Source organism: Musca vetustissima, unplaced genomic scaffold, assembly GCF_032173495.1.
Source record: "Musca vetustissima isolate MV318-11 ecotype Yass unplaced genomic scaffold, APGP_CSIRO_Mvet_v1 utg36989, whole genome shotgun sequence".
NCBI lineage: Eukaryota > Metazoa > Arthropoda > Insecta > Diptera > Muscidae > Musca > Musca vetustissima.
The window spans coordinates 53,194-125,282 of NW_026880183.1; the positions used below are offsets into that span (position 1 = coordinate 53,194).

The 72,089-nt window shown below is 35.0% G+C and overlaps 3 protein-coding genes across 3 annotated transcripts; 2 read left to right on the forward strand and 1 right to left on the reverse strand.

The window, feature by feature from the left end:
* Window positions 1-22,677: 22,677 nt before the first annotated feature.
* LOC133325616 (splicing factor 3A subunit 1) lies at window positions 22,678-27,589 on the forward strand. The gene is given in 9 exon segments (XM_061534340.1): window positions 22,678-22,792; window positions 22,894-23,102; window positions 23,105-23,298; window positions 23,359-23,684; window positions 24,076-24,920; window positions 24,975-25,218; window positions 25,282-25,478; window positions 25,548-25,721; window positions 27,482-27,589. Coding segments are annotated over 9 exon segments (2,394 nt in total). The 5' UTR covers window positions 22,678-22,689; the 3' UTR covers window positions 27,584-27,589.
* Window positions 27,590-28,018: 429 nt separating this feature from the next.
* On the reverse strand, window positions 28,019-37,043 carry LOC133325624 (xylulose kinase). The gene is made up of 6 exons (XM_061534346.1): window positions 36,969-37,043; window positions 31,073-31,194; window positions 30,186-31,013; window positions 29,891-30,112; window positions 28,342-28,531; window positions 28,019-28,274 (listed from the first exon to the last, which is right to left on the reverse strand). The coding sequence occupies exons 1-6, from the start codon at window positions 37,041-37,043 to the stop codon at window positions 28,020-28,022; spliced, it is 1,692 nt and encodes a 563-aa protein (XP_061390330.1). The 3' UTR covers window position 28,019.
* Window positions 37,044-43,329: 6,286 nt separating this feature from the next.
* On the forward strand, window positions 43,330-51,682 carry LOC133325625 (uncharacterized). The gene is made up of 6 exons (XM_061534347.1): window positions 43,330-43,478; window positions 43,789-44,714; window positions 45,545-45,573; window positions 45,788-47,499; window positions 47,822-48,067; window positions 51,398-51,682. The coding sequence occupies exons 1-6, from the start codon at window positions 43,440-43,442 to the stop codon at window positions 51,674-51,676; spliced, it is 3,231 nt and encodes a 1,076-aa protein (XP_061390331.1). The 5' UTR covers window positions 43,330-43,439; the 3' UTR covers window positions 51,677-51,682.
* The last annotated feature ends 20,407 nt before the right edge of the window (window positions 51,683-72,089 follow it).

Here is a 72,089-nt window from a genome sequence, read left to right on the forward strand (position 1 = left end):
CAAAATTTCAAATGGAAATCTCAAGAACTCTTGAAGATATAGCCGATTTATTGGGTCTCATGCATAAAACGTGAGCTTGAGCTCGGACTCGATTTTTTGAGTAAAAGGTGCTTGTCGTATGCATTATAAAATTTGATGTATTTGCTTTTACTCACTGCTCACGTTTGATCTCTTTTTGCTCAGTTTGAACTTAGAAATTGATGTTGGATGAGATTGTTGTCATTTTCATATGCATAAAAAGAAGCTTTTGCTTACTTTTGTGAGCTCTTGCTTAACATTTGTTGAGCATGCCTCTTAGTTGACTCGCGTACACTAAATGGAATAATTATCAGTGATTGTGAACATAATTTATCACAGAAAATGATTTTGGAAAAATATTCCATGAATATTTTGTGTTGAAGCTTGACAATAACCCCCAAACATAAACCAAAACATGTCAACGATTGGTTGCGGCAGTCTAAAACCCGGATTTTATGATAGCCAACACAATCATCAGATCTTCACCCTATAGAAAAATCTTTGGATCATCATCATTAGCAAAATTCAAAGGGATTCACTAACAAACAAAATAACCTCTTCCCAAAGGTTCAGGATGTGAGGAATATCAAAGGATCAAATTTTGGATCGTATAGTTTCAATATCTCGTAGGTGTAATAAAAAATAACGGTTTTTCTGTCGATTACTAGTTAAATCTCCTTATTTATATTCTTAAAACAAACTTTCTCAATAATTTAATTTTCAAAAAAAAGTTACGGGTCATTAATACAGTTTGCAATTTTAGTTTCTTTAGTTTTGGCTACCAGTGCATATATTTTATGCGGTCTCAGGTGAATATTTCGAGATGTTATAAACGGAATGAAAAATTGAGGAATATTAGCCAAGTATTTGCAAATATTCGGGTTTCAACAGGCGGGTATGGATATAATTGATTTAGATCAGGAAAATACCTATAATTTAGGAGGTCTTCGACAAATATTTCAATGTGTGGCGTATATGTACTCCGCCTTATGGTGCGGATAATAATAATAATAATAATTTGTTCATTTCTTTGACACTTGGTAACTGACTTTTTTCAAGTAAAGAAGAAGTTTGATCTCAATTTGCTCAAGTATTTGCAATTGGTTTGAACTCATTTTTATGCATACGAAATTGAGCAAAAGCAGTTGCTGTTCGATCTAACTCAACTTACTTGACTCAACTCATCGCTTTTGCTCGTTTTTATGCATGAGACCCATTGTGTCAGCATCAAGTGACGGCTAAAGGGCTTCTCAAACTTTAAACGCGTTTTTCTCTTTTGCGAATGACGCGCACGATAACTCAAAAACTAATAACCCAATCGGTTCCAAAGATCCATAGTAAAAAGGCTTAATAAGCAGGAGAGAAAGTACTGGCGATTTAATCGAAGGTCCAGTAGTTAAACGCCTTATATGCCCATTTGACGAAAAAAATACCCTTCCGGACAGTATGTCTACTTAAGGAATGGGTAAGCGTTATTAAAGACGGATTGGAAGTACTGAAATAACTTGCATCCTAGATTAAGAATGAACAAATAAATTCGAAACTGGACCAGATTACTCGAATGTATGAAACCATTTTAAAGAAAGTGGGTGGCATCAAGCGGTATTATCTGAAATTCCAGAATGTATGATTTTGTATTGGAGGAAATATACAATGGAGCAGATGTGTAGGTGTGGAGTTCTCTGAAGATATATTCTTTTAAATTAAATAGAATGTTCCAAATATGCTCCGATATTTTGAATGAACTGAAATAAAAGTACTGATTAGCAAATGTTCAGTGGTAGGAAGACCACTGGAGAAAACACATGAATTAGAACCAGAAGTCTATGAAGAGCAGGAATAAAAAGAACCAAGGTCTAAGAAGATATTTTAATGGGGAAAAGCGGGGCGTCACATAAATGATAACTAAATGTTGTCTCCAAGAAGTTGTATGAAGCCTGTTGAAGTAACTAGAAGCGGGGTAGATTACGGATAAGTAAATGAAAAGTTTAAAAATTAAAGTCGACTTTTGATCTTTGAGGAAACCGCTAAGTAGATTTTTCCAAAACGGCTTTCGATTTTCTTCACAAATACTTGATTAATTATCACAAAACCCAAATTACTCAAAAATTACACATTCCAGAACTTTATATTATCTGTTGACTTACATTGCTTTAGATTTGTATAATAATGTATGAGTAAATATAAGAAATCACCACAAAGGATCAATATATTTACTTTGCGAGTGGTCAACATGCCTTGAACAGAAATTTAATTTGTCAGCTCTGCTTGCCAGCCGTCTAAATTTTAACCCATATTTACATTTTTATATGGTTAATCTCTTGAGCAAAGTAAATGATCTTTAAATATAATTTTAAATTTGACCATAAATGGGTGTTGTTTACAGGCAGACAGGCGAACATGCATAAATCGACCCTAAAAGTGACGGGATATATTGATTATTTTTGGAGTAAATCCCATATAACAGGATCATCCAATTTTCCACATTTTTGAACCATGATATAATGGTGTCGTTTGGATTGCGATATATTGTAGGACAATTTTTTTCAAGTTCTATTATTCAATTCATGTTATATCATAACAAATTTACACATTTGGTGCTAATTTTCAAAGCCACTTACTGTACGAAGGGCCAAAATTCTAATCCCTTTCAACAAAAAGCACTAATTTTAGAAATATTTACGAAATATTCTCCTTATCTCAGATCTACATTCCAGGGCAACAATATACATTTCTGGCATGTTTATGTACACCTTCAGTCTCAGGGCAATGAGGGGGTATATACACTTTTCTACAATGAATATTTGCCACAAGGAAATAACGGATTTCCGACATTTTTAAGTCGATTTAGAAATGTCCGTCCGTGCTATAAATCCTCTGGACAATGAAGTTAATCTATGGAACTTCTCTACACAGAATAACATTTACATGTCTTCCACAAATAGAAAATCTATTATAACTCCTTTTAGATAGGGATTTTTCTATATGTATGTATAGAACCTTACATCGATCTGTATATATGACAATATTTCGAAATTTAGAACACCTCTAAGTTCCCCACAGGTGTTTAGGTCTTAAATGCATATTAAATCTTATATAGGTATTTGTATAGGTTTTTATACATAGTAATCATCAAAATTTCCAAGAAAAGAAGAAACTTCCATTGGTATTATATGAATAGAGTAACTTCTACAGGTCTTCTTTAAATATATGACTATTTATCGACCTCCCTAAATATACATTTGCAAATTTATATGCAACTAGCAGACCCGTCAAACGTTGAATTCATGAAAAATATATTTCAGAAATTATTAACCATTTAATTTACGTCAAATTTCCGCAATAAAAAAATACGCATTATATTTTCCCCACAACGGCAAACCTTCATTTACTGATACCGCAATATATAAAGGGATGTCTTTGCAAAATAGTCAGGCTGAATCCCAGTTTGTTGTTTACAAAAAAAAAAAAAAAACAACTATTTATTAGTGGGGATAGTGTTAAGTAAAATTGTTATTGTTAAATATTAAATTATGTCAGTATGTATGGTATTTCAGCTTATCAATTGGTCGAACTTATTCCTCCTAACATTTTCACCAAATATAAGTATCGATGGCGCAATTACTATTCCTATTTTGGTCACATACGATTCATAAGTCTTTGGAATCATCAAAATTGGTGCAGACGTTCTTGAGTTATAAAAGTGGTAAGTAACACAACATTCGATTACTCCAATCTCCGACTTTTTGTATGTTTTTCTCGTTGGTAAAACTCTTCGCACTGCAATAATCGGTGCAGTAATTCTTGAGTTACGGTGCAAATACACAAAAAAGCTAAATATTGCGCCATCTGTCAGATGAACTTCAAACTACACATGAACACTCCTCACGCCCCATAGAGCCTGTACATACAATTTGGTAAAAATCGGTGCAGTAGTTTTTGAGTTTAGCGATCATGAACATACACGTAATTTATATATAGATATATATAGAGATACTAATAAACTTTATAATGCCGCTCTTTGTATACCTTCGATACGAGTACATTAATTAATGTTGTCACCACATCTACTTTTTTTAGAGATCATAATTTAATTGTGTAGTATTTACACAATTAATAAAATGTACATTTGTTTCGTTTTTTTACTTAGTACTGATATTTTGCAATATTGTTGTCCGTTTGTTATTTTTTCTGCTATTTCTAGTCGATGTGATTTGTTGATGTTAGGAAACATTTAGTAAATTAAATCGAATTTCGATCTCGCAGAGAACTATTAAGATTTAAGATAAATTATATCTTGTGCGTGTTTTGGTGTTTAAGGAAATAATAAAAAACTGGAACACAGAATAAAGTAATTATTATAAATGCAATTTCCTACAATATGTTTAGATTTTTATTTGTCTTAAATGTGGCAAATTAATTAAGAATTAAATGTGAGAAAGAATGTAAATTATACATATCGATTTTTTATATTGACCCAGTAAGTCAATATAAAAAATCGAGTTTATGTAGGGACTAAACTATGGAGTGGAGTTTATGTTAAATTTGTCATAGAGTTAATAGAGGTCTCAATATTTAAAATGGCTTTGAACATTTTTGAAAGCTTTGACATTTTGTACATACGTTGCTACCGCATATTGCGGAACCGGCCCACTCCAAAATTATATTGGCCTATGTTATTGAGAAAAAAATTCATGAGGAGATATTTAATCCTCTCAGACCTGAAATGCCAATCATTACCCTTCGGTTCAAAAGTCCACCTATGGAGAACTATATTAAAATATGAGCCTACAGTGTAAATAACATTATCATAAAATTATAGGGTAATTATACCCTATCACATCTCTTAGAATCAATAGGAACTTCTCCGGGCTAAAAGTAGATGCCCCATGATGACATTTTTGTAATATTTTACAATATTTTTCTGGTCACATTTTCCAGGCATCTTATTGATATATAGCATTTCCAGATTAAATGAAACCTTTTACAAATTAAATGAAACCTTTTCCAAATTAAATGAAACCTTTTCCAAATTAAATGAAACCTTTTCCAATAGAAATGAAACCTTTTACAAATAGAATGAAACTTTTTCCAAATTAAATGAAACCTTTATTCTTATCTAAGGAAATATAATATTTGCACTAATTTTAAACCAATATTTGAAAATTAAATCAAAGAATATTAACAAATATAGTTGTATGGCTATGTAATTAACATAAATATTCTTTAATTCTGTGTGATTTCATTTAATATCTTTACTACATAAAACTAAATAAATAGTAATACAAACTGGGGTATTTCTTGACATTTTAATAAATAAATATTTAAGAACAAGAATTGAATACCCGGTCCTAAATGCGAAATACATATTTGACTTAATAAATTGTTGATGATAAGGTAACTGCTTATCTTACATTACGACCTCTGACCGTAGGCAACACAATGTGTGCTCTTGTTCCTTGTCTTGAACGGGCTTGGGTTCTTCGTATGTGAAGATTAAATCCACACTCATCAAGAGACAAAAATATGCTCAAGACTTTACAAAATGGATACCTCAACAAGGAGAAAAATTAATATTCATTGATGAGTGTGGATTTAATCTTCACATACGAAGAACCCAAGCCCGTTCAAGACAAGGAACAAGAGCACACATTGTGTTGCCTACGGTCAGAGGTCGTAATGTCACTATAATTGCAGCAATAAACAACGCGGGAGTTGTACATCACACAATCGTTTCTAATTCCAGTGTCAATGCAGATAGATTTAAATTATTTATAGAATTTTTTTTTTTTGAGAAAATCAATCCAGAGTTGGAAAATAACGCTCAAATACACAAGCGACATGACATAAAAAATTTGATCGAATCCAAAAGATGCAACCTTAAATTCTTACTGCCTTATTCTCCAATGCTAAATCCAATCGAAAATGCATTTTCAAAAATAAAATTATGTGCAAGAGCTGATCTGTGTGACGTTTCAATGGAACATAACATTGTTGATGTAATCGAGCGAAGTATTCAAAAACTTACTCGGCAAGATTGTTCTAACTACGTTATGGACATGGTTTTGAAAATCCCACAAGCTGCAAGTCGGGAACTTCTTCATTAAGATAAGCAGTTACCTTATCATCAACAATTTATTAAGTCAAATATGTATTTCGCATTTAGGACCGGGTATTCAATTCTTGTTCTAAAATATTTATTTATTAAAATGTCAAGAAATACCCCAGTTTGTATTACTATTTATTTAGTTTTATGTAGTAAAGATATTAAATGAAATCACACCGAATTAAAGAATATTTATGTTAATTACATAGCCATACAACTATATTTGTTAATATTCTTTAATTTAATTTTCAAATATTGGTTTAAAATTACTGCAAATATTATATTTCCTTAGATAAGAATAAAGGTTTCATTTAATTTGGAAAAAGTTTCATTCTATTTGTAAAAGGTTTCATTTCAATTGGAAAAGGTTTCATTCTATTTGTAAAAGGTTTCATTTCAATTGGAAAAGGTTTCATTTAATTTGGAAAAGGTTTCATTTAATTTGGAAAAGGTTTCATTTAATTTGGAAAAGGTTTCATTTAATTTGGAAAAGGGTTCATTTAATTTGTAAAAGGTTTCATTTAATGTGGAAATGCTATATATGATACTATCTAAAAATCACCTTCAAATGGAAAGGAAAGAGGCCCTTTAAAGGGTCTTCCATGTCTACAACACCTTTATGGGGAATTTTTATTTAGTCGACTTCAGATGGTATTTTATAGAAAAAAGATGTAGGGACCTTGTATAAATAAAAATAATCCTTTTAGTATAAATGAGAATCCTTCTTTAAAAATAGACTTCATATGTATTCCGCGTAAAATTAGGAACTTCTATCGATGAAACCGTTCTATAACTCTTTTCTATTTTTAAGACCTAATATATTCCTTCTATAGATAGGAGATTCAATTAATGTTTTCTATAATTAATTATCGTTTCAAAATTGTGTGAAACGGGTAGGGTACAAAGACACAAGGGGCTTAAACCTGATATTACTACATTTTTGTCGTAGCTATATGTATATATCCTGAAGGTGTATAGGGCTTCTGTAGTTATTATTTATTCTGTTTATATGGAAGAACTTCTATAGGTCTTATTTAGATAAAGGATCTTGCTTCTACATGTTCTGTTAAAAAAAAAAATTTTGTATAAGTCTTCATGGTTATACGAACAAATAAAAAAGGTGCCAGTCGGTGCTGCTACCCCCACCCTATTTTTTACAGGGGAGTCTTCGGAGTTACACACAGGTTTTATTATTCGTTTCTGGTCAATTGCTATCTTCAAACGATCTAGTTGTTGACAGTAGAGCTCAGAATTTAGCGTTTGGCCATATGGAAGCAACTCATAATGAATAATGCCCTTTCAGTCCCACCAAATGCATAGCAGAACCTTCCTGGTTTGGCCACCGTTTGAGGTGATTCACCGCTCTTTGAGCACGAGCAGGGTTATCGTATGTGATCCATTTCTCATCTCCAATCACCATCCGTTAAATAAATGAGTCTATCCCATTCCGTTTGGCCAACTCTTCGCAAATGGAAATTCTATCCATCTAATTTTTTTGATTGCTGTGGCACCCAAATCCAGCTTTGTGTAAATGGTTTAAAACAGGTTTATGGTCGAGTTTTAGCTCCTGAGCGATGTTACGACTGCTAGAATGTCGGTCAGCATCGATCATTTCTCCGATATTATCGACATTTTCAACGACCGGCCTAATGGAATTCTTTTTCCCCAACATAATATTTCAAATACTTTTATCGTTTTTTTCGTGGAGTAAAACTGAAAATGTAACAAAGTGTTACAGGAACTATTCATATGTTGTTGTAGAAACTCCTAGTTTTATATCATGCCAAAAAGTGTCAGCTAATGAACGAATTATTAATAGACTCACCTTTAGGTATATCGATCTCATATCTCGACTAGCTGAGTCAATCTAGATATGTGTGTCCGTGTATAAATTATAAGGTGTAAACAAGTTACAGGCCACAGTTATGGACTAATCTTCGCGAAATTTTGCAATAAAGACCCCTTTTGGTAAAGATAGGTTAATATTTAGGCATGAAATAGACCAAAAACTTTATTTTTGTCTGACTTCCTGGTCGCTCCAAAGGCCGCAATTAGTCTCAAACATCGTGAATTTTTGCATGGAGAAGGGGATCGGGCCCACGAATAAGCATGCCTGTTTTGATAAAGATTGGACATGTGAAAAATGACAAAATTTGTATTCTATAGCGAAGGACATAGACCCGAGAAGTTGATAGTATATATTGGCCTTTAAATTGATACCAATTATAATGTCATATGTACTCGGATGTGGGAGTTACACTTAAATATTTACAGGTGCTTACGTATTTAGATATTATTTAGTAACCCATTGCCACACTAGAGGTCGGAAAAATAGCGCCGATCGCTTTGAAATTTTTCATGAGAATCCAAGTATGGTCAAGCACAACGTCTATAAATTTCAGTGATGATCATATAATAACACTGTGCGACAAATTTGAATTTTTTTGATAATTACCGGGAAATTCCAACAGATTATGAAAGAGGGGCTAAAAAAAGAAGACACGTGTATTGGCGTTTTGAAAGTTTACGTCGGGAGGTATATAATGTCAAAGAATAACATATTCTACGTCAAAATCCACTTCAAGTCTCAGAATAAACTATATATTTATATTCAATAGTTTTTAAGAAAAGGGGACCGAAAAGACCCCTTTAATGAGTCGGTTGAGGGTTAAAGTTGTATAGCAAAATATTCCCCGATATTTTATCAGTAATATTGCCGTAAGCACTATATACCTAAAATGCAAGGATTTCGTGAAATCATAATTCGAAAATTATAAAAATTCTAGAAAAGGGGGAATATTGTCCCCCCTTTTTAGGTTACTTCCCGACGTAAACTTTCAAAACGCCGATACACGTGTCTTCTTTTTTTAGCTCTTTCACAATCTGTTGGAATTTCCCGGTAATTTTTGTGTTCCACAGTGTAATATTGGCATGAAGTGGACCGAAAACATAATTCTTTGTCGATCTATATACAAGTAATTAGAAGGGCTGTACTGAATATTAGTAATATTTTACTCTATACGGTCAAGAGGTTGCAAATATCGCGAAATATTGTCCAAGCTCAGAATATAGAACCACAGAAAGTTAGATTTTCGTGTAGAGTATCCAATGGTCGGCCCCGTCCGAATATACTGCTCCGCCCACAGATTTTAAACTACAATGGGATAGTCTTTCCCGAAATGAGAAAGTATTTAGAAGTACCTATATATGAAATATTGTGTACAATGGATGTTGAAGAATCGATCCTAGTTTTAGCTAGGGGTCTGACAGTTCAACCAGCCACAGTTTAGTTAAACAAACCATACGATACCCTACACAACTACCAAGGAACTCGGATGTTTATTCCGATTCCCTTCACAGTGGGTTGTGTTGTGATGTTCGCCTATATTCGACTAGAAAACACACAAAAAGTTAAGTTTTTGGTCCACTTCATCCCAAAATTTTAATCAGATCATCATCGAAAATTATAGGCGTTGTCTTTGACCATAATTGCAACTTCATGGAATATTGTAAAGGGATCATCGCTATATTTCCGGCCTCTAATGAGGTAATGGGATAATAAATAATATCTGAATACGTAAGCACCTGTAAATATTTGTGTGTAACTCCCACATCCGAGTACATACGACAATGTAATTGGTTTTGAAGGTCAACCATTCCTCTTGAATACACTATCAACTTCGCGGGTCTATATGCTTCATAGAATACAAATTTTGTCATTTTTCACACAAAAGTCAGGGTCCATTCGAACCGCTAAATAATGACCGATCTTTATCAGAGCAGGCATGCATATTCTCCAGCCCAATCCTCTTCTCCATGTAAAATTTCGCGATGTTCGGGTCATATTTGCGGCCTCTAGAGCGACCAGAAAAACCGACAAAAATTAGATATTTGATCCATATCATCCTCTTAATATTAACCGATCTTTACCAAAAACAATAGGGGTCTTCATTGGCCAAAACTCTTCCTACATGAAAAATTTCGTGAAGATTGGTCCATAACTGTGGTCTGTATCGTGTTTACAAATTATAATGGACAGACGGACGGACGGACACACATGTCTAAATTGACTCAGCTAGTCGAGATAAGACGATCGGTATACTTAATGGTGGGTCTAGGACCAATATTTCGCGGCGTTACAAACTCTTTGGGCTGCACAAAGCTATAATACCCTGACAACACAGTTGTGTAGGGTATAAATACTTCAGATAGTTTAGATTCGTCCCTACTTGTGACATCAGTCATTCCAATAAATGGGAATCCAAAATAGAAAATTACAGCCAACTTGGATGAAAAACGTACTAAAACTAACTGATATTTGACCAATACCGATAGTTTTTGGTAGGATGATTTGATACCCAATTAAAACCTTAAACAGCCAAGTAGTTTAAAGAACGTGCAAAATCCCAAAAATTCGGAATAATGGGGTATACCGTTATATGGGGTCTATCCGAAAAACTAGTTCAATATTGATCATTTTTTGTAGGGATATTCTCTATACAATGAGAACCCAAAATACGAAATTACAGCCAACTCGGTTGAAAACGGACCCAAAATACCCGCCCATTTTTCACAAATCCATTTTTCTAACTTTAGAATTTTACACACCAAATTTGGGGAAGCTAGAATGTCGGGAAATATTTTATGCCACGAAAATCGCGATTTCAGCCATTGTTCATTGTTAGGCCTTATATTTCTACTATTGATAGAAACACCAGCATAGATCTTCTATAAATAGGTATTTTTAAATAGAAACCCTAATTGTGGTCATTAAACAGGTCTTCCATATACTATAGAAAACATATGGAACACCTGTAGAAGGTCACCAATAAATAAATAAAGACTTCTATTAGAAGTAGGCGTATAAAAGTCTGCTTCTGTAGAAATAACTCCTTATATATTTTTTTTTATTTCCTTGGTCGAGGGCTTTTCAGATGTCCTACATATAAAAGACCTAGGATATCATCCATTAATAATACTGAATCTAGTTTATCAATGGACTTCAATAAATGAAAAAAATCTATGGACGGTTATATAACCCAATTATAGTCATATTCCCCAACATTTTTAAAAAATATTTTATTCACTTACCAATAATACATTGGAAAGTTGGTCCAACGGCAGCATCCTTAGCTGGGATTTCAGAGATGCCACCAACAATTAGATCAATATCCTGCCAATTTTGATAGACCTTTTTAAGTTTTTCAATGTCCTAAGAATAAAGAAATACAACAATGTCAGTACCATTAGTACCAAAAAAACTGATAAGGATGCATTCTTACCTCAGTAGCAATAAATTGTTTCAGATCATCCCATTTCGACATTTTAACATTGGTGCAAACTTCTAAATATTTATAGTAGGGTTGTAGGCCATGATCCCGTCCCCGCTGGATATCAAATGCCAAGGCATCGCTGTGTGTTGGACGTTTTACCGAATTGGAAACAAGCTGTAAAAAAATGCCCTTAATTTTTTCCAATTTGTAACAACAATTATTTCTACTTACACTCTCCACATAAGAATTATCCATACGCATGGTACGTTGATGAATGACAGCATTTAGGATTTCATCTAACTTCTGGGCGGTATAACTTATATTCGAATTATACAACTGATCCTTTAAGGTGAAAATATCTGTGGGTGGTACTGTGCTCGAAGCTGAAACATCCCCGAACCCATAATTATGCACATCATTCGGCATCATGGATAAATAAAAACGTGACGCAGCAATGGCATATTCATTGGATACTTCCACTGAAGTTCCACTTTTTCCGATTTTCCGTTGTTCCTTCTCAATTTCTCCGACCATACTTCTACCCAACACATTGACCAACCATTCCTTCAATACAATCCTTTTATAGATATCTACATTTATAGTCTTGGCCGTTTGATATAACTTCTCATCATTCCATTGTGGATGGGCCTTTTTTAATGCGGTGGCCAATTGATTGTGATTACGCATAAATATCGTATATAAGGTAATGGTGAAGGGATTACTATTGACCCGGGAATCACCAGACATAAAACAATTGTTACGATCGCTACCCTCTTTGTCGAGGCGATGGGCACAGAAATGGTGTGAGTCCTTGGTCACCAATGGGAGAAGGGAATTTTTTATTTGCTCCGGATTAGTTGATTTCAACAGGCCATCTTTATAGAGACGTATACGTTGACGTGCAGATTCTGTGAAACCATATAGAGGGGACATATCCAAGTCACCAGTAGCTTGATTGAGCTGAAAATGAAAAAAAATATATTCACGCCTTTGATGGGCCTTCAAAAAAATATTCTTCAAAAAATCCACGCATTTGATGGGCCTTTAAAAAAATATTCTTTAAAAAATCCACGCCTTTGATGGGCCTTTAAAAAAATATTCTTTAAAAAATCCACGCCTTTGATGGGCCTTTAAAAAAATATTCTTTAAAAAATCCACGCCTTTGATGGGCCTTAAAAAAATATTCTTTAAAAAATCCACGCCTTTGATGGGCCTTTAAAAAAATGTTCTTTAAAAAATCCACGCCTTTGATAGATAGAATACCTAGAGGCAGATATAAGTCCTCTGGTATTCCACCTATCAAAGGTGTCCATTTATGAATGCAAATAACCTCTTCAGTTTCCTTACCTGTTCGGGAGCTGCAAAAGTGCAAGTGTTGCCAACAGCCAAAGCACTGCGAACATAATTCAAGCAAGTGGCCTGACCATAACGCCTATTTGAATCTTCTCTTAGCAAAGGTGCACAGGCAGGATGATTGTGACGAGGTTGGATTCTATAATTCTGGCTACTACAGCATTCAATTGGGGCGCCATTACCTGTTGCGGAATAAACATTTGAAATTATTTTTTAAATAGAAATCTCATTGTCGTTGAACTTACTCATCGAGGTTGCCACAGTTTTACTTAAATCCGATGATATAAATTGAGCCCATTGTACAACAGCCAAACTCCTAACGATGGTTTCCGTTTCCGCCACTTTCTTTTCCACTGTATTTTCACACAATTCCTTGCTAATGCTTAGAGGTTGGGGCAGATTTTCCGAATACATCTAAAATGCGTTGTTTAAATTAAATTTCTCTTAAATCTCTTAATTACCTTACCTTATAAAATCCATCTTTGTAGTGGCGTGGTAACAATCTCCTAAATGGATGATGAGCATCACGCCTGGTTTCCAAAATTCGTTGACATTCTGCCCATAGTCCACTGTTGCGTGGTAAATTCTTCTCACCCAATATTATTTCACATCTATCACCCGATACCCCATTGGGAGCACATTTACTATTGTAAATATATAGAGAGGATTTTAGAATTTTATCTGCTACCTCACTGTCTCGCAAGGCTTCATCGTTCGGTAGCGTATCCAATAGTTGAGCGTGTGATATGGTACCATTTTGCACCGTGACATTTGCATTGTAGAGATTTAGTTCCAAGCTAAAAGAAAGGAAATATATTTAAGATAAATGATAGACTTCTATACGATCCTTTATAACTGGAAGTCCTTTAGAGAGTCACCTATAGACCCAACACCTTTCAAAGGTAACCTGAAAACAGATGTGGATCGTGAATAGACCGAGCACAAAAGATACTTATACGGACTTTTGGGCGTCTATAGATGTTTTTAGAGGAGTTTATAAGGTCTTCTATAGAGCAGATAGAGGCCTTTATACAGGGAAGGTGTTGCCAAAAGTTCTGTATAGTGTATCCGACTGCCATACGGGATGACATTAACGGAAATCCTTTAAAAGATCTTCTGCAGTCAGCAGGGAGAAGAACTGTGGTCTTATATTGATAGATAAGCGCAATGCGACCAATGGTCAATGGTGGTTTTGCGAGGTCTGGCAAATCCACCATTGACCAGATTTTCACTCTGCGCCAAATCCTGGAAAAGTCTCACTAAAACACACATCCACACATTCCACCTATTCTTCGACTATTAAACCGCATTCGACAGCCCTATCGGTTCAGAGGTATTTAAAGCCATGTCTGCGTTCAGCATTGATGCCAAATTAATACGGCTATGCATGATAACTTTAATAGGCACAAGGTCAGCAGTAAAAGTCGGAAAGAACCTCCTGGAGCCCTTCAATACCCAACGAGGATTCAGAAAAAGTGAAACTTTGCCATGAGACCTGTTTAACATCTTGCCATGTAACCTGTTCCACGGTCATACGATATGAAATGAGCTGAAATGACACTTTGTACACCAAATAGCATATGTTACTCCCCTACGTCGACGACATCTACATAATTGGTCGAACAGTGCGATCGGTAAAAGCCAACATTGAACAAATTGAGAAGGAGTCTGCCAAAGTGAGACTGTCAGTAAATGGCGAGAAGACCATGTTGATGGTCTTTTTGAACGCGCAAGACGTCCAGTAGTCTCGGACCAACTGTGGAACTTGAAAACTACAGCTTCGAGGTAGTGAACAATTTTATATACCTCGGTACCGCAATAAACAAAACTAATAACTTCAGCTTAGAAATCAAAAGCAAGGCCACCTCTTGCCAGACCAAACTCACACTCTACAAGACACTGATATTACCCGAGCTATTGTATGGATCTGAAGCACTGGGTACTTGCTCAAGAAGATAAGGCAGCTCTTGGAGTGTTTAAGAGAAAAATTCTCCGGACATCGACATAGTTAGACGTAACGCACTGTAGCGATTACGTTGGCCAGACCATGTTTGTGGAAATGAATGCCCCACCTCAAAAAGCATATAAGGTCACGAATCCGATGGAAAGACCAAGTAAAATACAACATCTTGGAAAATGGTCATTCAAATAATTCGATGAGATGCGCACAAGACCGACGCGTTTGGAAATCTTTTTTAAGCTCGACCTATGGAACAATCCTTCGTAAGCCAGCTAAGTATATAAGTAAGATGAGGTTCATTTGCATACGTTAGGCCTTTTTGAAGTCTTCGGTAAACAAATTGCTTTTATGCGGTCTTTTGAAGACATACAAAGGTCATCTATACACCGAAGGCGTTCTTCCATAAACAGAAAGAAAGTATACATGTGAGGGCCGTTTATTAGCTGAATACCTCAATGGGTTCTTCTAAAAAACCTTTATAAATGTTTCTATAGTCAGAAGATTAGGGTCTTTATTGGCAATCTCCTGTAGACATTCGAGGATTGTATATAGACAGAAACTATAGAATATATAGGTCTCTATATGGTCGAAGGAATCACCGCTCTTAATTTCATTTCATCTTTCTACATACCTTTTCTCTTGATTATCCGATTCGATGCCGCGACGAACAAAATCAAGCCATTCATTTTCACTTATCGATTTAAGTGCATCAAACTCCGTTTTCGTGATAACTATGGGGTCTGCAGCTCAAAATAGAAACAAACAAACATTTCTTCTTATCACACATTCGAATAAAAGTTCATCTCAATATTTACCATAATTGAAATTTACAAGACCCGCAACCCAAGCGGCTCGTAAAAATAAAATTATTATTGGGATTTTCATTATTTGAAATCACTCGGTGTTTTGATGAATTTTACAAAATTAAAATCAGTTTTATTTGGATTTTTCAGTTTTCAAAAAAAAACTGACACTCTCACAGAATTTCTTAGAATTGTAATTACATTGCTGAACTGAACTTTAAATCTGTTTTGTCATAATTGAAACAAAGAAACAATTACAGAACTTTTTCTCTTAATTTCTTCAAATCGAATTTAAAACCTCGTTTATTTTTAATTTGAAAAAAGTAAACATGCGATTCACAAATGTTCTTTGTTTCTGTTTGTAACGTCGACTGTAATATGAAATGTAAATGGAAGTGTAAGTTTCTGCCCGGCAGGGAATCGCCGTATAGTTTTGTCGTTATTTTCTGCGATGCGTTCCGAATAACAATTTTACACAACTGAAATGCCAAAATCAATTTCTTTCGATTGCTGCATCTCTTTCTACTTGTGCCTACTACTCTGTGTGTGTGTCACCACAAAACTACGCCCGTTTTGTTTTTTTGTTTACCCGTCCGTAATCTCCCTGTTAAAGCTCGTTTACATTTGTAGTAATCAATCAATCCGTGAGCGTTGGTCGGTCGGTCGTTCGTTGATAATCTGATGATGATTATTGAATGAAATGTGCATAAATAATGCACTTTTTGTTTTAACGTGCAGTAAAGGGAGTGGTTTTTTCGGGTGACAGAGAGATTAAAGGAAATTTGTATATGGTCTTCAATAAATAGAAGAACTTATTCCATATTCTATAAATAGAAGAACTTTATACCGCCTTTATAGGCAGATGTTTTTATACAGCCTGCTATAGATAGTATTTTTTCTAGGTTCTTCTCTAGATATAAGATCTATAAACCATATTTTAATATGAAAGCCCTTTCTAGGGTTAGAAAGTCTTTATACGGTATTCTATAGCCGGAAGGCATTTATACGGTCTTGTATAATTTGGAGACCTTTCAACGGAATTCTATATTCTATTATATTATAGGTCATATACACATCACATACATTCTATAAATCGAAGACTTTGAAAAAACTTTCTACGGTAATCTCAAGATTGAGAAGATTTTCTTAAAGCAGGAATGAACGGGTAATATTTAGACGAACTGGTCGCTCTTACTTAGCTGGTTTGTGCCAGAACACTTGTTCCATAAGCCGAGCTTAATAAAGCTGGGGCATCATCATCTATTCTCACAACATGACCTAGCCAACGTAGTCGCTGCAGCTCGATACGTCTCACTATGTCGATGTCCGATCTCATGGTTCATTCGACGGCGATATTCACTGTCGACGCAGAACGGCCCATAGATCTTTCGGAGAATTTTTCTCTCAAACACTTCAAGAACTGCATCATACAACATCACGGGTAGTATCAACGTCTTGTTTCTAAAATGATTACTTAGAGCATAGTAGCATCTGTTGTCCAACACTATTCTCCTCCGAATTTCAAAGAGGATGTCATTAGTTTTATTTATGGCGGTACCAAGGTATATAAAATCTTTGTCTACTTTGAAGCTGTTGATGTGACCCAAATGAAGACAAAACTAAGCAAATCCTAACGTTAAACAAACAAGAAATAAACCGACTGATGGGTATTCTTACGGAACACCTCAGCCTAAAGGCACATCTACTCAAGATTGGATGCGAAGGTAGCAGCTTGTGCAGAGCGTGTGGGGAAGACAGTGAAACCCTGGAACTTTTCCTGTGCCATTGGTCAGCATTTACATGCCTTCGGAAACAATTCTTGGGAAATGACACTTTTCACGGACTAGCCCATCTAAGGGGGTGTGAATGGAGAAGACTGAAGGAGTCCTCAAAAAACATCGTAGATTCATAGAACAGTCCTCAATTGGCTTATGTGTATGTCCTACACATGTTGGACATGTGGTGGTATTATCCACCCCTCTTTTCAACCTAACCTAACATAACCTCGAATCTGTAGTTTTCAAGTTCCACAGTTTGTCCGAGTCTAATGGACGTCATGCACGTTGATTCCATCAGCTTGGTCTTCTCGCCAATTACTGCCAGTCCCACTTTGGCAAGCGCCTTCTCAATTCGTTCAAAGTTGGCTGTTACCGCTCGCCAGTATGTGTATGTCATCGGTATGTTGTTTGGTGTACAGAGTGCAATTTCTGTTCACCTCTGCCTCTGGTATTAAAGAGCTCCGATAGATTCTTTCCGAATTAAACTGCTGATCTTGTAGCAGGTAAAATTAACCTGCATTGCTGTATTAATTTTGCAGGAATGCCGAACGCAAACTTGGCTTTAAACACCTCAAAATGGACAGGGCTGTAGAATGCCGCTTTATAGCCGGATATGTCGATGTGTCTTTTCCAGGATACTAAATATGGCGCCTAACTAAATATCGCGCAGAGTGAAAATCTGGTCAGTGGTGGATTTGCCAACTGCATTGGTATGGTCCAATAATGTCATTGCTCACTGGCTTCAGTCGTTCGTACTGTTCGCTGGATAGAACTTTGTATGCGATGGGAAGGAGACTAAAATATCAAATTTCGATTAGATGGGAAGGAGACTAAAATATCAAATTTCGATTCGAAAAGGTTAAGAAGGATGAGCTGTTGACCTCTTATCGTTCAATAAGGTGCAAATATCGCGAATTATTGGCTCGGTATTTAAATTCGCTGAATGTTCGACTATACTACTCCGTTTACTGGTTTATAATAAATTTACGATATGCTTGTCATGAACATTTTTTAAAAAAATACCGTCTTTATAGGGGCCGCGGTCCAAAACGCACACCTCCATCAAAATTTGTCTTCAAATACGTCTTGATATTACAGTTACAACACTTCGGTGAGGAAATTCAACAAAACTTTCAAAATGTCGAAAATGAGACGGGAAACTGGGGGCTATGACAAAAAAATATATATTGAACATTTTTGACAAGATACGTTTCTCCATTCAAAAACCCGGAATCGAAATTACAACCTCTTCAGTGGGAAAATGCTGTTTAACAAAAACCTATAATGGTTTACCTTTATGTGAGGGCTACGTCAAAACATGGACCTATATTTCAAAAGAAAAAATGGGTTTCAAAATTCCTGTTCAAAATAAAAGTGGTCCATATCAAACCACCCAATTAATGTGGGTGCTGTTGTCGCGAAGCTATTTGCCAGATCACAGTAGTTTAAATTTTGCGAACGGTGACTGTGGTGATTTTCAATATCTTGTAATTTTAATAATTTAAGTAATGAAGTATTTTCTACTTGTCGAATGTCCAAAAGTAAAAGCTTCAAAAGTAACAGGTCTGTCCCATATGGAAAACCCTACACATTCTTTAATTGCATTGTTTGAGATTATTTCACCACCCTATTTTAAAAACTTTGTACTTTCCAAAAGAAAGTGAAAATCATGTTTTTTTTTTTTTTGGAAAAATTTGTATATAACGTTTCGAAATCTTGGAAAATCTTCATCATCCATATTTTCACCTTTTTAACGTATGCAATAACATGTATTATGTACATTATTTAACCGTTCTTGCAGTAGGCCGTACACAAATAAGAGAAAATACACACTTCAATAATTTTAAAGCCTATAATTTACTACATTCATATGTCGAGGTTTGTCGCAAACACAATTAAATTTGTGATATGTCACTTTGTCAATGTTGTGCACCAAACCATTAATTAAATACTTTCGTAGAAATGAAACTCTTTAGACAAATCTTCTATTAATTTTGAAAACAAATATTAACGTATAAATAAAATCATTAAAAACGTGTATTGGGCAATTGAAAATTTCGACCTATGCACTTCCGAAGCACATGACGCTCAAAAATTTCAAATTTTTTCATTGTTGTAGGCGAAATGCTAAACCAAATAGTGAAGGCATACAGGAGTACCGGCCTTAAACTTACTTTGTAAATTAGTAATATAGCATTACTTTTAGCCACATTAATTTTGATACCCCAATCAGAATAAAAATTGCTTACTTCATTAAGATGCGTTGAGACACGCTGTAGTGCATCCAATGGAGATTCATCATGTGCCAAGAGAAGAGAATCATCGGCAAAAAGTATACCCTTTGATCCATATACTTCATGAGGGAAATCGTTAATGGAAATGTTATATAGATGGGGAGACAATACCGAGCCTTGCGGCACCCCACATAACATTGTACCCATAGGTGAGAGGGTATTCCCGATCTGAACACAAAAACCTACATCACAAAAAAGCTCTTAATGAGTATGCCTTTTTATTATAAAGTAAAACGATATATTAAATCCATAGAGATTCAGATTAACCACAAAAGAGACAGCAGAGAAGACAACATAACATGTCACTGTTCACCACATGAGATTCTGTAAACCATATTGTATCAGACTAGATCCACATGATGCTGTGCCTTTCCGTGGCTCTCCCACTGGTACAAATTAATCAAAATATGGCCAGGAAGAAATGCATTCATTAGCTGTGGTAGCGACGCTAATACGTAGGACCTAAAAAGGATCTAAAACTGTTGACTCAATAGGGCTGAACTGAACTTTTTCACACTCTTTAAAGTATACATAAGACAGGAGGATGCTACGAAAGACTGGCTGGATGCCAGGCATATAAGCCTAACCCCTTCCTACCAAATATTATCAATATCGACATGGATTCCGTAAGATGCACAGCACAACAACAGCATTACACGCCATTTCCACACATATAAGCAGAGGACTTGGCTTCGATACCGTCAACCATGACATGCTATATCCCTGAAGAGGATATAGAGAAGACAAAATTTCGACCGTTTTTTAAACGTTGAATAATCAACTATATATGATGTTCGTATGTGGAATTCAGAAACAGGAAGTCTAAACCCTGTAGAGTGCAACAGAGAGTTCCCCAAGGAGGGTTCATATCTCCGGAACTCTACCTTTGTGATATTCCACAACCACTGGACGGCATAGATATCGTAATGTATGGGGATGATTGTACGACCATGGCGTCGGGTCCCATTATTGATGACATTTGTGAGAGGTTAAACTTCTGCATAGCTGATCTCGTAAATTTCTTCCATCTGAGGAATATGAAAATATCCGCCACAAAATTAACAACCAAACTATTCACCACATAACTGATGAAGCTCTCGCTAAACACAATGGCCAATTCTAATTCCGACCACTAGAACGTTCGACATTTTCAAATCGTCTTCGGAAGCCACTCCTTTATGCGGTAAGTTGACAAGTAGGAACAAGGTCCTCTAGTCACTAGCCGGCAGCACTTTGGGCTCTGAAAATACCTCTTATAAAGCAACAGGCTGGTCAGTGGTAAGCCATGCGGCGCCAATGTAATTTACGAATGTAAGTTATATGCAATGGAAGAATATCCAGACCTGCCAGAATGCTGCCCAGAGGACTGCACCAGAGTGTGTTCTGATGACTCCAGTGGATCATCTTCATGATCTTACTCGTCTATCGACACAATTATATTTCGTCGGGAACGCCCTTGTCATAGTCTTATGGACAGAACTAACTGATGTAGAGAGAGAGAGGCCCAAAGATAAAATCGAACCTCTAGATCAAGATTCCTATCAAGCAGGTATGAATGGTATTCACACAGACGCAGTCGCTACGGCAGTAGAGCAATATCTGTTGCACCTCTTCAACTTGTTAACTAAATAAATTATTATTTTTGTCTGTCTATAGTGAGGCAAAACTTCCTATTACAAAATATAGGTTAACGTTTCGGTATTGCCCCCATATAACTTTTTATCCTTGGTATTTAAGGGATTACTAATTGACTTTCGTGGGTAAACAATATCACGCGAGTTATTCGGTATGTTTCGATCCCCAAATTTTCCTCTTGAGTGTTTGTAGTTTCATATTTCGTTTGCTCCTTGCATTTTTGAATGTCCACGTCCGAACTTAATATTCAAGATAGAGCTTTGCACACACATTGCTATTATTCCTAGGTTGCTTGGTATTGAAAATTGCATATATCAATCTAAAGGTATCCAAAATATTAGATATTTTGGTATCTTCTTAACTAAAATGATCGATATTTGTCCATTTTTTAGGATATCGCCCATATAATCCCCTTCTTTTTACGTGTTACTCTGTTATTTTTATTTATTGTCATGCAAAATATGCACATCCTTTAATTTTATTTTAGTTTCGCTAAATAGTTAGATGCATCTACCGGTTTCGTACACAAACGTTGATAGGCGGTAATCGATTTCTCACAAATTAGATTTTATTAGTGTTTGTACTATATTTTCGCTTATATTGACAGGTATTAAAAAAAACGCGGTCTTTAATAGTCCACGAATTTTCCAAGTGATTTATTTTCACATAGAAATGTGCTCATTCGGGGCTTTTTTGTTTCCACATACATATTATACTGAGACCAGTCTCGACTATTTTTTCGATGTTGTTCGATAACTTAAATGAAATCAAATTAAGAGAGAACAATCTTAGGATTATGTTAATCTAAATGTAATATTGATGCGGCTATCTTCATTGGAATGGGATTTAAAGAAATTATTGAAGATAATCTTTAAAACTCCACTTATAGTAGTTAAAAATATTATTTTAAAAATCCACGCCTATTAAACTTATATTTGTTGAAAAATATTCTCCAAAAACCCACGCCCATTGGCCCTTTAGTAGCTGAAAAAAATATTCTCCAAAACCCACGCCTATTGGCCCTTTAGTAGCTGAAAAAATATTCTCTAAAACCCCAAGCCTATTTGCCTTACGGTAGTTGAAAAATATTCTCTAATAATCCTCGCCTATTGGCCCTTTAGTAGCTGAATAAATATTCTTTAAAATACACGCCTATTACAATAATCACGCTTTTAAATATTCTAAGTTTTATGTGGCAACTCTTTATATGCTTCAAATTGTTTAACTTAAACATATCACAAAGTGCGAACAACCCTTATTATCAGCCGGCAAATGCTTGACGCTTTCGCTTTTATTGTGTGGTATATCGTTGGCAGCTGTCAAACGTTTCCATGCTCAGGCAGGCAAACGCTTTTGGAGAAGTTTATATTGACGAATTTTCTACAATAGTTTATTAGATTTTATTTTAAAATAAAATTGAACAGGAATCGCTGAAACTGAAGAGTTAATTAAAGAAACAGACCGCAAGCATGCCATCGCTAGAAGCCGAAACGGCTGTTGATAATAATCAACAGTCAAAACCAATGTCGGGGCCAATCATAGGCATTATCTATCCTCCACCGGAGGTTAGAAGTATCCTTTTCCAAAAAACAACAACTAATCACTATTATCTTTAAATTATTATGTGCTTTCGTTTTCCCTACTCAGTTTTCTTTGATTTTAATCGAATTTAGATATTGTCGACAAAACTGCCAGTTTTGTTGCACGCAATGGTCCCGAGTTTGAGGCACGAATCCGGCAAAATGAATTGGGCAATCCGAAATTTAATTTCTTGAGCTCTGGAGATCCTTATCATGCATATTATAGGCATAAGGTGAATGAGTTCAGGGAAGGCAAGGGTAAGTAGCGGTTATATTTTTTTATCTATGATACAAAACTAATTAAAGTATGATTTTTATTACAGATGCCTCGGCCCCAAGTGTTTTGACGGGTATTAAACAATTATCGGTAACAAGTGCTGCCCAACAAAAGCAACAAGAATTATTGAAACAAGTCGCGGAGCAGCAATTTGTACCCAAAGATCCTCCGGCAGAATTTGAATTTATTGCAGATCCACCATCAATATCTGCATTGGATTTGTAAGTATTCATACTTCTTATTTTGAATAAAATTGCTGATTGTCATTTCTTTTTGCCCAGGGACATTGTAAAGTTGACTGCCCAATTTGTGGCCCGTAATGGTCGTCAATTTTTGACCAATCTCATGAATCGTGAACAGCGTAATTTCCAATTCGATTTCTTACGGCCACAACATTCATTATTCCAGTATTTCACTAAACTCCTTGAACAATATACAAAAATTCTGATACCTCCCAAAGATTTATTGGGTAAGCTACGCGCTGAAAGTGGAAACCAACGTGTCTCTATGAATATCGTGTTGGAGCAGGTGAAATATCGTGCCAACTGGCAACGGCATCAAGAGGCTCAAAAACGTCGTGAAGAGGAAAAGGTGGAAAAGGAGAGAGGTAAATAAATGTCTATAGAAGACCTGAAGAACATTTTCTGTTTATAGAAGACCTAAAGAAAGTCTTCTGTCTATAAAATACTTGAAAAAATATTCTGTCTATTGAAGTCTTGAAAAAGTTCTTCTGTCTATGGTACACCTAACTGTAGAAGTTCGGTCTATAAAATAACTGAAGAACGCCTTCTATGTATAATAGAGTTGAAGAAAGTCTACCTATAGACGTCCTAAAGGTTTTCTATATTTACATAAAACCTGGAGCAGGTCGTCTGCTTATAAGACCTGAAAAGAGTCTAATGTCTATATAAGACTCGAAATAAGTCTTCTATATATATAGAATATATAACCTTCTTAAATCCCTTTTTCAAACCTCCAATCTATCTTATTCATTTCAGTTGCATATGCTCAAATTGATTGGCATGACTTCGTTGTGGTCGAAACTGTTGATTATCAACCATTCGAGACGGGTAATTTTCCACCACCCACAACACCCGAAGAAGTTGGTGCTCGTGTCCTCATGGAGGAACGTTTACAAGAGGAAGAAGGTGACATTGAAATGCAAATTGAATCCGACGAGGAAGACAGCGATGAAGAAACTACTGGACCAAGTGCTGTTAAACTCTCACAAATGGAAAATCGTACTGGTATTCACATGAAGGAAGCAACATATCAAAGTCAAGCTTCGAAAAAAGACAATACACAAGTGCAAGATATGGATGAAGCTTCAAGTGACGAAGAGTCACCATCAACGGCTAAAATGCAACCACCTGTTGCACCACTCATGCCACCGACACACGATAAAGTTGTTGTCAAGAAATACGATCCTAAAGCTTCACAGGCGAAGCCCGTCAAACCAACGCCTACAGATGAATTTCTTATTTCACCAATTACGGGCGAGAAAATTCCTGCATCTAAAGTTGCCGAACATATGCGTATTGGTCTTTTGGATCCACGCTGGGTAGAACAACGTGACAAACATACTGTGGAGAAAATCAATCAAGAAAATGTCTATGCAGCTGGTACAGCCATTGAGGCTAGTCTTAAACAGTTGGCTGAACGTCGTACCGATATTTTCGGTGTGGGTGATGAGGAAACTGTAATTGGTAAGAAATTGGGTGAAGAGGAAACTAAAAAAGATGATCGTGTCACTTGGGATGGTCATACATCAAGTGTTGAGGCAGCTACAAGGGCAGCCCGGGCCAACATTACTTTGGAAGATCAGATTCATCAAATTCACAAGGTATGGGAAATCAATATTTGGGTAATTATGTGTTAATATTTTTGGGTTTTATAGGTCAAAGGTCTGTTACCCGATGAGGAGAAAGAGAAGATCGGTCCCAAACCCGTGGGCAATAAATCTGGTGGCCAACATCAAAACCAAAATAAATCTTCACATGGTCCACCCCAGCAACAACATCAATCTCATCATCAACAGCAACATCAATCGTCCAATCAACAGTCACACCAACAACAGCAGCATAATATGCCATCTCAACCCCCAGTTATGATGATGCAAATGCGTCCACCACCCATGATGCGTAAATATTCCCATTTAATATTGTTTTTATTTGATTTTTATTGTTAATTTCAATCGATTTCAGCGCCACCATTCCCAGTACCGGGTTATATGGCACCCATACCATCTGCCGCCCCACCAATTACCCCAGCACCAGCTGTCTTAGATCAAAACATTATACCAATGGCCCAGCCCATTCCTGTCGATGATGAGCCACCAAATAAGAAATTACGTTCCGAAGATAATTTGGTACCAGAAGCTGAATTTATAGCCATGCACAAGGTATGTTTCGATTTTTTAAACGACGAATTTTTGTAAAAAAAATTAATGAGTTTTTTTTTAATTTTTTAGAGTCCCATTACAATACAAGTTCAAATTCCTAACGTTATTGACAAATCAGAATGGAAATTAAATGGTCAAACCATTGCGGTAACCTTGGCCCTCACAGATGCTGTGACTTTATTGAAAAGTAAAATACAAGAGGAGACTGGTATGCCACCAGCCAAACAGAAAATTTCTTATGAGGTGAGTTTTGGTAGCTTTATTAAACAAGTTCCACATTAAGTCCTGAGTTACTTTTGGCAATTTTAATTGCCTCCAAATGTTTGTGTTGTGTAAAAAGTTTGAGGCGAGTGGCAAACTTTCAGGCTCTCTCATCTACTTAGTGAATTTGAAGTTTATTGAGCTTCCCGAGAGTGCTTGAGCGAAGAGAGGAGTACGACGACGTATTAGATATCTTGCTGCAGATATATACCACTACACAAAAAATCGAAACGCAAAATCTCTGCGATAATACTGAATAGCTTCAGTATTATCGCATAGATGTGATGGGATTCTAAAGTTCCCGCCACTTAAGACTGTCAAGGATGCTAGAAAAGATAAGTCATACTCCCCGATTTCAATTTGGTTGCCAGTAACGAAGACTTGTGAGGCATCACACCTCCCCAGCACCACGGAAAGTTATCCATTTGCATATCACCTACATTTTCTGACGATTGCCGTCTGTGTACAGTATAAATTGAGAAAAAATTTTGTCTACATAAGAACTGAAATAAATATTCTGTTTATAGAACTGAAGAAGGTGTTCTAGGGATGGCCTGAATAAGAACCTCTGTCAACATTAGAACTGAAGAACCTGAGGAATGCATTTTATTTATAAAAAAACCTAAAAAATGTCTGGCGAACGTATTCCTAAAGGTTCTGAAAAGGGTCTTCGGAGTATAGAAGACCTGAAAATAAATTCCGGAATAATAAGTACAAACCCCTTAAATCGAAGTTGTGGATTCTCCTTGGTAGGATTATATATACAGAGTTGTAACTATAACTATTCGTTGCCCACGCCTCCAAGGCGACATATAGATCATAGCGTATGTGCGAAAATGCTTTTGAATGTAGACGTCGAGGAGCAGACAATTCCGACCACTAACTACCTTAGGAGGTCACCTTCGAAAGCCTGTTTAAATGGTCTGTGTAAACCACAACAGTAAAAACAAGGACTTATATGTCGCTTACCGGCAGCACTCGGGATGCAGATAAGGAAACCTTATTGATAACTTATAAAAAGATTGGTCGGTATGTGGTCAGATATGCGGTATCAGTGTGGTCCACGAATACTAGTGCTGCGCAATTCAGACCTGTCAACACCTGTGAACCATCTAGATAAAACGAAGATTGTTTCGTATCTGCTTGTTATCTTCAGAGAGATTCATCCTAAGGATATGTATGACATTGAGGGGAGTGATTCAACGATATTATCGGGAGACTATTGATCAAGAAACTTATCAAGCAAGTCAGAAAAGCATTCACACTGATGCAATTGTCGATGTGTTAAATAAATACAGAGTGTGAATCCATCTTCGAACTCATTCCCAACCAAGCTGACGAGTTTCCGGAAAAACAGGGCAATTTTGGCTCTATTACGCTCAGAATCAAGCAGACACGGATGTGTGACAGTGTGCAGAATGTCTTCCCATCAATTTAGATAGCTGCATTTCTTAATTGGATGTTAATTCAGGACCTGTTTGAATTCGTAAGAAAAGTGTTTTGTTGACAATATGCAGAATGGCTCACCATGATATGGTGCTGACCCGCACACTATGCTGCACATCTTCATTTGGCCCACCAAGCCTACTAAACTAAACTTATAACCTGAGCAATGTAAACCAACTTTTGCGCATCTTAACCTGCCTAATGTAAATCAGGACAATGGGAAATTTGAGAGGCATTTCTCATTCAATTTTGAAGGATGATTTTGCTTATATCATTTATTTTTTTCTTAATTTCAGGGTATGTTCTTTAAGGATAACAACACAATGGCTTTCTATAACCTCCTGAGTGGAGCTACAGTTCATTTGCAAATCAAAGAACGTGGTGGACGTAAAAAGTGAACTATTGAAAATCGATCGTGTTTCATATAGCAATTATTTTCAACTAATAATATAGCAACATAAACATATATATTATTGTAATACAATAGAAATGATGATGATAAAAAAATAAAGGACACATTTATGACACCATTGTTTTTTTAACAAAAATTATTTTATTTTTTCATTTGTAATAAAAAACGATTGCACTTTTTTGCTTACTTAAGTAGGAGATTTTTAAAAGAATATTGATTTACTAAAAAATTAACAACATGTTTATGGATAGTCCATATGTAATATCTTCGAAACAAGACACATTATTATATAAAGGAATGTATGATTTTTTTCAATTAGTTTGCTGTTCTTTTTTTGTTTTAATTTTCGTTAGATTTCTCTAATCAAGTCTATGAGAGAGTGATTTTGTGTTAAACAAATAAAATTAATCTCTGGAAAAATATCATTTATTTTCTTGCAAAACATTAGCCATGGCTCGATAACGTTCCAACATTGGCGTATAAATATCGGTACTATCTTTACTGGGCTCACACACCAGCTCCACATGATTCGGTATAAATGGTAATATGAAATCATGATAGCTAAGGACTGTTGATGCCTCGGTGTCGGATGCTTTGGTTTCATCTTTGGTTTGTGCTAAATATTCACAATATTTAGCACGATATGCAGCTCCCAAAAGGGCAGCCTCACTGGCTTTCTGTAAAATAAGGAAAATGGAAATTTAATTTTTTTGTAATGGAAGTGATGATGACTTTGAAGTATACCTGTATATAAACCGGTGCATTGAATACATCCGAAATAACTTGTAAAATTGATTTATTAACGGAAGCTCCACCAGTGGCAATGATTTTCGTTTCGCTACCAAAATGAAAACCCATATCGGAGGCAATGGCACGTCTATGTAACATTTGACCTTCGATCAATGCTCTTATTTCTGCCTCCGGTGATGTGAATCTGAAAGAGAGGATAAAAATATTGGTTATATATTGAAATACAAAATTTAATTTAATTCAAATCGGAATAAGAACATCGAATTGCATTCGTTTTAAAAAAAAATTAGAGTCCGAGTATTTTTGACTTGTTAGAACCTTTAGAAGACTGAACTCTTTACAGACGTTCTCCTCCGGAATTTACGGAGGTTCTCCTTCATATTGCTCACACGGTCAAAAGGTAGAAATTTAATAGGAGAATATGACCCTATAATTATCCTGAACAGGTTAACTGAAGAGTCAGAATGTACCGTCGCAATACGGAAAGATCGTCTGTTTTCGAAAATTATCTATTATACAGTCTACACATTCATATATGACCATACATTCTGGACAATTAGACCTTAGCCGAGAACCTTCAGGTTCCTAAACGCTCTTCATTTTCATTGATGGGAATCTCTGAACTCGATGCAGAAGTTTTGACCAATTAACGGCACACCAAGTCTTAGCCGAGAACTTTGAGAGTCCCAAACTCTTCTCATTTTCGATTGATGAGAATTTTTTATCAGATCCATAATCTCTCTATGGACTTATGCTGCCATAACAGTAACGCGGAAAGTTTGTCAGTTCTACCAGGCCTTAGTCGGGAACCTTGAAAGTCCCGAACTCTTCTCATTTTCGATCTCCAATCACATCCATAACCTCAAACTGGACCGATGATGTCATATATTCATTTCATTTTCGATTGATGGGAACCTCCCGAACCCGATCAGAGGGTTTGACCAATTAACGACACACCAGGCAAAAGATATTCAGAGAACGGAACTCTTAATATTCGTTTGATAGAAACCTATCGAAAACATCGATTACCTCGATCTGGATCGATTCAGTCGCAAACGCCAAAACGGAAAGTTCATCGGCTCTCGAATCTTAAATGTTATCCCGTCTCCTGAAAATGCACATTAATATATGGAGCCGAATGTTTGCCCAATTAACGGCCAAATTTTTAATTTTCGATTGACGGGAATCTCTTTTATATAACCTTCACTATTACAAGATCGGGCAGAAAAATCTCAAAGAAAGTTATTGGCTTTCTGGCCTTTTCTCCAAGATATTGACTTTCTATCCTGACTTTTGAAGACCCACAATGCACTCTACACAACTTTTTCTGACTCTTCCTTGAAGAAGTCGAACATACAATTTTCTATTAATAACACAGAAAAAGGCAAAGTCTATTCGTCCCATGTATTATTAATCGGATCCCAAAGATGCAACCTCTTCCATTTTTTTTCACAGTGAATACCATTTAACTACCGCTTTATAAGGGCGCTATTTGTTACTCAAGTCTCCTACCATTTAATCTTTAATATACAAATTAACTTACTTGAGAACCCCCTTCGCGGCATCAGGAGATGCTGCCGAATGAGATTTATTCCAACGCAATACACCTTTGGCCTGGGGTATTATTTCCATGGTGTGGAAATGTAAAGCCATATTACCATAATTACCACGTGGTGTGGAGTCCAGCAAGGCACTAAACGTTTCCCAACTGTTTTGGGCCTCAGAACGTTTTATGGCATCTCTGACCAAAGAGCCATTGCGGAAGCTGTAATTAATAGGGAACAAATATTTTTTGCCATGGTATTTTGAAATGCCACTACTAATATTTTTCTACTTACCACAACAATCCCATATATTGATCTTCTTCGGTGGGATGACACAGCACATGACCCTCCTCCAGATGAGGTGGATGATCTAAATTCATCATCAACGTATCACTGGTACCCAATGACATGACCAACCAATCTTTTTCCACCAACATCCCCGACAATGCTGAAGGATTATCACCCGTAAATGCAGCCACTCGACACTCCGCCGGCATACCAAAACGTTGTACAAAGAAATCACAAATATTACCCAAAATGCTATTTGTCTTCACAGCCACTCCGAGACGTTCTTCCAAATCGGGTGCACAAGCATTCAGACACGCTTTGGACCATGTTTTCGTATTAATATCAAATAAATTCATTCCTGAGGCATCAGCATAATCAATGGATGCCACATCACCAATAAATAACGATGCCAAGAAACTGCTAACCAACGATATGCGTTTGGAATCTTCATAGGCATGTGTTCGCTGTTGATAGACTTTACGGATTTGTGGTCCTGTGAAACGTGGATAACATTTACTACCCGTAATGCTGACCATTTCCTGTGGGCCACCAATAGCTATTTCCATTTCAAGGCACTGATTCTCTGTCGAACCGTCCATCCATATGGGGGTACGGGTTAATACAAATGCCGAATCATCGATTTGTAAATGCATAAATTTATCTGGATCAAGATTTTTTAATGTATCGATACCGTGACGTGACCAGTATAAGGAACCATGTTGTTGTGCCGAACCGCCAATTGCCATGACTGTACTCAAATCGGCACCTTCCATAACTAAACGATCCATAACAATATCAAGGGCCTTAACCCACATAACGGGTTGAACAAAGTACCTTAAAAGGAAAGTGAAATTAATAATTTTATTGTAAAATATTTTGTTTGATAAACCTACTCATTTTTCCGGGCACCAGCATTGGCACCACCCTGTGTTCGAAACTCTGGAAGATCTGAATCAAATTGAACTTCAGCGGTTACAAGAATTTCCAGTTTATTATTTAATTGGACGGCTTTAAGCTGGAACAAAGAATTGAAATATGAAAAATATTAACATTCAGGTTATCAATCGGATTAAGAATCGTAAGTAGTAAAGTTATTTTTATTTATTTATTTCAATTTTACATGTATATCCATCATACAACAATAACCTTTTTATTGCCTCAGCCATAGGGCTAATGAGGGCATTCACACTTTGGTACGAAGAAAATATGCCTTATCCGAATATCGGTACATTCATTACACATAAAATGGGCAACATTTTTCTGGAATATAAATGTATAATACCACAAATATATATAATTTGTGGCCAGGCCTGGTACCATTTCTAATTGTCTTTGGAAGGATAGATCGTATAAAATACATTAATCTCACCTTCGATATCAACCATAATAACAACTTTGACATTTTCAGTCAGAATGAATTTGGGTCCTATTATTTTTGTACACTACATAAGTATTACCGTGGAGGCCATTCCATTAAAACCTCAATATAACAAAGATAATCGAAAGTACACTCCTGGTTAAGTCTCCTTCACATGCCTTAATGCTCCGTTCAAGAGTAGAACACTCCTCTAAGTGATCAAAAAGACGAAGATAGCCCAAAAATTACCGTTGCTCAAAAAATTTCGTATCGATTGGTGGAGAAAACTTTAAAAACAAAAATAGCAGTTAAAGTCGGAAAGGACCTCTCGGAGCCCTTCAATACTGAACGAGGATTCAGACAATGTGAAAGTTTGTCGTGTGACCTGTTTAACATCCTGCTGGAAAAGGTCATACGAGAGACAAATTTTAAAAGAAATGACACCCTGTACTCCAAACAGCATATGGTACTCGCCGACGACATCGACATAATGGGTCGAACATTTCAAGCGGTAACAGCCACCTTTGAACAAATTGAGGAGTCTGCCAAAGTGGGTCTGGCAGTAAATGGCGAGAAGACCAAGCTGATGCTATCAACGCGCAAGACCTCCAGTAGACTCGGATCAACTGTGGAACTTGAAAACTACAGCTTCGAAGTAGTGAACGATTTTATATGTATATCAGAGTAAAACATCGGCTTTGAAATTCGGAAAAGAATTGTGTTGGCCAACTGATACTCCTATGGTCTTAGTAAGCAACTCAACAGCAAGGCCACCTCTCGCCAGACCAAACTCGCACTCTACAAGGCGCTGATACTACCCGTGCTGTTGTATGGATCTGAAACATGGGTACTTGCGCAAGCAGATGTGGGAGCTCTTGGAGTGTTTGAGAAAAAAAATCTCCGGAAGTTATATGGGCCGATCTGTGCCGATGGCAAACATCGTTCTCGAATGAACCATGAGCTATACCATATATTCTCGGACATCGGCATTGTCAGACGGATCGAGCTGCAGCGACTACATTGGCTAGGTCATGTTGTGAGAATGGATGAGGATTCCCCCACTCAAAAGGCATATAAAATCGAGCCAAGTGATGGTTAACGCAGAAGGGAAAGACCGCGAATTCGATGAAAAAATCAAGTAGAAGACAACATCTCGGAACATGGTTTATCAAATTGGATGAGAAGTGCACAAGACCGACGCGCTTAGAAATCTTTTTTAAGCTCAGCTTATGGAGCAACCTTAGATCTTTCCATCGAACACGTGGCCTTCCCCTTCTGTGTGAACCATCACTTGTCTCGCTTTTATATGCCTTTAAGTGGGGGAATCTTCATCCACATCTCAAAACATGACTTAGCCAACGTAGTTGCTGCAGCTTGATGTCCGATTCCAAAAACCAGAAATACTAAATAACAGATATGTCGATTGGAAAATGCGTTTGTAAACTTCAAAATACCGATAGTAGGACAGGACCTTTGTTACATTTTTGGCATGAGGGCTGTACCAAAATATGAACCTTTATTCGAAAATTTCTGCAAGTACAATTTTTACCATTCAAAAACCCGGTATGACAAATAATAGCCACTGCGGATGAAAAATGTTGCATAAAACATAAAAAACCCAAAATGGGGCCAATAGACCGATATAACCAATTCGTGGAGACTTGTAATACTCTAACTTCAATGTTATCTTCTGCAAGGTAATTTCAACAGACATGGCTAAATCGACGTAGAATTTTATTCAGATTCCGGATATATATACTTTATGGGGTCTTCGACAAATATATCGAGATCTTTCAAATGAAATAACATAGTACACTCCACCCTATGGTGGAGGTTATACAAATTACAATTTCCTAAAGTGATAACATCACCACACAATATATATTGTACATACACATCCTATTTTTCCGTGACATACACATTTTCATGACCAAATTCCTTAATAAATTAAATTAAAAAAAATGACTAAAATATTCCCTTTTGTCACAATAGCAGTCTGCCTATCCCATCTCGAACAGAAAGGTGTGGTTGATTCTAATTCTAATGCTAATATTTTTACGTCACATTTTTTGTTTCTACATTTTATTTCATGTTCATTATGATGATTGCTGTGTGCTGTAAATTTTGGGCTTGTTTAATAACTACATGGCAAAGAAGGCATCGTCTAATTCTTTTATGATAGTTGCTATTATACGCCGTTATTTATGCAGTAAACAACTAAATGTTATTGTTTGCATTTGCTAAAGTAATTAATGGCATAATTATGAAACAATTTTGTGATGCGAATAAAATAAGGTTTAAGGGTAGTGTTATTAATTGGAAACAATTCTTATCAGTCAAATCAAATATTGTGTTGAATACTGACTGACGTCGTATTTGTCTTTCTTAACAAAATTTTATAATTCTATTTATAATGTGTAATTGATAATACGTTTTTATGACCTTCAAATGTTTTAAAATAGTGTCTTAGGTTGAAGAATTTTTAATGAAGTATTTTTAATTGCATGATGCATTTTGGCCGTCCCAATTCAAAATTGGTCGTCCCATTTCAGATTCAAATTTCAAAAAATTTGGTCCTAATGAATACAATAATTTTTCAAGCACCTATAAAAGGCTTGGTTTTCACCATAGTTCAATAATAAAGGTGCCTTCAATAATATAGATCCGGAATACATCCATTCCGCATTGGAATGGTCAGGTGTGTCCTCAACTGTAATTTAATTGATTAATGGAATGTTGATAAACAGAATCATTAATATGTTAACAGAAGGACACCACAGAGCACAAAAAAGGCGGAAAAGAATTGTAGAGGAGCGCACTAAGATAGGTCTTACAGCACTTATTCATGAACATTTAGTATAGAATATCTTGTATGGTGGCAGGCGCTTGGTAAACAAATACATTTGACCAAATTAAACTGTGTACTGTGACCCTCTTGTCTATCTTCTCAATCTCAGGTACTCAGGATGAGCACAATGGACCGAAGATCTCCAATTGAAAACAGCAGCTAAAAAACTGGGGAGTTGCCAATCTCCTACTAGGTGAGTCTTCCCGGGTGGCGGATAGGAAGGGGGTTTCTACGATGTGCAGGATGAATCATACATACCACAACCTAGGCCTGATCTTTGGCCTAGTTTGAACTTCGTGGAAACCTTGGAGATCCTTGGATCCCCCGTGGACCAAAATGGATTGGGGCAGTGCCGTAAAATAAATTTACTAAGATGACAAGAAAGAATAGAAGGTATAAAGTTACGGTGCAGGGAGTTAATAACCCAGTACCGGCACAAGCCACGCGTCGTCGAGATCAAGTGATTGTGATCCGTCTACTCTAGGTGTGAATGCCTTTGCACCTACAGCTGTACCTGCTATAAATGATAACGATCCGGCAATTCAAATAGAAAATGATCTAGTCAAGACTGATATTAAACCGTCTACGACTGACAGGACTGTAGTCCTGGAAGAGGACGACGTACATGGGATTCTTAGTGCAATCCAGATGAATAGAGTAGGGAACTCTTCGACCAACTGCACATTATTGTTTTGGGCATTTTTTCAACCAATTTGTCTCTTTTTTGGTATTTTGGGTTCTCATTTTATCCTTACCTAAAATTATTAATATTTTAGACTTAAACGATTTGGGTGTATTTAGTATTCTCATAGTATTTCACTACCAGAAATTATCAATATCGATCCCCGTTTTTTGTATAGCCCCAACGGTAACCCCACTATTACGTATCTTTTTCGTTATGTTCAAGGTCCTATCTAACATGAGTTTTCTCCTATGTCATCCTCATGGTAGAGGGTATAAAAAGTTCGGACGGGGCGAACAACACTTGTGTGGGAGGTACCAGAAGAAGTTTACCAGTGGGTCCCTTCTTCGGACTTCATTTAGACTTAGGTTGTAAAAAATTTGGTTCATACGGGACATTCCATTCGCCTGATATTTGATTTAGAAATATTACAAATTTTGACTCCTTCTGGGGGCGGTGCCAGACCCTTTGTGGGGGAGGTACCGAAAGGAGTGGACCAATAGGTCCCATCTTCAAACTTGATCATGGCTTGGTAAAGGTAATTTGCTGATATTTGATTTAGAAATATCGAAAAATTTGATACTTTGTGTGGGAGGTACCAAAGGGAGTGGACCAATAGGTCCCATCTTCAAACTTGATCTGGGCTTGGTAAATGTAATAGGTTTTGCAAAGTTTGGATCAAATCGAATATTCCATTCACCTGATATTGTATTTATAAATATTTAAAATATTGACCCTTTGTGGGGGAGGTATCAGATGCAGTGAACCAATAGGTCTCATCTTCCCAATTAATCTAGGCTTCGTAAAGATAAACGATTGTACAAAGTTTCCTTCAAATCGCATGATATTATAAAATTAATTTTTTGCACAATTTTGACCATTTTGCTGAAGAAATACCAGAAGAAGTAGACATTCATAAAACTTGAAATAATTTTGTAAGAAATATTAAGATGTGCAAAGTTTGCATGAAATCGATATTTCCTTCGAGAGCTATATAAATCGACTCCAAATTGTCTGAAATGGATTTGGTCCAAAGAAACATTGGGTCTAAAACCAATATTTCGATGAGGCACATTTTCACCGTATTATATTCTATAAAACCTTAATAGCCATATGGCTGAGGGTATAAAAATTCAATTAAAAAATCGCTCATTTGCTGCAAAACCGACATTAATCGAAAATCGTGATCATGCTGAATTGGTAACTATATTATACATCATGTTGTTCAAAAGATCATCACCTTTTACACACTCTGATTGAGAAGCTGTAGAAGTTCTCTTGCTTGCTAAGATGTGATTTAAAACTTAAAAAGCATTTTTTGCAAAATCAATTATTTTTTATTACGATCTTGCATAAATTTTTTCAATCCGCTATATTTTTAAGGAAAATATTAAATTTTAAGTATATATACTTCGTGGTGTAACAAAATCTTGATGCCGCACACATTTGGAATACTGTTGTGAGCCTTAACCAGGCCACAAATAAACAAAGCTTCTTAACTGTGTTAACAAATAATGGGTGGGAGTAATTTGTTAGTCATATAAAATAATAGAATTGTGGCAAATTTTTCACAAGTACAAACATAATCAGACTTCCACGATCATTAATTCGTGTGGTACCCCATTGTCTAACTACATGTATGAGTGTACCTATATTTTGCCAAGTTTCCTTACCAAGAAGTGATAGTGAACAACAACTTGAATAAATTTGCATTTGTAGAGTTTCTTTGCACAAAATACCCAAAACAATAGTAAAACTTAGTTTAGTTTTCAAATCGCGGGTTGGTGGTTGGTTGTACAAACTTACACATATGCAATAAGGTTCACCATATGATACCCGCTGTATGGACCGCTATCGCTCAACTTTTAGTATTCAAAACATCATAATAGGCAAATAACTCACCTTTTGGGTGCTGAGATCGAAGCCCAAATATGTTGCCTTTTCTTTTTCATCTTCAGCTACTTTGTCACGTTTCATTTTCTCGCCCTGAAAAAGAATTTGCTATGGACAGACAATACAACTTTGTCTTAGATTATTCACCAAACCAAAATAATTACGAGCAAACAACAGACGTAGCAAAATACTTCCGATTTTTTTAGTTAGGCGACTGATGATTAAATGCCCACACGTAAAACACCGACCTCTTCTTCTTCAGCTATGAAGAAAAAACCTGTTACAACTCAAAAGGTGTTGTTTATTAGCCATAAATAACGACGATGAGTTACTCCTTAAGTGATGTTTCGGTTCAGTTTTCTTAAATATATATATTTATAATATGCACATATCGTATATGAAAAAAAGATTAATATTTGTGGTCAGTGGTTGCACAAAAAGTAATTATAAAACAAACACCGAATCCTCTTTTTTTCGGTAAACAATTTAAACCGCAATAGCACTGCTAGTGAACTCACTAGCAGTAAATTAACTAATACAAGAGTGATCTAAGTCGATTTTGGCAGATTAGTTAATAGAATCGAATTAATCGATAAATCGATTATTTGTTTTCAAATAATCGATTTAATTACACCAACAGCTGTTGGTGTAATGAGCTGTCAAAAAAGGTGTGATTTCGCTTAACTTGGAAACCGGTGGTCATGACTCAAAAAAATGTCATCCGATAAGGTCAGTTCCATGGTCCAATAAACAGGTTGATTTCGCCCAAACTATCAAAATGCTTTCAATTTTGACTTAATTGTATGAAAACGTAAACAAAAAATTTGACATTATTGGGGAATTTCAACCAAAATTGCCGATAATATTTGCTTCTTGCACGATCTGTTTAATGTGTCTTGTCTGTGGTCTACTGTGTTCTCCCTGAAATAAAATGAAAAAGTAGACAAGAAGAAATTTAACCATGACAATTTTTTTAAACTGCAGAGATCTGTACGGCATTAAACCACATGTATATTAGAAATTTTTTCCGGGTTAACCTCCTCCATGATGATTATTTATGCAATGGAATTGACAATGTAAATGCACTGAAATAGTGTATTATTAATTTTCTCCATAGCTTTCCAACTTGGAATTTAGAGATCTAATTATGCAGTGACCAGTTAGTTTCATCCAAGGCATGATGCAATAATAGGTGATGTATCACAACAAAAACCTTTGTTTTTGTCTCGACCTTCTGCCAAATTTTTCCTTATAATATTTCGCATGGTTGGCAACATTGTATATCGAATTCAAGTAGGAATTATGCCCTTTGACAGTTAATCGAGACATTAGCTGCGCTAAATGGACTACCTATTTATTGTGCCATGATCCAAGGCTTATTAATAATGTCATCTTGGGAGACCAGCTTAATATCAACTGCTTTTAAAGTTTGTTGTCAAAATCGCTAATGGCAACACTTCTTAATATGGAATTCATATTGTTACGTTCTTGGACTTCACTTATTCCCGTGTAGACGTTGTTTTATTTCCCGATACAGTTCGTACCAAATAAAACGCGGGTTCGTTCTGATTACGATTATTACAATGTTTTTATTCACACAACTTTACTTTGCACTTTACTTTACACGACGGTTTCAATTCGCGATCTGATTCACAACTGACTCACTGCCTTTCCATTTCCCCTATTTATATGACCCTTGCTTGTAGCTACAGAAGTTTCTAGATGATCTGGTAACACCTAGATCACGAACAATATACCAATGCAACAAACACACATACAAACTTACATTGAGTAAACAATAACAACAACACATACAAACTTACATTGAGCAAACAATAACAACAACACATACAAACTTACATTGAGCAAACAATAACAACACATACAAACTTACATTGAGTAAACAATAACAACAACACATATACAGGTGAGGGGGTAACAAAGAAAGAGGAATTAAGCGATCATCAATGATGACGTTTAACAAGAATTGTACGTCAATACCAAAATAGAAAATAAAAGAGGAAATGGAAGGATGTAGAAAAATCTATACAGTAGTTGTTGTTGTGAAGTTATTCAAATAAACTGCGTAGTAGAAATTTACGTTACAATTCAAATTCTTAAATTAACGGAATTCATCTAAAGTAACTTAAATCTAAATTTATATTCGTAACATTGCCCCCCGCTTAAGCCTGTTCGTCCCGAATAGGCACAGTTCCCGTTCCGTAGGGGGTCAGCCGCTCCAAATGTACAACTTTCATCTTCGACCTGGGACTGTCGCTCCTCTGGATGCGATAAACGACGTCATTTATTTTCGTGACAATCTTGTAGGGTCCTTCCCAGTGCGTTTGCAATTTGGGGCATAGTCCTTTCTTTCGTTGTGGGTTGAACAATAGTACCAGTTGCCCTTCTTGAAACCCATCGGTATTTGCCGCTCGATCGTACCTTGCCTTCATGCGGTTGCTAACCATTTTTATTCGATGGCGAACTGCATCGTGGACTTTACTAAAAGAGTTTTGACTGTCTTCTTCTTGGTTCACATCGTAGTTTGGGGTAGCACCGAATATCAAATCGCCAGGTAGCTTTAATTCATTTCCGAAGAGAACTTTGGCTGGGGTCCGGGATGTGGAATCATGAATGGCCGATCTATAAGCCAGTAAAAACTTGGGAATATGCTCATCCCAGTCTCGTTGGCCATTGTCCACCACTTTCCGTAGATGTTCTTCCAGGGTGCGATTGAATCTTTCCACCATGCCATCGGATTGTGGATGTAGGGGCGTCGTTCTGGTTTTCTTGATTCCGTAGGAGTCACACATTTCCTTGAAGATCGCTGATTCAAAATTCCTACCTTGATCGGAATGAACCTCAGATGGAACACCATAGCGACAAATCCAATTTTTGCTGAACACATCCACAATTGTCCTGGCTTCTTGATTTGGGATAGCATAAACCTCGGGCCATTTACTGAAGTAATCCATGACCACTAAGACATACCGGTTCCCAGAGTCGCTTGTGGGGAACGGTCCAGCTACATCCATTGCGATTCTTTCAAAAGGGGCTCCTGAATTATACTGCTGCATGTAGCCTCGACTCTTCCGTGTTGGACCTTTAGCTCTTATGCACCTTTCACAATTGGCGATCCAGTCGGCAATGGATTTTTGACAGCCGACCCAGTAGAATCTCTGCTTTACCTTTTCAGCCGTCTTTGCTATGCCAAGATGTCCTCCACTTGGCCCATCGTGAAACTCCGACAAGACATCTCTTATTTTGGAGTCTGGGACGACGATCAAATTCCGGTGAGATTTACCGTCCTCACTTTCCCATTTGCGATATAGGCAACCATCTTTTATAAGCAGACTGTCCCACTGGGCCCAATAGGATTTTAAAAGAGGGCTTTCGGAGGAAATTTCTTTGCGACTAGGTCGCTTGCCCGTTTCTATGGCCGAAATTATTTTGCCCAGAATGGGATCCCCTCGTTGTTCCGTCGACCAATCTTCACCCGACTCAAACTGCAATAGCCGGACATCAACGATATTCTCCTTACACTCAGCCTTTGAACAATGCCTGCATTCTACCTTGCATGGCCGACGAGACAGGGCATCAGCATTACCGTGTTTTCCGCCTTCTCTGTGCTCGATTCTGTTTAACGGTGACTCATTGGTGGACTGTTGAGCCATTCTTCTACCATCTTTCGTTGGAGGTGGTGACGATGACCTGGATCGTTTGCGCTTAGCTCTGCATTCGCGCGCAATATGACCTGCTTTATCGCAGTTGTAGCATCTAACCCTGGGCTTAGTCACCCGTACTAACTTTGTTTCTTCTATTACCCGCCTCATGGCGTCCTTGATCAAGTTAACGAGATATTTGTGTTCGCAACATTCGGTCTCCAGTTGGCTAATCTTGTGGGTCTGGGGCTTAACAATCATTCTTGCCGTCTCTTGGGCAAGGGCAAACGACACAGTTTCGGCAAACGACGCTTTTGGTGACGCATATGTTGCACATTTAATCTCAGGGTCACGTATGCCATTCACAAAGGTTTCGATTTTCATACGTTCCAGCAATGGGTGATTCTCTCCTGGATACGACATTAGCACCAAACGTTCCACCTCAGCTGCAAAGTCTTGCAACGTCTCGTTTGCCCTCTGCACTCTTCCCCTTAATTCCATAAGGTAGATGTTTTGTTTATGTTCGCCACCGTACTTACGTTCCAGTGCAGCAATAACATCTTCATAGTTGTACCTAGAAGCGACAGGAATACTCTGTATAACATCAGCAGCACTGCCCTTCAATGCCAGAAGTAGTGCAACCGCTTTGTCGCTGTCGTTCCACGAATTTCTAGAAGCCACTGTCTCGAACTGTAACTTGAAAACATTGAATGACGTAGAGCCGTCGAATACAGGAGGTTTGATTTTTAGTGTGTTATCAGGAACTCGCACCGGACCACCTTTAATTTCCAGTTCCGACATTTTCTTCTCCAGATTCGTAAACCTATGGGCGTGGGCCAGAAATTTCTCATCCACAGACAGAATCTTCTCGTCAACCGACTGCACTTTCTTATCCAACTCTTTAATTTGGACCTCCACGGTTTCCACTCTCCTTCCAATAACTTCTGTAATGTTCTCGAGTTTCTCGTTCATTATTCTCGAATTTTCATCTAACTTCCTGGAATTCTGTTCGAACATTCGTCTCGTGTTTTCTACTAACATTCTGGAATTTTCCTCAAACATTTTAGCCAGCATTTCTCTGAAATCGTCACCCCTGGCAGCTACTGACGAGACTTCCCCACCGTTGGATTCGCCCATTTCCGATAAATCCACTTCATCCTTACTGTCAAACTCATATGTATCGATGTTCATACCACGGCGCTCGAACTCATCCAACAGACGTTTTTGTAGCTCAGCCTTGTTGCCAGTAGAGGACAATTCCAATTTATTCAGCTCCTTCTTCAAGTCTTCCACTCGTAGATCCTTAAACTTCATCGTAGTATTATCGTAATCCCACTTCTGACACCAATTGTTACGTTCTTGGACTTCACTTATTCCCGTGTAGACGTTGTTTTATTTCCCGATACAGTTCGTACCAAATAAAACGCGGGTTCGTTCTGACTACGATTATTACAATGTTTTTATTCACACAACTTTACTTTGCACTTTACTTTACACGACGGTTTCAATTCGCGATCTGATTCACAACTGACTCACTGCCTTTCCATTTCCCCTATTTATATGACCCTTGCTTGTAGCTACAGAAGTTTCTAGATGATCTGGTAACACCTAGATCACGAACAATATACCAATGCAACAAACACACATACAAACTTACATTGAGTAAACAATAACAACAACACATACAAACTTACATTGAGCAAACAATAACAACAACACATACAAACTTACATTGAGCAAACAATAACAACACATACAAACTTACATTGAGTAAACAATAACAACAACACATATACAGGTGAGGGGGTAACAAAGAAAGAGGAATTAAGCGATCATCAATGATGACGTTTAACAAGAATTGTACGTCAATACCAAAATAGAAAATAAAAGAGGAAATGGAAGGATGTAGAAAAATCTATACAGTAGTTGTTGTTGTGAAGTTATTCAAATAAACTGCGTAGTAGAAATTTACGTTACAATTCAAATTCTTAAATTAACGGAATTCATCTAAAGTAACTTAAATCTAAATTTATATTCGTAACAATATATCAATTTCAAATAAATTAAAAAATAAATTCCATAAAATGTTACGCATAGCGATTGGCAAAATTTCAACAAATTATAAAAATATTTTTTTTCTAAAGCTCCACATTGTTCTCAAGATTTAACTAAGAATGTTGCAATTTGTATTTATAGGTTTTATAGGCAGGGAACTTAAAAATATAAATAAATTTAAATGATTCAAAAATTTTTGCCACTGGACGCAAGATTTGCATAGATTACGAAGGAAAATATATTCCTTTAAATTTTGGAAGATATTTTGCCATTTTCATGGTATTCGACACGATGACATGTTCGATTTAAGTTGAATAACTTCCAACCTTATGTATCTGACCCTCGAGCAAAATTGATACGTGGCCAAATTGTTTTAAAAGTTGGCCATGGAATGACAGTTTGTGCAAAACAATTCTCTAATTATCCCCGTCATGTAATCAGTGATGTGGCAATAAATGTTTAGTAAACAACAGGGTGATTCATATAATTAGTTTTTATAAATAAAAAATGTAAGGTATTTTTATAAACAAAATTTATAATATTTTAATTCTTTTTTTCCCGAAAAATATCTCAACCATACTTATTTTATCACAATATTTTATTTTAAACTTTTTTCTATTTATAATAAACAAAACTCTGGCAACACTAAAAATTTTCTTCGGCAATGTTCGTTTTTAGCGAATGGTCCAAGCCAGCCATATGTGATGAATGTGGCTGTGTGACAAGTCATGACAATTTCACATAAAATAAACAAATTTAATCGATGGAAAACTCATTTTTTGGATTTGATACCTCTATGCCGGTAAGTGATAGTTCCCGAAATTGGAAAATGCCTTCGGCTGTACGATTTGTGCCGCAGGAAGTGCGAAAAAGTAATGCGTAAAATTGCTCTTGGTCAAGCAGCAATGGTGCCACTTTTCTTGCTGGGTCGGTCGCTGGCTCGCTCGGTCAGTCAGTCAGTTCGATTGGGTAGTGCGAGTGTACTGATTTGCTGCTAGCTTGTATGTTTTTGTTAGTAATGTTGCTGCTATAGTGGCCCCGTGGCAAAACAATGCCATTGTGATTTCCCATTGTTGATGCATGCTTTTCTTTTTTTATTTTTCGTTCTCTAGTTGGACGATGATGGCGGAGGAAGAATTGCTGAACCATCTGAGGAAGAGTATGATGCATTAAATGACGAGACATTTGGCTCTGCAATCAATGGCGATTGGGAGGAGGTGCACGAAAACCTTGTGCGTTTGGATGGCGAACTGGAAGGCGATGCCTTGGATAGCACCGGAAATGTGGCAAGCGGTGGTGTCGGCGGGGGTTATGGTGCAGCCATGAATGCTTTAAGAAATTCCCGCCAACAACGTCAGTCTGATTCGGATTTAGAATTGAATTTATCAGGCATGAAGTTGGATGATGTGGACATCAGCTATGGTGAAAGTGAAAACATGAGCACCCTTTTGGGAAACCACATGAAAATGGATCCCGGTGTATGGTCATTGCAGCCATCAAGGGCTCATCATAGTGTAAATGACGACGGTATGAGAATGACACCTAATGCGGCTGCTTTTTTAACCGAACATTTTCCCAGTCCATTTCACAAGGCACCACAACAACCACCACCGCCACATCCGCAACACCAACAACAGCACGCGCAATTTCAAATGATGGCAGCACAGCAGGCAGCCCATCGTCAAACGCCCGTAAATATGCCTCCTCACCTTGGACTACCAAATCTTCCGCCGCAAATGCATTCTCAAGGTGGTGGCCCACCGAAAATATGTACATTGGAAGATATTGAAAGGAATTTGATAATGCAACAGGCCGCAGCAAAACAAGATCAAACACACCAGCAACAGCAAAATTCCCAGCAGCAACAGGATCGCAATGCACAGGCAATGGATGCAGCAGTACAGCAGCAACAACAACAACGTTTACTTAATGATGCTTTAAAGCATGCATCTGGCACGCCAACACCAATGCAACAACAGCAGCAGCAACAACAACAAAACCAACAGCTCCAACAGAATCACCAACAACACCAGCAATTGTTAGCACAACAGCAACAACAACATCAGCAGCAGCAACAACAACAGCTTAATCAAAAATTACAACAAAAAGGTAATATCGAATTATTTCAGAATGGATTTTATTTGGAAGAAGTACTTTTAAGAAGTATTCGGCTAATATGGGTCTAAATGTGAAAGGGGTCCAATGATAAACTAAAGACAGAAGACGAAGAAAATGTGAATAATATTCGCTATAAGTCGTCAAGGAGGATATGGAAATCCCTTCTAATATGTCGGCTTTTAAAAAAGTAGACTACTCCCTTTTGCTTCATATTTTCAGAAACAGATTAGCAAATACTAGAATAGTTAGGTTAAGAGATTAACTGCCACCTGTCAGTTCTCTCACATTGGAACATATTAAGTACATATGTCGTATTCATCTTACTCTGAATCCCATTACACAATGCTACAATGCATGTCAGTCCACAGTTATGAGCCTATCTGGTTCCATAGGAAACACTATCTGGTTCCATAGGAAACACAATTTAGATGTCCAAAATTGTGTATATATTCGCGAAGAGGTAGAGGCAATTATCTTCAAAACTACACCATTCAAAGCATTCGGCTCATACGGAATTTGGATTGGGTTATCTTACCAAATTGCTGTGATCATCGGTTTCAGATAATTATTTGGAAATTTCTCCGGGTTATTTCTAAAAGCTTAAGTTAGGTTATCTCCATTTTTTTCAACATTTATGTTGCGATAATCCCCATTCCACGAGGTGATAATTCGGTTCAGTAAGCCGATGATTGCCATAAGTATTGAGGTCCTAAGAGGAACCTGACAGTGACAATTTTTACGGGCGTACAGGTTTCTTCTCTTACCAGCACAACGAGTTGGTATGAGAATGGTCAAGTGTCATAGAAGAGTTTAGTGCATCACATTCTGCGTCCTGAAACTTTAATTCAGAATTTCTCAACGGAATTTAGTATTTTTGTTCCTATGAAAGTTGAATATAGGATCAAATATACTAAAGTTGCTACATATAAGAATCTAGAAAAACAATTCCTTTTTTTATTTTTTTCTAATATTCTTTTTTTAATTATTTATTAGCTGGACCATCTTCATCATCCTTTCCCAACTCCCAGGCTCAACATCAATCACCACCCAGACCCTCAAGCAATTTTGCCAACAATTTGGCACAACACCCATTGGGCAGTTTATTGCAACAACAACAACAGCAGCAGCAACAACAACAGCCACCACATCCCCAAACAGCAGCCTTAAATGCGGCCGGAAATCGCATCAATCCCGGATACTTTTTCCCTCCGGTTGGACCACATCCCCAATTGCCACCGCATCCATTACTTAATCAACATGGTTTGCCAAATAATTTTACCAATCAACGTCCACTGCCGAATCCACACCTACCGGTTGCACTCAACAACTTTGCAATGCATCCAAATTTTAATGCAATGCGTGCAGCAGCTGTTGCTGCTGGCATACATCCCGTTACCCTGTTGGCTCAACAGCAGCAAGCAGTTGCGGCAGCAGCTATGGCAAATCGTATACCCGGTCATCCACCCAATCCCATGATGTTGTTGAACAATCAAAGTTCATCCAATTCTTCGTTCAACATGTTCAACATGCGTTTGGTGCAAGAAATCCAACAGAACCATCCGTTGCTGCAGAATTCTGCCCGACAGTCACAACAACAAATGCAACAGAATGCAAACGGCCCAAATAATCTTATGAACCTACAACAACATCAGATGCAAAGGCGTGGTGCCTCCATGCCCGCCATGAACTTGCAAAAACTGAATCACAATATGCGCCGTGATGGCACAGGAAATGGTAATTTGCCTCCCGAAGAATACGATGAGTATGCCAATTTGATGAGCACCCGAGACAAGCATTGGCTCATCGGCATCCAGTTGTCTCAGTTGAACACGGATACCCCATACATTGATGATTACTATTATACTGTGTATAAGGAACGCAAGACGGGTCAAAATGGCAGTTTGCGTCACAGCCAGGCCCACAAGGACAACCAATTGAATCATCCACTGACGCAGCCCAAGGGACATGCACAACTTATCCTGGTACAATTGGGCAATAAGAATGGTACACGCAATGGCCAGCAACGTGAACGTCGCAACTCCGATAATCACAACAACAATCAAGACATGAAGGTACCCATGTATGTGTTTACACCATTGAAATTTGAAAATTCACTTGGTAAACTGCAATACGGCAGTGTTACGGCTCCACGGAAAATAATCGATGCCGAAATTATGAGCAATGAGCCGACAAATGGCACAGACAATGCGGCCAACAATGCCAATACTGGATCTTCAGGTGCAACATCGACAACAACAACATCAACAACAGTTGCTAATAACGGTTCGCTAGCAACATCGACAGGAGGAAAACGTTCTGAAACACCACAAATACCCAACACAGCTGGCGGTGGTGGTGATCTTAACTCTTCCAATACTCAACGAAAGTCACGTTATATTTTGCTACACATTGAGACTTTATATCGTGTTCTCTTAAAATTGGACGATTTAAATAATCCGAATGCTATTGCCACCATATTGAGAAAAAAGAAAAAGGAAAGTGAACACATCGCTGCTATGGAACAGCTAGAGAATGCAAATAAAACACCTGAGGAACGTGCTGCTGCTGGCGATCCTGTCAGTAATCCATCACTTAGAACTAAATTTAATTATGAAATTGAAACCAAGGAAGCATTGGTTGATAAGTTAGTTGCCGGACTGCAACACGATAAAGTTGTTGCAATGATGAATGTACGCAAAGGAAAAGTGAGTATCAATAGTTGAGTTTTTATATATTTATATAAAATTGATATTTTAAATTTATAAAAAATGTAATTTAAATTGTAAAAAGAACGTTCCCATCTCTATAAGTCCTTATTTAATTTTATTTGCAGTTGAGAGTATAGAGTTGAAGGACAAACCTTCAGCACTCTCACCTATGAACTGAGAGAATTGTATAACTTGGAATGTTTTTATTTGTTATAATTTAAATATGGACTTTAACAATTGTTTATTTCAATTGGAAGCGTTTATTCAACTTAGAAATGCTTTCATTTTAATTTAAAATGTTTTTTATTTATCTTTCTAGGTTTTAATTCGTCGCATTATGCCGTACATTGAAGAACATGATGCCCGTTGGAATGTTTGGATTGGCGTTTTCCATTCACTGCAAAGTGTTGTGAAAAAAGACCGCGATGATGCCGAGGGCATTTTATACTCTCTGTATCCGGAATTCAACAAACAAATCAAATCGGCAAATTTTGAAATAATTGTTAAAATTTCATCAGCCATTTCGTTAAATGATAAAAAAGCAAATGGCGTATTCTGTAGCAAAGTAAGTAATGCAATACAATGATTACATAAATAGCAAATATATATTATTCTGTCTTGGAGTAGGACGAGGTCCCCATGGAAGAATAATTTTGAGTTCACTAGGTTTGAGATATTTAAAAAATGTACCTATATTTCGGTTTTGGTGATAAATAATTTGGTATTTCGAGTTCTCCGAACATGAGGTACTTTCTAGCAGAAAATATTATACCTTCCATATTCATAAACATAAACGATAGTGCAGCAGTTCTTACAAATGTTCCTTTAAGTGTTAACATGTGTGTCAGACCCAGAACTTTTTCGGCTATCTTTGATAGTCGCTAGCCGACAGCACTTGGGGAGCTGACAAAGAAACCTTGTTAACGACATACACAGCAAACTTTGCGGCACCAGTGTAGTCCGCTAACGTCAGTGCAACGCAGTGGAAAAGAGGACTGTAACAGGGTGTCTGCTCATGACTCCAATAGACCACTTACATGAGGAGACGAAGATCCTTCCTGTGCACCAACACAACAAGATTTTGTCGATGCAATACCTCCTTGGGTGTTATAGAATACCCATCCAAATCGTTACCTAATGGATAGGCACCCACCACCTAGGGGTGTCAGGAAGGATCTTCATGATCTGGAGAGAGAGGTCCCAAGGTACAAAAGAGAGCCTCTAGATCAAAAGGCCTATCAAGCAGAATTGAATCGTATTCACATGAATGGTGTTGAGGAAGAAATTCGAGAATATCGTGCAAGCTGATACAATAACAAAAACCACCAATAATATCCATATCAATAACAAATAATTTTTATTAACGTTGAGAATGTAATATCAGCTGTGATCAAAATTGTCCTCTCGAGCGGAAAATTGCAACGCTATAATTATAGTAGAATTTGTCCCTAGAGAGAAGAAATTTCTCATATATCGTCAGGAATAGTCTTTAGCAAATAAAATGTACCTCTGGACCTCCCTTCAGATCATAAAGATCCTTCTTGGCATGCATAGGTGGTGAGTGCCTAGTGCAAAGTAGATATTCTGAAGGCTGCTTAAGATGACAAAGGTAACAGTAAGGAGTTATTGCGGCCATGACGAACTTAACTTAGAGAAACAAGTGCGTGAACTTCGTTTGCAATTAGGAGTTTACTGACAATATTATAAAAAAAAAGACTAGTAAAAAAGTGTCACTCTGTGTTGCCGATTTGGTTTCCTCAGCCTTTGGTTTCTGGCGGCCTTCGTAGTTACAGGTTTTATTTTTCGTTTTATGTAATGTATATGTTTTATCAAAGAGTTTTCGGATTTAATGTTGATGGAATCGGTTACTCAATTAGCTTCAAATAAAAATTACTAGTTTATAAAATAGTAGCATATGCCCGCTACTTCGTTAGCGAATGTGAGAAATATTTAAACATGTATTAACATATTATTTTATTTAGTACCAAATTTCATGATTTGAGCTCTAAAGGTTCACCCAAATACACATTTTACCAAATTTAGTTCCATTTAGCACAAAAGGCTCACCCACAATTTAAATTGTACCAAATTTAGTACACATTAATACAAAATTCCAAAACTTCCTACGTATCTCAATCTCACACCCCAACAGTGATCTTAACTTCAAATTTCAGGATTACAGCTCCATCGGTCCACTAAAAATGGTACCAAATTTAGTACATTTTAGTAGCCATAAGTATTTTTAAATTAAATCCTGATCCCAATCCTACACCCCAACAGTGATCCTGACTCCAAATTTCATTGTTCCAGCTCTATCGGTTCAGCCAAATCCAAATTGTACCAACTATAGTAAGATTTAGTACTTTTCGTACACATAAGTAAAAAAAAATTCAAAAATATGTACATGTACCAATCCTACAATTCCATGGTAATGTTAATTTAAATTTTCAGGACTGCAGTTCGATTTGTACCTCTAAATTAAATTTGTTCCAAACATAGTAACATATGGTACTTTTCGTACACATGAGTACACGCTTTCAAAACCATCTCTTTATATCGACCTTACTTCCCAACCCTAATTCGTATTTCAAATTTCAATTTTTTAGCTCTATCAGCAACAACGTAGAAAGTGTCTTAGGGACAGCTAAAGATGCCAAATGTACCTTTGTAGAAAGGTTGAAGTCATTACACCCTCCGGTTTAACGAGACCAAAGTATGGATAGACCGAAAATAAATCCCGTGACCTAAAAAAACATGAAATATTGAAGCAAACATCACGGTAAAAATTTAAAAAAGTCCAGTTGATACAATTTTAGGAAGTTTTAGTTTCATGGTGTCGGACGTGATGATTTGACTAGGCAAATAGTCTCAAATACATACAGGTTGTGAGTGAGAGATGTAGAATACGAATATTTGAGCAGAGAGAAGTACCAACTGATGGATGAAATAGAAAAATCGTTCCTCAGGATCATATTTCACCGCGCACTGTAAAAATATATGATTTGTGTTGAATACATCTGAAGGTAGCCTTGAAGCAAGATTGGTTGAAGAGAGACACGAAATATTCTGTTCAAGTGAAATGAAGATATGAGAATATCTTTCGAGCAATCCAAAAACCGTAAAGACTCGACAGATGCATTTTGACTAAATAGTTTATAAAACATATGTAGGGGAAATCAGACATAACAGATGCATGTTAAGAATAACCAGTAAGGAAAGTAGTTAAGTCGGACTGGGCCGACTATATGATACCCTTCACCACTTTGTGTATTTGTATGTATCCTTACAATTGCATGTCAATGTTCCCTCGAAGGAACATAATCATGTCTTTCTGGAACCTATGCTAAATTTAATTTCATTCGGGCAGATAAATTTATGAAAAACGATTTATAGCGCTGTTCAAAATTTTATCTCAATCAGAACCCGTTCGAAATACATGTGGAAGCTATGGCTGCATCTTCACCAATTTCAACAAAACGCAATACGCCATTTAAGTCTAAATTTGATACCATGTGCAAAATTTCTTGTTGATCGGATAAACATCGAAAGCTGAATCGATTTTCCCGAAACTTACCACTCCTCATTGTAGACTCTATTCAATACGCTATGCCAAATTTCGTCCAAATGGAAGGATATGAAGGGACTTTGGTGTAATATTTACCTAAAATCGGACGAAAACATATATGGGAGCTATATCTAAGTCGGAACCGATTTTCACGAAATTTAACATACATCTTTATAGACTTATCAATTGTCGTATCTTTATACTTTTATGTCTTTGCTCTTTGTGCCTTTTAAATATTACTTTCCTTTAACCTGCCATAAATTATGTATTAACATATTTTATTTATTCGATTCCTTTTAACATATATTATTTTGGTTTATTTTTTTACAGTTCGGAATTTCTTCACTTGTCTGCCTAATATTGCAGGCAGAAAATATCTACGACAAAAATGAAGATACAACATTAACGGAACAAAATAAGGATAGTTGGCGTCAATTTCTCGATCAAGTGGCAACATCATTAAATCGTACCATACAAAATCAAACCATTTGTGCTGCTATCGAATCGGATTCTATACAACCAATTATGAATCATTTTGCACGATTTAAAGATTTAAAACTGGACTCGCTGTTGGCTCTAATAACAGAAGCTAAACAGCAAATTAATTGAAAAAAAGCCACACACATCGGCAAATAACAACGTCAAAATCATTTTACCATCATCATTGTAATCGCTCCCAAAATAGAGAACAAAACCAGAAATGAGGACGATGTACGAAATTATGCAAAAAATTTTTAAGCATACATTAATAACACCAACAACAGGAAGCAAAAAATACTTTTATCACCTTTGAGATATATTGAAAAGAATAGAACACTCACCCATTTCCTTCTTCTATCAACCACTGTGCGTCGTGCTACAGGCAAGTAGTAGATTTTGCATACAAAAAAAGTAAAATAAAATAAAAAATACAGAAATGTAGACCTACATTATAAAAAAATCGCATAAACCGATAACATAACATCCAGATAGTATACAGAACAAAACAAGCACATTTTTAATGAATTTAAATTTCATTTATAATTTACACCTACAAAAAACACGGAGTTTATTTTACAATTTAAAAGAAAATATCAGCGAAACACATACAAATTTGTAATTAAATGGAAAGTAAAACACCAATAGTTTAGACAATTTAAGCAGGTTCGAAAAAATAGAGATTATTATCAGGTATGTATGTTCAAATCGATTTGTCATACAACGATCATATATTTTAAATATTCAAAACATGTAATTATATTCAAATATATGATAAATCGATTTCAAATTTCCATCATATATACCTATACCTATTTTTATATTTATTTGATTTTTTCATAATAAAATAAGGCCACATTAAAAAAAAGTGATTTGAATATTTCATTGGACATGCAATTTAAATTTTGAATTATATGTCGTACATTTTTTTAACTATTAGAAAAAAATAAAAATTAGCAGTGTCAAAATTTGAATTGATGCGATTTGAAACCATGATTTATCATTTTAAAATTCCAACCGAACAAATTAGAGCGAATTCCATCTAAACACCTTAATTTTAAAAAAATATTTAATTTATTTTTTCTATGAAATAGACCACATTTTTTATATGGACAGTAATCCATTTGAATTCGTTCAATTGGAATTTTAAATTGCTAAACCATCGTTTTCAAATCGCATCATCGGCCGAAATCCGCCAATTATTGAAAATAAATTCTTAATTTATAACTTCGTGTCTTCGTTTTCAAATCGCATCAATAAATATTCAGGTATGTGATGGAAATCCTAGTTGTACTGAATACAAAGGTAGCCTTGAAGGAAGATTGACCCGAAATATTCTGTTCAAGTAACATGGAGATATGAGAAGATCTTTTGAGCAATCCAAAAAGTCAAAGAATAGTGACTTTTTGATTTCATGGACGGTTAAAATCTAAATGTCCCAAAATTTTTGGCCTTTATTGGATTTTGCTTATAGCGATTTTGGTGGTCCTTCGAGCGTCTTTGCAAACGATTTCCTAACGTAGACATTCTATCCTTTTAACTCTCATTTACTTCTCCAATATGCAGGATAAAAAACTATCCTATAAAAAAACAAAGGTCTTAGGGTATAGTGGTGACCTCCTTTAACTTTACCTATCGTCCATATCAGATTTTCAAAAATAAATATCATTGCTCATCCACTGTTTGGCATAGAGTGACCGCCCAAATTACCCTCTTTGGAAGCTCCAGATATCGGAAGCGCTTCTAATAATATAACTTTTTGTTCAGAAATAGATCCCATCATTGTCCACAACCTTAACCTAAAAGTGACTGATCCTTCCGTACGCTGCTCAAATAACGTATCTGGACATTATGAAGAAGCAAAGGTCTTTGAGTGAAGCCGTACTCTTCAACCTGACTTAATATCAGAATTCTGCATTATTGTTTCCTCATGATCTAGGGTACATGCAATTTGATCCGATAAAATTTAGGCTCCATAGGTTATGTCAAAAGCCCCAAAAATTATCTGTCCTCCTATTTATATTGCTTATGTCGACCGGTGGCTGTCTCATATCCATGTTGGTTAGATTTGACGCGACCAGAATATGATGGTTTGGTCTAACACAAAATCGAATTGATTTGGTTTCCATTACATATCTTAAATATTTGTATTTTTTTATTAAAAGTCAAAATTCCATTTTATGATTGAAATATTAAAGAGGAAAAAATAAAAACAGGATAAAATAAAAAAATCATAGGTTTCTAATATTAAAAATTCAAATTATTATTTTAACAAATTTTAAATGGAATTTTAAATTTTGAATTGTGTTTGCAAAAAAAAAGAGAATATAATGTGTAGTGTATATGAAAGTTAAAACATACATATTTCTTATTGTTTTTAGGTTAACACAACATTTTTATTTTTTTCTTGATTTTAAAACAAAACAAAAGTGTTTGCTAGAAAACTCATTTTTTTTTCTATAAATTAAAAAATAATTTTTTTCTTTATTTTTTTTTTTAATTTATCTTGTCGTTTTTTTAATTATATAAATAAGTAGTTATGTTTTTGTTTTTAGTTTTTATCGAAAAAAAATTAAAATAAACTTGTCTATTTATAACTGGTGCTAAATACTGGCATCAGCAAAATATCTGCTGCATAATAACAAATTTTATACTTTTTCAAGTAAAAAAAAAAAAAAAAAAAAAAAAACAAGAAAACAAAAAATGGCAAATAATTAGTAAATCACATATTATAACAAAACTTATTTAAAGTACATATATATTTTATGTTTTATTTTTATTATTTTTTCCTGATAATAATAACAGTAATGTTTTTTTTTTTAATTTAATGAATATATCCTTTATATTTAATTTTATACATACACATGTTTTTATTATTTTTTTTTCTATCATGCCTACATATTTTTTTCTTTGATTTTAATTAATTTTTGGTGTTTTGTAAATATTTATAAAAGCAAAACCTTAGAATTTAGGAACGAAATTTTTATTTAAAACTAAAAAAGAAAATCTTAAAAAATATAAAACAAAAAACCACCAACCCCTCTCATCCCTCCCTCTCCCCCACTTATGAAAATGTAATGTGTATTCAAAGTAAATCTAAAAATTATATAATACAAAACTATAACTATACATATTTTTAAATATCCGAAAGAAAGAAAAAAAGAAACATACACCCATAAAAAACGAAGTAAAAGAAAAAAAGAAACATACACCCATAAAAAACGAAGTAAAAGAAAAGAAACCCTAACACCATAAAAACAAAAAAAATAGTTCTGAGATAAACAAAAAAACTGAATATTTTATTAAATAAAATAAAGTAAATTTTAAATAATAAAAAACACATACAAACGTTTCTTTTTTACAGAAAAAAGTATATCCCAAAAATAATGAAAAGCTCTGTTATGAAAATAATTGGATTTGATTTGCTAAAAAAGAAGAGAAATCTGAACACTTTAAATATTAAAATCTAACGGCTTGATTCTGCAAATTTCAAAAATAATGAATTCGGATAACTTAAATCCAATCCAATTTTGGAAATTCACGCCTATTTGTTTTGGAAGTTCTTTGAAAAAATTTGTTATTAAAAATCCATATTGGTGGTCTAATGGCCCTTGGCAAAAAATTCTATAAAAATCCACGCCTATTTGCCTGTTAGTCTTTACAGAGAATTCTTTAAAAATCCGTGCTTATTAGTCCATGAAAAAATATTGGTCTGTTAGTCTATAATCAAATCCTAGGTTTATATAAACCCTAAAAAGTATTGTTTTAAAAACGCCGCCGATTTGTTCTGGAAGGTCTCTTTAAACGTTCACTTCTTTTTAATGTGGGAATGGCCATTGGGAAAACATTCTATGAAAATCCACGCCTATTTGACTATTAGTCTTTACAGAAATATTCTTTAATAATTCGCGCTTATAGCTCCATGAAAAAATATTGGTCTGTTAGTCTGTATTAAAATCCTAGGTGTTTATATAAGCCCTTAAAAAATATTCTTTTAAAAACGACGTCTATTTGTTTTGGAAGTTCGCTTTAAACGTCCACTCCTGCTTAAAAATCTACACCTATTTGTTTTGGAAGGTTTCTTTAAAATCTAAGTCTATGCATGGTACAATAATACAAGGTAGGGCAGCTTGAGTTGAATAACAAAAAAGCAACTATGCACGTGTGGCCTCTTCTGTCAAAAATAAAATAAATATACGCAACAAGTGTTTGTGTTTATTTGACATTTTTTCAACACAAAACTAAAAACGCGAAAAATGAATGAAAGGTTATGATTTCTTCCCAAAATCCAGTAGGGAATACCATAAAATTTTTGTTTAAACTATAACAAAGTAATTACTTCCTGACGATCGTTTTAAAAACTTTATTTTCATTTCAATTAAACTTAAATATATTTCAATTTATTTTGAATTTATTTGACATTGTATTAAAAACAATACACACACATACACAAAATATGTATTTTGATTTGATTGAACAAGTCACCTTGAGAAAAAATTGTAATCTGTTGGTAGCTGTGCCCTACCTTGTAATAATTATACCAAGCGTCTATGTGTTGAGAAATATATCTTTGAAAATTCAGTACTATTTTTCAGAAAGACCTTAAATGCAAGCCTAGTACAAAAAGCGCGTTATAAATAGAAAAAAGTTAAGTGTTTTGGAAGCTTCAATCTCTGTTATGAACACATGTTAAATTATGTTTAGATCTGGCAACTCCTTCATATAGAAACCGAGCTCATTTTTCAATATTTGCCGAATGGAATATTGCGATATGTTCTGCTTTTTTTCGGCCACTGCAACGCGGGTTTCGATCAAGTCGCTTCTTTACTTTTCGAACCAAGATCGGAAAACAGCTGTTTTTTCTCAAGTCAAATGTCAAAAATTTCGACTTTGTTTACGTTTTCATAATGTAAGTCAATTCACAAGAATGCATTTTGACAGCAAACTTGAGTGGCGCAGATATCCAGCTGGTCTCCCTGGGTGACCTTATTTATAGGCCATGAAGATCAATTAATAAGGTCACCCATGTAGCAATCGAAATCGGAAAAATCTGTTTTTTTTCTCAAGTCTAATGTCAAAAATTTGAACTTTGTTTACGTTTTCATAATGGAATTCAATTCACAATAATGAATTTTGACAGCAAACTTGAGAGGCTGCGGATATCTTGCTGGTCTCCCTGAGGATTTTGTACAAGTTCTGGGTAGAATGAGTTTTTCATGAATTTTGGCATTCTTTCCCAAATGAACAAATTTTGAATTTTTATGCGCATCCGCATTTTTACAATTGAAAACTTAGAAATTGCGTATGTGTCTTTTTTGAACACCTGTTTCTATATGAAGGAGTTGCCAGATCGATACAAAATTTAACATGTGTTAATAACAGAGATGGAAGTTTCCAAAACACTTAACTTTTTTCTGTTTATATCGCGTATTTTGTGCTAGGCTAAGAACTTTCCGAACTGCCTTCGTCTTTCGTCACGTTATTGCATTCTCCATAAATAGAAGGAGATAAATGCGACGGCATATAATTTACATTAGGAAGTTGAACAAATCATTTTTATACTAAGCAAAATATTAGTTGACATTTCGGATAATTGAACAGAATATTAGTTCAGATTTGGAAATACTTCTATTAATTGTTTCTCAGTTCATTTTTGTTTTTCAAAATATTCTAATCGAAATCTTTTAACTTACAAGGGTGTAAAGTAAAAAAAAAAATGAAAATGTAATAAATATCCTTGTGAAAATAGTTTTAACTTTTTGTTCATGGATTTTTTTTTAATTATTTACTACAACACAAAATTATGGTATTTTGTCTAAATTAAAAAAAATAACAATATGTTTTAGTTTTTTATTTTTTTAAATTTCTTATGAATTTAGTTATGTTTTTTGCTTTAAAAAAATTTAATTTTAAAGTCTATTTTTGCAATTATCAAACGGATATAATAACATAAATGGAAAACAAAATAGTCAACAACAAATGCCCTAGGCAATAAAAAATAAAAACAATATATATCTTACAATTTTATTTAAATATATAATTTTATTTTAAAAATAAATAATCATTTGTGTTAAGGTTATTTGATTTTTTTTAACGAAAATTTATTTAACCAAACAAATAATAATGCTAATTATATATCAATGGAATTTTTCGCAGTAAATGGATGAATATATGTTTAAAAAATCCCAACTGCTCACATAAATATTAGAATAAAATAAAATAATAAAAAAATAACAAAAAACAAAGCAAAAATAAAAAGAAATACAACAAATAAATAACAAATTTTATACCAGTCTATATATACAAATTTATATATTATTTGTATGTGTAACCTAAACATAGATCACAAAAAATATATATAATTTTTTTTTCAATACACAATTAAAAATTAAATAAAAAAACATTTGCGTTTGCTTTTTGTTTGTTTTCAATATTACATTTATTTCTATTAATATTATTATGAATGTTCACTTTTAATTGCTAAAAATTAATAATAATAATAAAAAACTCTGCATGTGTGTATGAAGGTATAAATTTTTGCAAAAATACTGCTGCGCACTTAGTTAAGCTTAGTTTATAAAAAAAATACATACAAACAAACAAAAAATATCATTAAAAACCTAAAATTACTTTAGCAATACAAAAATAAAAAATTGAAAAAGAAATTGTTTACTTTAAAAAAAAAAAAAAAAAAAAAAATTATTTGATAACAATACAACTGACTTTAGAATTTATTTTATATATATTTTCCCCTTATAAAAATATGTAGTTGTTATTTTTTGCAAATTTTTTTTACTATAATTTATTTGTGCTTAATTAACAATGTTTGTTTTTTTCTCAATATTACTCTGTATAGATAAATTTATTTTATTAAAATCCACAAAAAAAAGAAAAGAAAATGAAAATTAAAAAAAACGTTTAGGTTAATTTTTGTTTGCATAAAAACCACAATAACAAAAGTAAAAAAAAACCTATACTCGTACAATTTCAATATCCGTTATAAACTTAACACTCACACCCACAACCATTCTTGATAGCAATTTGTATAAATCTGACATAAATTAAGTAAAAAAACAAATAAAAATCTGACACCCTTGAAAAAAATCTTAATATCACTGCAGAAATTAAAAAAAAAAAAATACAAAACATATATGATTTTGAAAGTTTTAAATAAAACGTAATTCATTAATACTAAGACCTACAAATTATTGATGTTTTACTTTTGTGGTTTACATGGGAAACAATATATATTGACACTTTCAATATTTTAGATATATTTGAAAAACAGGAAGAAGTCTCACTGTGTGATCTGCATGGATATAATGCAGGTGCAATATAATTTTAATTCTGATTTTCTAAAGAAAGCTCTGAAGGGACAATGAAACTATACCCAAATGAATAGCTAAAATGTGATGAGGCAACTACCAGCACTTCAGGATAAGTTGTTTATTCCACTAAATAATTTGCTGCACGAAGTTCTTCTTAAAAATGAAAATTGGTAAGTTTAATATATTCCTAAAATTATAAAAAAATAAATATTTTTTTTTAGGGTCAGTAGATTATATGAAGAATAGAAAACTACAGAAAGATCGAATTTAATCAGAGAAAGGGTGTGTCAAAGGAAGTCCATCTTGAAATCTTACCTTAATTTTGGAAAAAAATGTTACGATGAGCAGAGTTTCGATTAAGGGACCCCCTCCCCATTCTCGGTGTCAAAAAAATTACTTTATTTTTTTTATACCCTTCACCACACTGTGGTACATGGTATTATGTCTTTGTGCATGGTTCCTTTTGAGAATATGCATGTCCGTCCGTCTGTCCATGTTAAATTGTAAACAAAGTACATGTCGCATTTATGATTCGAATTGGATGAAATTTGGCACAGCTCATTTGTTTGGCCCAAGGACGAACCCTATTGAAATTGGGAAAAATCGGTTCAGATTTAGATATAGCTCCCATATATATTTTCGTCCGATTTAAGGTGAATGGTTCACCAAAGTCCCTATATATCTCTCGATTTGCGCGAAAATTGGCACAGCATACTGAATTGAGTATAGAATGATGTGTGTTAAGTTTCGTGAAAATCAGTTCAGATTTAGATATAGCTCCCATATATATTTCCGTTCGATTTAAAGGAAATTGTGCACTAAAGTCCCTATATATCTTTCGATTTGCACGAAATTTGGCATAACGTACTGAATTAAATCTAGAGTGATGTTTGCTAAGTTTCGTGAAAATCAGTTCAGATTTAGATATAGCTCCCATATATATTTTTGTCCGATTTATGGGTAATGGTGCACTAAAGTCCCTATATATCATTCATTTTGCACGAAATTTGGCACAGCGTACTGAATTAAGCCTAGAATGATGTGAGCTAAGTTTCGTGAAAATCGGTTCAGATTTAGATATAGCTCCCATATATATGTTTGTTCGATTTATGGGTAATGGTGCACTAAAGTCCCTATATATATCATTCGATTTGCACGAAATTTGGTACAGCGTACTGAATTAAGCCTAGAATGATGTGAGCTAAGTTTCGTTAAAATTGGTTCAGATTTAGATATAGCTCCCATATATATTTTCGTCCGATTTAATGTAAATGATGCACCAAAGACCCTATATATCTTTCGATTTGCACAAAATTTGGCATAGCGTAATGAATTAAGTCCAGAATGATCTGTGTTAAGTTTCGTGAACATCGGTTCCGATTTCGATATAGCTCCCATATGTAATTTCGTCCGATTTTAAGTAAATGGTGCACCAAAGACCCAAAGTTAGTACGTAAGTAACCTGTGAAAAATTTCGATGAATGCGGTTAGATTTCGATATAGGTTTTTTAGATATTTATCAAAAAATATTTTTAGATATTTATCTGAATGATATTTGCTTTAAGGGATAATTTTTCCCATTAAAAGAAGTAAATCTATATCTGACCAAATGAAAAAATTAGTATGGGTTGCAAAATGACATTTTAAGGATCTAATTTCATTTTAATGGTCCTTCAAAAATGTGACGTCTGTCAAGATACATCTGTTAAACATACCCAAAGAGGTGAAGGGTATCACCACGGCCCCGTCCGACTTTACTGCTTCTTAACTGGTTTTTAATTCGAATCTAGGTTGAGATGAAAAAACTGCAACCAACATCAGACTGCTGTCATTTCTAAGCCACTCGTCCAGCCAGCTGTTAAAATTATTCCAGTGACAGCTCATTATATTGTTTACAAACGTACAAACGTACGCATTTTGGTGAGAATTTCCAAAAAAAGTTTTTCGTTATTCAAGCGTCATAGTGTGATTTTTTATATTTGGATGGAAAACCACAAGTGGCTATCGTTAGAGCACTGCAGTATTTATATGTGAATAAATCGTTTGTGCCTCGTACCATCACTAGTTACCGTGATACTGGTAGCTTAGCCCGGCGCCAAGGAAGTGGACGGAAGAAAACAGCAACATCAGCAGAAATAGTTCGAAAAGTAAAGAAGCGACTTGATCGAAATTCGCGTCGCAGTGGCCGATAATGGCTCGTAAGTTGAACATATCGCAATATTCCATTCGGCAAATATTGAAAAATGAGCTCGGGGTAATGCCATTGAAATTCCAAAAAGTGCAAGAACTTATTGAAAATGAGCTCGGGATAATGCCATTGAAATTTCAAAAAGTACAAGAACAGAAAGAAAATAGTTTTGACGAAAGTAATAAACTGCCAAATTCAGTTTTCTCCGATGAGAAAACATTCGTTGTCCAGCAGTTTGTAAACAAACAAAATGATCGTGTTTACTTGCCAAAGAGGTCAGCTGAAAATTTGCACCTTCGGTTGGCCACCAGAACTCAAGCGCGGGTCATGGTGATGGTGTGGGCCGCCATAACAGCCGATGGTCGCTCTCCGCTTGTATTAATCGACCGTGGCATCAGAATAAATGCTGAATATTATCGCGAAAATATTCTGGAGGGTGTATTTAAGCCTTGGGCACGCAAACATTTTGGCCGCAGACCTTGGACATTCCAACAGGACTCAGCACCATCGTACTCAGCACGCGCCACCCAAGAATGATTAAAGGGTCAAGATTTTATAAACCTTTAAATTTAATTTGAAGCGAAGAGAATAACCGGTTTAATTCATTGCTTGCACATCGTAACAGCTTACCAAACTAAAGATGGGTCAACCTCTTCAGGTTCCTCTCCACAGATGCTCAACTTTTTAATAAATACATATAGCATTTATACAGAGAATAATAAAACCTCTGTAAAATTCCGTATACCTTCGCAAACCGAGCTCTAGCATGGGTAACATTTCCCGATATTTGCATTCTCGTGATCTTTTAGAGGTCAACAGCTCCTCTGTTTTCCTCTGTTTTCAAATATTGACATTCAATAAAAAGAAAGCCCTTCTAATTAGTTGCTCAGTTCGCCTTCCCTATGGAAAAATTTGTTGTGAACATTAGTTTATAGGAGACAAAATTCCAGACAAAAATTCAGTTTTAGGTCAATTTTATCCTCCGAATATCAACTGATCATCATTAAAAATTATATCGGGTCAAAAAGACCCACAAAATCTGGGTCACTTTCCCCATATAAAACATCGTGAAATTCCGTTAAAATTACAGCCTCTGGAGCGACTAGATGAACAGACAAAAATAATGTTTTTGGTCAATTTCATTAACCGATCATTACCAAACATATTAGGGGTCTTTATTGGTCAGAAACGGTCCTACATGCAAAATTTCGTGTTTACAAATTATGATTGACAGACGGACGGACACACATTTCTAGATCGCCTCAGCTAATCGATATATGACTCGCCACCCTGACAACATAGTTGTGTAGGGTACAAATATATATATATATATTTAATTTATCTTTATTTTTTATTGCAGGTTGTTGTAAATTGTATATGCTCGGATTTCCGTATGATGACATTTGAAAACGATCTAAAAATAAGGGGAAAATATGACAGGCCCGCATATAACGATAATTATATCTTTTGGAATTATCCTGTTCTCTCAATCATAAAAATCTACAAGGAAGGATTTCAAAACAATAGAGAAAACGTATTATTTAAGAATAATATTTTATGTATGTTTTAATGTATGTATATATTTTTTACAAAGAATTTTTAATAAAAATGCAAAAAATCTAAAATTATTGCTTGTTTTTACTTGCGGATACAAATACGGTAAGTATACATGCCCTTACGCATGCTACATTTATGTAATGACGTCACAAGTTTTCTTTCGCCTGGTTTTGTGCATTTTTGGGCAAATTTCACAAAAATACCAGGCGCCCAGAATAAAACAGAAAGTAGCCCCCAAAAAAATAAAATTTTAGAAGAAAATTTCGCATCTGGCAACGCCGTACTAAGAAAATGCAAAATTTGTAGCATACTTTTAGGCGCTCGAAAAATTTTTTCACAGGGTGTTGCCAGACCAACATTTTACCAGGCGCCCAGAATAAAATAGCACCTTGCTATTTTATTCTGGGCGCCTGGTATTTTTGTGAAATTTGTCCAAAAATTTACAAAATTGTTGGGATTTTCTTTTTTTATTCATTGGGAACCAGGATAGACAGACATGTGATGTTTATATTTTTACTATCTAATACTAAGCAGCCAATATTACTAAGAAACTAATGTTGGGAACCCCCCACTAACTGATTTTCTAAACCATAAATAAATAAAAAAATTGTATTGGTTTTGGTTTTTTTATATCTGTTTATTTGTTTTATTTCAATAAATAAAAAAATGAACTTGGTGCACAGGAAAGAATAATGAAAGTTCGGAAATTGCTCAAACATACCAGACATCCACAACAGGTAGATAGAAAAAGAGACTAATTGACAAATTGCGGTCTTTCAGCTTCGTAAAATATACCAGGATTGGAATTCGGAACAAAATTTTGGGGCTCATATCAGGAAATAGAATTCCAAAAAATTCAACATCACTGCTTTGGTCCTGCAACATAATTCATTCACGAATGATTATTTCAATAAAAATCAACTATGACTGCTTCAGTAATCCTTAAATACCTCCAGCTCTTCTATTAGAAGAAGACCACAAGATCTTCTAGAGGAAGAAATATTTTCACCTGGAGAAATAATTAGAAAAAGTATTTCTTTTTTCAGCTGACCTCATGGGAGGTATACACGATCATTTTGTTTGTTTACAAACTGCTGGATAACGAATGTTTTCTCATCGGAGATACCCAAATTCGGCAGTTCACCACTTTCGGCAAGGCGAAGCAACTCTTTAGCTCTTCTGAGCCTACTTTCTTTCTGTTGCGGTGTAAGTTCTTGCACGTTTTTCCAATATTTGCCGAATGTAATATTGCGGTATGTTTAGCTCACGAGCCATTTTTCGGCCACTGCGACGCGGGTTTCGATCAATTCGCTTCTGAAGCGGTCTGGAGCGAATTTACCTAGAACATGCAGCGTTTAATACAAAAAGGAAAATGAAATCCCCAATGTACCGAAAAATTCTGATCTTTACATGCCATCGAAAAATATATACATTGTCGATATGTAATAAAACTGTAGAATTCCCTCTAATCATTTGTGCAACATTTATAAATATCGGTTAAGTATTCGCTGAGTTATTTGCGTTTGAATTCAACGATGTTCCGAAAAGTACTTGCTGTTCAGTTCTGGGCGCCTCATACATGAAAATTAAAAACAACGCAAAAATCGATCTTTGAAAAAGTGGAATTTTTGTATATTGCCTGCTGATGGATTGTAATGAAAAAAATTTAGCATACTTTTAGGTTTGTGTTTTTTTTTTACCCTTCAACACACTGTGGTACAGGGTATTATGTCTTTGTGCATATGTTTGTAACAGGCAAAAGGAAACGAGATAGACCCATGGTTCCCTTTGAGAATATGCATAGAATCACTTTCTGAGTCGATTTATGCATGTCAGTCCGTCGGTCTGTTGGTGTTAAATTGCAAACAAAGTACAGGTCGTATTATGATCCGATATGGATGAAATTTGGCACATGTTATTTATTTGGCCCAAGGACGAACCCTATTGAAATTGAGAAAAATCGGTTCAGATTTCGATATAGCTCCCATATACATATATTTTCGTCCGATTTGAGGTAAAAGATGCACCAAATACACGTCCGATTTTAAGTAAATGGTGCACCAAAGTACCTATATCTATCTACTATAGTCTGTGTTGTTATGTGTGTTAATTTTCGTGAAAATCGGTTCAGATTTAGATATAGATCCCATATATATTTTCGTCCGCTTTTAGGTAAATAGTGCACCAAAGCCCCTTTATATTCTTCGATTTGCACGAAATTTGGCATAGCGTACTGGATTGAGTATAGAATGATGAGTGGTAAGTTTCGGGAAAATAGGTTCAGATTCCGATTTGGTTCCTATACATATATTCGTCCGATTTTAGGTAAATAGTGCACCGAAGTCCCTTTTATAGCGATTTGCGCGAAATTTTGCATAGCGTACTGAATTGAGTCTAGAGTGATGTGTGTTAAATTTCTTGAAAATCGGTTCAGATTTATATATATTCGTCCGATTTTAGGTAAATGGAGCACCAAAGTCCCTTTATATTCTTCGATTTGGACGAAATTAGGCATAGCGTAATGAATTGAGTCTAGAATGATGAGTGGTAAGTTTCCGGAAAATGGTTCAGATTTCCATATAGCTCCAACCTATATATTTTCGACCGATTTTATGTAAATGGTGCACCAAAGTCCCTTTATAGCCTTCGATTTGCACGAAATTTGGCATAGCATAATAAATTGAGTCTAGAATGATGGGTGGTAAGTTTCGGGAAAATCGGCTCGGATTTTATGTAAATGGTGCACCAAAGTCCCTATATACCCTTCGATTTGGCATAGCGCACTTATTTAAGTCTAGAATGATGAATGTTAAGATTCTTAAAATTTGGTTCAGATTTAGATATAGCTCCCACATATATTTTCGTCCGATTTTATGTAAATACTGCACCAAACTCCCAATATTGGTCCGATTGAGACAAAATTTTGCACAGAGTACTGACTTGAGTCTAGATTGATGTATGCGAAGTATTGTTGAAATCGGTTCAGATTTAGATATAGCTCCCAAATATAGTTTCGTCCGATTTTAGGTAAATGGTGCACCAAATTGAAAATATTTGCCCGATTGGGACAAAATTTTGCACAGCGTACTGAATTAGGTCTATATTTATGAATGCGAAGTTCCGTTGGAATTGGTTCAGAATTAGATATAGCTTCCATATATTGTTTGGTCCGATTTTAGGTAAATGGTGTATCAAACTGAAAATATTTGCCCGATTGGGACAAAATTTTGCACAGCGCATGGAATTTAGTTCAGTTTGACATCTGTAAGTAAGTTTTGTTAAAATCGGTCCAGATTTTGATATAGCTCCCATATATATATTTTAGTCCGATTGGTTCAAATATCTATGTTGATCACATTTGTTTTCAATCGATTCCATGTCAATGGTCATCCAAAGATGCTATGTATCTTCTATCAACAGGATAGTGTACACATTATCATATCTTGTATGTACCTAAAGTGGAGAATGGTATCATATAGTCGGACCCGTCCGACTTTTAATCTGTCCTTACTGGTTTTAACTAAATCTTGTTCCCCCCTCAAATTTGTTCCAAATGAAAACACAATTTTTATTTTAATTTTTTTGTGTATTAAATATGTTTGTTTAATTTTTTCATATTTAATTTCAAATTCTCTTTTCAATGTTTTATTTTTTTATTTGTTTTTTTTTTATTGTACAAAATTTCTTAAAACTTAACAATATATAGCATACATTTATATTACATTCGCACATAAGATTTACAACATATTATTTATTTTAAATTTTTTATGTTTTGCATTATTTTTGTATTAAATAATTATTTTTTATTTTGTTCTCATTAAATAAAGTTTACAATTAAAATACAAATTTTGGAATTTTTTCATTTATTTAGACGATTACAAAAATTAAAAAAAAAAATAAAACAAAGAAGAATCAAAATACTATTATTTTTCGCATTTGCAAATTGTTTTTCTGCTTTGTCAAAGAACTGTTATGTGTGTGGAAATTTGTCTGTCCTCGTTTATTTTTCCTTTGGAAATCGTACTTAAAAAATAAATAAGGTTTTAAATATATTCAAATTTTTTGTTTTGTTTATGCTAATTTTGGATGGCGGGGTTTTTTAGCTAACCTATTTGTTGGGTGTTTTCTTTTTTTTCGATTTTTTGTTTCATAAATTAAAAATAAAATAATATTGAATTATTTTCCCAATTTATTATTGGTCTGTTCCCGTACAGCAAGAATCTGCTACTTTTTACTACGATAACGAATTTTTCTTTATGATATCAAAGAAAATAGTAAAATCGAGTAGATTCTTGCAGTACGGGAACAGATCATGTATGTACAAAATATCGATTTTTTGGATTGTTTGAAAAAAAAGAGAAACTTTTTTTGCGTTGTTAAGGGATTTGAAATTAGAATAAAAAGTTAATTAATTGAGTGTTAAAGAAAATATGTTGATTTAATTTTGGTTTATGTTGAGTTTTTTGTTTAAAAATATTTATATATGTAAATACATTTTAAAGGCTTTGGTATTTTTTTTATTTTAATTTGAAATTAAATATATATTGTTCACCAAATATTTTTTGTTTTAAATGAAAAAAGAGAAAAAAATAAAATGAATTTGTAATGTATGTTTTAAAATTATTTATGGAGATAATTTGAATATTTTTTATTCGGAATAGTGTTTAGAGAATCAATTACATACACAACTATGTTGTCGGGGTATTATAGCTTTGTGCAGCCCCAAGAGTTTGTAACGCCGCGAAATATTGGTCCTATACCCACCTTTAAGTATACCGATCTTCATATCTCGACTAGCTGAGTCGATCTAGACATGTGTGTCCGTCCACCTGTCCATTATAATTTGTAAACACGGTACAGGCCAACGAAATTTTGCATGTAGGATGGGTTTTGCCCAATGAAGACCCATATTGTTGTTGGTAAAGATCGGTTAATATTTAAGCGATGAAATGGACCAAAAACTTTATTTTTCTGGTCGCTCTAGAGGCCATAATTATGGTCCAAACATCGCGAATTTTTTACATGGAGAAGGGGATTGGGGTAAAGAATAAGCATGCCTTTTTATTTAGTGGGTCCAATAGACCCTGACTTTTGTGTGATAAATGACAAAATTTGTATTCTATAGCGTATATATTTTCTCCTGAAGGACATAAAGCGGAGAAGTTGATAGTATATCCATGGTAAGTGGTTGGCCTTTAAATTGATACCAATTATATTTTTGTATGTGCTCGGATGTGGGAGTTACACTTAAATATTTGCAGGTGCTTACGTATTCATATAGTATTTAGTAACCCAATACCACACTAGAGGGCGGAAATATAGCGCTGATCGCTTTTAAATTTTCCATGAGGATCCAGGTATGGTCAAGTACAACGGCTATAATTTTCGGTGATGATCAGATAATAATTTTGGGATGAATTAGACCGAAACTTTTTTTTTTGTTTTTCGAGTCGATCTATAGGCCACAATTGAAACCCGAACATCACAACACAACCCACCGTGAAGGGAATCTGTACTGATTATTAGTAAGATTTGTTGACCTTTAGTCGGTCAAGAGGGTGCAAATATCGCGAAATATTGGCAAGCTCAGAATATAGAACCACATAAAGTAAGATTTTCGTGGAAGTTGTGTAGGGTATCATATGGTTGTTATTTGCTTCTTATGCTAAGGAGTTGACTTTGGAACCGCTTTTTCGAGGGTTTTTAAATTAAGAGTTTTACGTCTAAAGAAATTGAGTTCAAGGTGTCGTATACCAATGCAATGTATATAACATTTTTCATACGCACTATATGACCATGATATAGCTTTTGAGAAAACAGCCATGTTAGATCTTTATCTCTATTCGAGGACAGTTCGAAAAGTTCTTAGCCTAGATTGAAACAAAATTTAACATGTGTTCATAACAGAGATCGAAGTTTCCTAAACACTTAACTTTTTTCTGTTTATACCGCGCTTTTTTGTGCTAGCCTAAGAACTTTCCGAACTGCCCTCGTATATGGGTTCACTTTATCCAAACACGGCTGTTTGTGAAAAAATTATAATTTGTCATTCAAAACTAACCAAGGTGGCGTATTGCATTGGATTTAACATTGTTGATACGCACTACATGACCATGATGAAAATCGATTTACAAGTTCTGAAATCTATGTTTGTTTTTTTAAAACCTTTTAAGAATTTCATTCTTCGTTTTCATATATGCATAAACAAATTATGACTCTAATTTTGTTGCATTTCATATTGCGGCGAAATGCAAGTGAGTCTCGTTTAAAAACAATTTTGAAAAATAAATATAAAATTGCAACTGAATGCAAATAAAAAATAACAAAATTATCAATTTTGTAAAAAAAATAGATATTTTGAAATCAAAAAATTGAAGGGCGAAACTAAAATCGTAAATCATTTTTTGAGAATATAAATATTCTGAACTTTCATTTAGTATCATAATTTCAAAATATTTTTATATTTTATATAATAATTTCCATAGAATATAAAAAATATTTTTAAAAATTTAAATTAAAAAAATAAAATAAAATAAAAAATAAATTTGTGTATGATAATTTCTATTCAGTTTTAGAAAAAATGTCTCGTTATAACTTTAAAATGTATTTTATGTGCATTTGCTTTTTTCCAGTATTATTATTCTGACCAGCAGAATTTTGATAATACTTCTTATTTTTGTCTGTTGTTTCTTGTTCTAACTCAACATAAAATTTCTGTTAACACTCAAATGTTTTCTTATATTTCAATTGGATTTTTTATAATATAAAATTGTATATATTCTAATTGTGTAAAGCTTTGCATATTTTCAAGTGCAGTCTAATGAATTTTGTATAATATATTTTCTTCAATTAAAATTTATTTTTTTAAGCTAGCTTTTTAATGGCTCTAGGAAATGAAAGGAGTTTTAGAATTTGCTCAATAAAAGGTATTCAAGATGTATACAATAAAAAAATACACTAATTTAGGTTATAATGATATTTGACCTCTTGAGATGAATTATTTTAGTCTTCAATAATAGTTAAAGTCCACTATAAAATTGAAATTGTATATAAATTGTTTATTATATAATATTGGTTGGCGATATAACGCCTATACCGTCGATATATAACATTTTTTTAGACCTTCTCCGACTATATCTCAAAAAACCTCTATATATTAAAATAGTTAGCCTATAAAAGAGCACCTTCCGAGGCCTTCTAAAGGTGGAAGAACTTCTAAAAATTTTAACGACCGTCAATAGGTAGATCTCTTCCTAAAAGCTATCTATTTCATAAGTTTCCAGAAAAAAAAATTAGAGGTCTTAAAGGAAAGCCTTTTAGAAATTTTTTCTACACATACTAATACCCTTTAAAGGACTTCAGTTAGTTTGGAGAAATGTTGGCTTTTAAATTCTGCAGTCACCATATTACCGACATTTGGATTATTGTAGCTTCACTTTTCTACTCCAAAAATTTAGAGAGCCGTGAAATGGTGATGCTATGCTACGACGTACCAATAGATCTTGCAGGTCTGTGGACGTTCATGGAGGTAACTGGAGCGATTCTATAAATCGTTCAATATATTGAAGAAGTATTTCGGATGTCGACTTTTTTGGAGTTGTTCTACTCCAAGGTCCACGCTCTAAATCGTACCAATAGATCTTGAAGGTCTATCAAACTATGGATGTTCTTGAAAGTATTATACGAGGTAGAGGAAAAAAACAAATATAGCCGTGGGACAGACAATATCGATAAATTTGAATTGTTGAGGTACTCCGGGTGGCTTTCATATCGCATTTTTTTTATAAAATCAACCCCGACTTATGGCGGAGGGGCCAAAATTTTCATTTGTTTTCTGTACCAGTTCGCCTTACGGTCTCACAATATAGTCCCCGGTTTTATTGACATAACCTAACTTTTTAGATTGTTTTTTTTTGCAAAAAATATTTGTGAAAACTCAAGGCCTTCTAAAGATCTTGTTGGTAGTCTAGAATTTATAGATTTTTTATATTTGAACAACCTTCAAGAGGACTTTGAAGGTCATTCTCTGAAAACACATAAAATATTTCCCAAGGAACTTAATGACTTTTATGGGGTTTCTGAAGACCATCATCTATAAGGCTTTAAAAAACAAAAGAACTTGTAGAGGTCGTTCTAAAGGTTTTCAGAGGCGGGGAATATTTTAGGTACTCCGGAAGCCTTCCTTGGAGTCTTTTAGGGGCTCAAAAACTTATTTGGATTTCCTGGATGCGAAAAGCGTTCTAAAGGTACTCTGGGTACTCTTTACGTACTCTGGAAGTCTTCCTTGGAATTTTTTAGGGGTTCAAAAACTTATACAGATCTAATGTGGTCTATATTAGATCTGCAAAACATTTCTCATAAAGTTGTTCTATGTATTAACCAAGAATACTTTTATTAATATAAGATCACCAAAGGATCATCTAAAAAAGGAGATCCTCCGGAAACATAATGAATATTTTATAAGCGCCATTAAAGATATCGTCCAAGGTGTTTCTGACGTCTGAAGACCGTTTATTTTCAATAAGAACAGGGACTTCTAAAAGTTATATGGATATGTTTTTGGGATCCAGAATATATGACTAGGAAGTAGTCTCCCACTTTAAATCCTCTACGGACTATATGAATTCTTGCGGCCTTAAAAAAGTAGACCAATTTTTAAAGTTTTTCTAGGAATTTTAATTAAAAATAGACCTTCAACAGACCTCCAATAGATAAGTTGTACCTCGAAACTTTCTATAGGGCTTCAAAAAGAAAATGACCATATCGGCTGATATATACGACTATCAGTCGATATGCTTCGCAAACCAATAGATAAACAAAAATTATTTGGAGTTCGTCCTTTTCAAACTATTTTAAAGGCTGGATAACTTCTAGGGACTTTGACTTTTAGACATTCTTTGAATCCATTTTCGGAAAATTTCTATAAAATAGTGAGTTTGAGATTTTTACAATAGTTGACATAAAATAGTTTTCAGTGAGTTTATAAACGTTATAACGTCAGCAGATAAATTAGAGGTATTTTAAATATCTACATACATATATACGTACGTGATAAAATTCGATTATAACCTCCATACAAAAAATCAATTATTCTTCTAAAAATCTATAGAGTAAATTCTAAAACTCTTTTTATACCTAAAGACATGCAATTTTTGTTAAGGTTATGTTTCTCTTTTTTTTTGTTTACAAGGGGATATTAAGCATTATTTTTTATATAAATTTTGAAAATATATTTATATTTTTCTATTTTCTAATAAGGCGGATCACAGGATTTCCAGTTTGCAAACAGTTTGACCGTTTTTTTTGTTTTGTTTAATTAATTTTTTGTTGTTGAAAGGCAGAAAAAAATCTGCTACCTTAACAGACATACATTATAGTTAAATATATATATTCTTTATATATATTATTCGTATCTTCAATTTCTTTGTCTGTTCGGTATTTATAGTTCTTCGTTTTTGTAGTTGTTTGTATT

Bases quoted from the DNA above. Each gene is read 5' to 3' on its own strand.
- LOC133325624 (XM_061534346.1), bottom strand. From the start codon at position 37,043: ATGAAACGTGACAAAGTAGCTGAAGATGAAAAAGAAAAGGCAACATAT. The intron at 30,113-30,185 runs GTAAGTAGAAAA...TATTAATTACAG, and splicing joins CAATATATGGGATTGTTGTG to CTTCCGCAATGGCTCTTTGG. The intron at 28,275-28,341 runs GTATACTTCAAA...CTTATTTTACAG, and splicing joins ATGCACCGGTTTATATACAG to AAAGCCAGTGAGGCTGCCCT.
- LOC133325625 (XM_061534347.1), top strand. From the start codon at position 43,440: ATGGAAAACTCATTTTTTGGATTTGATACCTCTATGCCG. The intron at 44,715-45,544 runs GTTAGCACAACA...ACGGGCGTACAG, and splicing joins CACCAACAACACCAGCAATT to GTTTCTTCTCTTACCAGCAC. The intron at 47,500-47,821 runs GTGAGTATCAAT...TTATCTTTCTAG, and splicing joins TGAATGTACGCAAAGGAAAA to GTTTTAATTCGTCGCATTAT.